This window comes from Nicotiana sylvestris, chromosome 11 (genome assembly GCF_000393655.2).
Source record: "Nicotiana sylvestris chromosome 11, ASM39365v2, whole genome shotgun sequence".
Classification (NCBI taxonomy): domain Eukaryota; kingdom Viridiplantae; phylum Streptophyta; class Magnoliopsida; order Solanales; family Solanaceae; genus Nicotiana; species Nicotiana sylvestris.
In genome coordinates, this window is record NC_091067.1 from 124,363,959 (window position 1) to 124,436,047 (window position 72,089).

The 72,089-nt window shown below is 40.1% G+C and overlaps 3 protein-coding genes and 1 long non-coding RNA gene across 4 annotated transcripts; all 4 read left to right on the top strand.

Moving 5' to 3' along the window:
- The first annotated feature begins 9,125 nt into the window (after positions 1 to 9,125).
- Positions 9,126 to 20,239, top strand: LOC104216680 (nucleobase-ascorbate transporter 12). Its single transcript, XM_009766790.2, has 10 exons — positions 9,126 to 9,999; positions 10,698 to 10,795; positions 10,901 to 11,071; positions 12,059 to 12,159; positions 14,153 to 14,288; positions 14,501 to 14,551; positions 14,637 to 14,924; positions 16,923 to 17,157; positions 19,206 to 19,492; positions 19,571 to 20,239. The coding sequence occupies exons 1-10, from the start codon at positions 9,462 to 9,464 to the stop codon at positions 19,790 to 19,792; spliced, it is 2,127 nt and encodes a 708-aa protein (XP_009765092.1). The 5' UTR covers positions 9,126 to 9,461; the 3' UTR covers positions 19,793 to 20,239.
- Positions 20,240 to 23,119: 2,880 nt separating this feature from the next.
- Positions 23,120 to 27,752, top strand: LOC104216681 (FRIGIDA-like protein 5). Its single transcript, XM_009766791.2, has one exon. The coding sequence runs from the start codon at positions 23,213 to 23,215 to the stop codon at positions 27,581 to 27,583; it is 4,371 nt and encodes a 1,456-aa protein (XP_009765093.1). The 5' UTR covers positions 23,120 to 23,212; the 3' UTR covers positions 27,584 to 27,752.
- Positions 27,753 to 32,549: 4,797 nt separating this feature from the next.
- LOC138881607 (uncharacterized) lies at positions 32,550 to 33,170 on the top strand. The gene has a single exon (XM_070161845.1). The coding sequence runs from the start codon at positions 32,550 to 32,552 to the stop codon at positions 33,168 to 33,170; it is 621 nt and encodes a 206-aa protein (XP_070017946.1).
- A 4,271-nt stretch (positions 33,171 to 37,441) lies between these two features.
- On the top strand, positions 37,442 to 38,979 carry LOC138882094 (uncharacterized). The gene is made up of 3 exons (XR_011403573.1): positions 37,442 to 37,629; positions 37,986 to 38,042; positions 38,892 to 38,979. It is a non-coding gene; the product is annotated as an uncharacterized lncRNA (long non-coding RNA).
- The last annotated feature ends 33,110 nt before the right edge of the window (positions 38,980 to 72,089 follow it).

The following is a 72,089-nucleotide window of genomic DNA, read 5'->3' on the forward strand; positions in this document are numbered from 1 at the left end:
CTCCCTTAAGGCGAAAAAGGACGAGTTCAAGTTGAGCAGGGGGGTGACGACTGAGAATGCCGACTTACAGGCAAAGGTGGCAAACTTGACCGTTGAGTTGAGTACTAAGGTAGCGGAGATTGAGGGGCTTAAGGGCAAGCTGAACGTTAGCGCTTACAAGCTAGTGGCAGCTATTTCTGAATTGGTATCTTTGGAAGATGCCCTCCGCATTTCTTGGTCGGAGTTGACTGAGGAGAAGGAAGCCTCTGGTCGTCAGGTGGCAGGGCTCGAAGGGTGTGTCAAAGAACTAGAGGCGGAGCTGACCGCACTAAATGGACAAATGGCCTCGCTGAGAGCGGAGGATGCACGTCGACGTTATTAGCCTTCTACGTCTCGCGCCTTAGCCGATCCGGTTGTGACCCGTCGTTTATACGAGTTGTGGGTCCATGCGGAGGCTCAACTTGATGTGTATAAGGCTTTTCACGCCGAGGGAAGGGCTATTGAGGCGGAGGTTCATGCTGTGCACGCCGAAGCTCGTGCAGCTCGTGAGTCATGCGAGTATGACCCCCTCACACCTGACGAGGATGATATCAACTCTGATGATGCGAATCGCCTTGCTTCAGATTCGTGGTACGAAGATGCTTACCCCACTGGGTATGATGTGTAGTCTTATTTTGTATTTGCTTTTATTTAGGGATTTTTGCACGGGTCATACTTGGGCCCGTTTGTAGGGGCCAGTATAAATGATGTTTTGTTGTAATGTAAAATTTACTTTTGTCGGCTTGTTTTTTTTTCTTACATTCATTGCACACATTATATCGTTGACGCCCTCGACTATTGGGATGTTGCTTCGAATTGTCATCGAGGCGGGATCCCGTCGTAGTTCGAACGAGGTCGAACTTATGTTTTCGTCGATGGCCTTGGCTAGGGGGGTGTTGCTTCAACTTGTTATCGAAGTAGACTCCCGTCGTAGTTCGAATGAGATCGAACTTATATTGTCGTCGATGGCCTTGGCCATTGGGATGTTTCTTCGAACTGTCGTCAAAGTAGAATCCCATCGTGGTTCGAACAAGGTCGAACTTACATTGTCATCGATGGCCTTGGCCATTGGGATGTTGCTTCGAACTGTTGTCGAAGTAGAATCCCGTCGTGGTTCGAACGAGGTCGAACTTACATTGTCATTGATGGCCTTGGCCATTGGGATGTTGCTTCGAACTGTCGTCGAAGTAGAATCCCGTTGTGGTTCGAACGAGGTCGAACTTACATTGTCGTCGATGGCCTTGGCCATTGGGATGTTGCTTCGAACTGCCGTCGAAGTAGAATCCCATCGTGGTTCGAACGAGGTCAAACTTACATTGTTGGAGATTTGATCGTATTCCCGTAGGAAGACATCACATTGACTAATGGAGATCCAATTCTGTACATACAATGGAGATTTGATTTTTTAAATACAGTGGAGATTTGATTTTTTAAATACAATGGAGATTTGATTATCTATATGTAGTCCCTTCATTACTTCGGTCCGGAGGTCGTACCGACGGGTCGAGGTAATGAACATCATGTCGTTCCTTAAGGTGTCCCCCTTGCCGCCTCGTTAAAAACCTCCCCGGGAAAACCCGATTGGGACAAAACTCGGGTGAGGGAAAAAGAGTACGACTTAGGTGACGCCTTTTTTAGAAGTGGAAGTACTTGAGATGGGCGACGTTCCAGTTGTTTTGGAGTACTTTTCCCTCCATAGTTTCTAGCTGGAACGCTCTTTTGTTTGCTGCTGCTACGATTTTGTACGGTCCGTCCCAGTTCATTCCCAATTTTCCCTCATTAGGGTCTTTTGACGCTTGTGTTTTGGCCTTGAGGACGTAGTTACCAATTTTGAGTGGTCGCACCTTGGCTTTCTTGGTGTAGTATCTTTCTACTTACTGCTTTTGAGCTACCATTCTTATGTGGGCCATGTCTCTTTGTTCTTCAACTTCATCCAGATCTTGTAGCCTACTTTCATTGTTGCGTGTTCCGCTATCGTTGAAGTATCTCAAACTGGGTTCCCCGACCTCGACGGGTATAACTACATTGGTCCCGTAGACCAGTGAATATGGCGTTTCTCCTATGCTGGTTTTTGGCGTAGTGCGGTATGCCCATAATACTTCCAGTAGTAGTTCGGGCCATAGCCCTTTAGCTTTCTCAAGCTTCTTTTTCAATATGTTCAATATTACTTTATTGGAGGATTCGGCTTGACCATTGGCAGCAGGGTGGTATAGTGTGGAGAGTATTCATTTGATACACCACTTTTCGAAAAACTCAGTCGTTCTTTTTCCGATGAACTGAGGCCCGTTGTCGCAGCTGATTTCTTTGGGGATGCCAAAGCGGCATATAATGTTTTTCCATATGAAGGCGATGACCTCCTGCTCACGTATCTGAGTGTATGCACCTACTTTCACCCATTTAGATAAGTAGTCAGTTAAAACCAAAAAGAAGCCTACCTTACCTCGTCCTGCTGGGAGGGGGCCGACTATGTCTATTCCCCACTTTATGAACGACCATGGCGAAGTGATAGAGTTTTTTGGCTTCTTTTTTGTCTTGCGGGAGCGTTCCATTCTGCAAATAGGCTACGAAGTGGTTACGCCGGTCCCAAGTTAAGTTTATAGAGTGTACCTCGACGTGGTCTATTGCGGAATGAAGGAGGGTGACCACGTTTTCTTTGTTGATATTCTTGGTGGACGCAGCTAGTTTAGCGAGGCCGTCTGCTTCAATATTTTGCGCCCTGTGTATTTGGTCGAGGCGGCATTCATCGAATTCTGGCAGTAGTTTGTAGATTTCTGACTGGTATCTTTGCAGCCTCTGCTATTTGATTTGGAAAGTCCCTGTGACCCGATTCACCACGAGTTAGGAGTCACAGTGGAGGACGAGTCGTCGAGCGCCATATTTGAGGGATAACTTCAAACCTTCAATCACAGCTTCATACTCAGCCTCGTTGTTAGTCACCTCGGGGCATCGTATGGACTGTCAGATTACTTCGCCTGTAGGGACCTCGAGGACGAGTCCCAGTCCTGATCTCGAGGCATTAAAGGCACCTTCGGTGTAGAGGACCTAGAGGTCGGTATGTGTAGAAGTGCTGAGTGCTTCCTGTTCTACCTCGGGCAATATTTTCGTGCTGAAATCAGCGATGAAGTCTGCGAGCACCTATGACTTGATGGCAGTTCGCGGTTGGTACGTTAGGTCGTGCTCGCTTAGTTCTATGGCCCATTTGGCTAGTCTACCCGATAGTTCGGGTTTGTGTAGGATACCCCTTAGAGGGAAGGTTGTCACCACTTTTGGGGTGACATTGGAAGTACGGTCTAAGATTCCATGAAGCTATGACCAATGCCAAAGCTAGTTTATCAAGGTGAGGGTACCTCGTCTCGGCATCGATTAAAGTTTTGCTGATATAGTAAATCGGAAATTGCGTACCTTTATTTTTACGGACCAAGATTGTGCTTACCGCAACTTCGAAAACTGCTAGATACACAAGTAGGCATTCACCTGGGTCCTCTTTGACGAGTAGTGGTGGTGAGGATAGATATGTTTTCAGCTTTCTCAGGGCGTCAATGCATTCCTCGTTCCATTGCAGCCCGTGGTCTTTCCTTAGTACATTGAAGAATTTATGGCATCTATCCGAGGATCGTGAAATGAACCTTGATAGGGAGACTATTCGTCCTGTCAGTTTCTACACCTGCTTTTTGCTGGTCAATATTTCCCGTATTACGTCGATGGCCTTGATTTGATCTGGTTTGACCTCGATTCCCCTTTGTGACACTAGGAAACCGAGGAACTTTCCAGAAGTCACGTCGAAGGCGCACTTTTCGGGATTCAGTTTCATTCCGTACTGCCTTAGTATTTCGAAGGCTTCCTTCAGGTGACCAATGTGATCTTCTTTCTTTGCCAACTTCACTAGCATGTCATCGATGTAAACCTCCATTGTTTTACCAAGTTTCTCTTTGAACATTTTGGTGACTAACCTTTGGTACGTGGCCCCTGCGTTCTTAAGCCCGAATGGCATCACCTTATAGCAGTACGTACCTCGGTGAGTGATAAAAGTGGTCTTTTCTTAATCTTCTTCATCCATGAGAATTTGGTTATAACAGGAGTATGCGTCCAGAAAGCTCAGTAGGTTGTGTCCCGATATTGCATCGATAAGTTGGTCGATGTGGGGTTATGGGAAAGAGTCCTTCGGGCATGCTTTGTTTAAATCGGTGAAGTCGACACATATTCGCCACTTCCCGTTCTTCTTTTTGACCATGACCACATTGGCGACCCATTGGGGGTATTTCGATTCTTTGATGAAACCGTTGGCGAGTAATTTATCAACTTCCTCGCTGACTGCCTCATTGATTGCGGTATTGAACTTTCTCCTTATTTGTGGTATCGTCGGATAGAGTGGTCGATATTCATCTTATGCGTGGCGATCTCCCTTGGGATTCCTGGCATCTAAGTGAGAAAAAGCAAACAAATCGGCGTTGTTAGTTAAAAACTCACAATACTCACCTGGCTCTGAGAGGTTATGCCAAACATAAGCCTTTTTGGTGCAGTCGATGTTATCTAGCTGGACGGGGTCAAGATCTTCAACGGTTGCCTTGCAAGATTCTATAAGGTCCGGATCTTTGATGGCCTCTACTTGTATGTCGGGTTTGGTTCCCGACATGACTGGCTGCTATGCTTCCGCACTTGCCCCTTTTAGCTATTTTGTGTGTGTGCATTCTTGGGAGATCCGGTAGCATTCTTGGGCGGTACGTGGCTCGCCTCGGATACTGAATATCCCCCATGGGGTGGGAAATTTTATCATTTGATAGAAGTTTGTGGGGACGACTTGCATGACGTGTATCCATGGTCGTCCTATGATGGAGTTGTAGGCCGTTTTCTGGTTCATGACGTGGAATGTTGTTTCCAGGGTGACCCCTCCTGCCAGGACAGGTAGCACTATTTCTCCAGATGTCCGCTCTACTGCATTATTAAAACCTATTAGTGTTATGCAATGCGGTATTATTTTATCCTCGAGCCTCATTTGCATGAGAACTCACGGGTAAACAATACATGTGCCGCTTCCATCATCCACCATGATTCTTTTTACATCGGTATCAGCGATGCGTAAAGTTATAACTAAAGTATCATAGTGAGGGAAAGACAAACCGTTGGTATCTAACTTATCGAATATGATACTATCTTCAAGGTCATCATACCGTTCATGGGCGACTGTCCGTTTGAGTTTGTGCGTGGTGGTGAACTTCACATGGTTGATTACCATGTCATCGCCACCGCCAATGATCATTTGTATGGTACAGACTGGTGATGGTGGCTTTGGAGGCCCTTGAGATGGGTCGCGCCTTCGAGCAAAGTTGGCCCTTCCTTTATCGCTTAACAGTTCTTTCAGGTACCCCTGGTTCAACATCCTAACTACTTCTTGCCGCAGACCTATGCAATCTTCGGTCTTGTGTCCTCTTTCTTGGTGGAATTCACAGAGGGCGTTCGACCTCCTGGTGCTTGGATCTAATTTTATCTTTTGCGGCCACTGCACCTTCGTGCCCAACTTCTCCAGTGCGTACACTATCTCTGAAGGGGAAACACAAAAATTATGAGAAGAGAGTAGTGGAAGCATACCTCTTTCGTTGCGGAGGGGTGCAACATGTCATGGCGTGACGTCCGCATACCATGGAGGGGACGAGTTGGATGTTCGGATATAGGGCTGATGCCTTTCGCGATTGAAACGTGGTGGTTGATCTCTTCGCCCGTCGTTACGTCGATCTCTCTTTGTCTCGGTCTGGACTAATGTTAATTGTTGAAGCGGGCTATTCAGGTCGTCCTCGTCTGCCCTCACCTCGGCGCAATAGGCATTGTGTATCTCTTCCCATGTGGTAGGGGGTACTTCATTAGTCTACTGAGCAGTTTTTTGGTTGCTTTTGACCCGTTCCTGTTTAACCCATTTTGAAAGGATACTACTGCCATCCCTTCTGACACGTTCGGTAGGCTCATCCTTATTCTGTTGAATCATGCCAGGAAATCCCGGAGTCCCTCGCCCGTCATTTGCCTGACGGCGAAGATATCATTGACCCTAGCCTCAGCCTTCTTCGCTCATGCATGAGCGGTAGCGAATTTATCCGCCATCTCTTCGAACGTCAATATCGATTGCGCTGGTAGCTGGGAGTACCATATCAATGCTCCCCTTGTCAAGGTATCACCGAACTTCTTTAACAGCATCGACGATACCTGTTCTTTTGATAGATCATTGCCCTTTACTGCAGTAACATAATGGATTAAGTGATCCTCCGGGTCCGTGGTCCCGTCATATATTTCCAAGTATGGCGGCATTTTGAAGGTCTTTGGAATAGAGTGTGGAGCAGCCCCTTCGTTGTAAGGCTGTTCGACAAATCGACCCACATCGCGTTTTGGTAATAGCTTCAGAGCACCTGGTATTTTGTCAACCCTCTCTTGATGTTCCTTCATCTGGTCGCGTAGTGTTTTGTTCTCGTTTTCCATCTCTTCCATATTCTTTAGGATGTCCATAAGTGCATCATCACCTGCATTAGTAACAGTGTGTGTGTCACCTGCTCGTGTAGCGCTTGGCTCATCGGCAGTAGCTGCGATTTCTATAGGTGGTACGTCTTCGACATCTCCTTGATTGGGTTTCTCGAGCATGTTGCTCAAAACACTTGTTAACCATTCTTTTAGCAGCTTTTTGACTACTGGTGGTGCTTCCCCCACCGTGGATATTGAGGCTCCCCTTTCACGCAAGATCGTTAGATCCCCGTGTGGAAGAGGTGAGATCTCCCCCTCCGGTGTAGCTCTTGGTGTTGAATTCTCATTGTCTTCTCTACCGGCTTCGTTGAGGGAGTTCATGAAATTATCGAGACATCTGCTACCGCTTTCAGCCTCGCTTCCTTTCCCGCCATCATTGGTTTTTATGAGGTTTGAAAAAAAAGTAATTATCATTTTCAAGAATCTAGATGAGAACTATGATTTCAGCTATAGAAATCCCCACAGATGACGCCAAATTGTTTGACTCAAAAGATGTTAAAACTTTTTTGAACAAATCAATCGAAGATGAAGGGGTAAAACGTAGTTGAAAATAATAATCTTTAGAATAATAATAGGTGAAAGGAAGAGAGTTGCAAAGTTTCTTTTCATTCAAGATTGGTAAGTTTTCCGAGTCCCCCCCACCCCCCCTTACAAGGTCTTTCCCCCCTTATATACTAGAGAAAAACCCTTTGGAATTGTAAACAACCAAATATAGGGAATATTCGGCGGAATATTCTTAATGGCCCCTAATGGGATTACACTACTATAGGGGGCGTGCAGTTTCTTCTTTCGCCCTAAGGTCGTCTTTCTTGGTACGCCGATTCGAAGGTACTTGATCGTTTGTCGTGCTCGTCATAGGTCGAGGTCGGTCAAATATGGACCCATACAGCCCTTTCCCGAACTCCGTGCATAGCGGGAGCTTAGTATACCGGGCTACCCTTTTCTCATTTAACCTTAGTGAAAGAATATCTCAGTTACTGTCAACAAGGGAAATGTGACGATCATTTAAGGATAGAGAGACTACTCATTTCTTTTTTCCCTATTTTTAGTTTGCAATTTTTGTTTTTGTCCTTTTCTTGTTTTGGTTTACTTTTGCAAGACCCGTGCCTTCATTTAATATGATCTAGTGGATCTTCGACTATAAATGGCTTAGCTATTATTACTAATAAATCACCGAAAAATGGAAAGCAAATTATTTAGTGCTTCTTTTAATTAATACTATAATTATGAGAACATGTGAACTATTAAATGTTAGTATCAAATAGTTTCCAAGATATATTCCAATATCTGCTTTACAGTAATTTTCTAATACTCTAATTGCCTTGATTAAAGGAGACTAGCGCCATTACTGTTAGTTCCGATAAATAATTCAAATAAAAATATTTCTTTCATTAAAGCAAAAAAGAAAAAGCATTGCAGATGTAAGATTGTTCATATACAATCCCTGAAATGGCTCCATTGACTTAGCTGTTTGGATAACTCATTGTTATTAGTAAATAAATTTTCTTTGGATCTGGCCATGGATTTTGCTAAATTTTTTCCAGATTATTTTTGGTAAATACATGTTTGTTCATAAATTTTATCTATATTTCGACAAATTTTCAAAGCCCAAAACCAGTTCTTTTTGGCTCAAAATATTACTATTACATTTTTAACAGAATCCACCATTTCTTATTTTGTAATAATGCTTTTGTAGTTTATAAAAGAGTTTTGTAACAATGTTGCTTCGTCTTCTCGGTCATCTAATAGTGTATTATATAGTTAAATATAAAAATGATAATTTTATACTAAATTTATTTATGTTCAGGACTATGGCTTGTTATAATGATAATGACCGTTATTGATGAATGTACTGTTAGATATTTGTGATAGTTTATAGAACTTGTGGGTGTAAGTCATGTTTCATGTTTTTTCAAAAAAAAGTGAAATATATTTTGAAAACTGATGTCTAAACATATTTTCATCTTCAAACCAAACTTCACCTAAATCAGATTTTTCAAAATAAATTTGGGAATTTATGGTCAAACGCTAGCTTAAAGAATGCTAGTGAATTATTTAAGGTTATTTATCACTAGTACGTAGGAGTACTTATTAATATTACATTTTTTGAACTATGAGATTAGTTTTATCGTCTAGAGAGAAAGAGCCCGGATCACCAAGCAAGGCCTATTTCTAGTGAGAAAGTTTGCCTAGAAATAGCGACGCTCGAAGGAGTGCGTACTAACTCCTGATCGAGTATTCTTGTCCCGAAGATGAATGGGGCTAAGCATCTTGCTGAAGCCGTAGGATGTCAAAATATATCGGCAAATTATATAACTACAATGACATTTATAACGGAGTATAAAACCATCTCTCATGTAAATTACACAAGTAACGACAAAATTATTTGCATTTTAATAGTAGTCCTATACCTATATAATTCAAATCTTTAAAAAAATGGTTAAAAAAGAAAGGGATAAGGGGTGACATCATATTTCGTGAGAACAAAAAGAAGCGCGGTTCCCCCTCCACCAAACCAGACGCCGTCGTTTTATCACTTATTAGTTGTCTCTAATTCTCCCCTCCCTCTTTTGCTTCTCTCTCTCTCTCTCTATTGTCGTCTTCTGTCACTCTCACTCTTCCTTCCCCCTTCCCTCCCCCCACCCCCCCTACTAGCTTAGCTCCAGCGAACTACAATTCTCACTCTCACATTTCTCTACTCCCCCTTTCTCTCTCACACACTAACACCCCTACTGTGTGAACTTACCATTTCATACTCCCAAAAAAATAAAGTTCATTGCTTTACGTGTTTTTTTAGCTGTTCTTGAAATTATCAAACTGACCCACTTGAAAAACCCTAACAAAAATCAGATCCAACTCACGTTTTAGACACCCATTTCACTAAAAACTTATTCTTGGTTAGTTTTGTAGTTTAAAAAGCTATGCATTCATAGGGCTAAAAAATGGCTAGCTCTGACCCGAATAAGAAACCACGGCCCGGTCCATGGCCACCCGCACCGGAATCTGCTGCAATGCCACCTTCTTCTTGGGCTAAAAAGACTGGGTTTCGCCCCAAATTCTCTGGTGAGACCAATGCTAGTGATTCTGGGCAAATTGGGTTACAACAACCACAGTCTTCTCAGCCAACCCGTAGGAGAGAGTCCGACCCGAATTTGGATCTTGAAGCGGGTCGAGCTAGGCCTCCTAGACAGGATAAAGCTAATGGGGAACCTACAAGTGAAAAAGATAAGCCTGTGAGGAAAAGGAGAGACTCTGATGGTGGTGGGGGTGCGGTGAATAAGAGTACTAATGGACAAGCAGCTGGTACTACCACTGCTGCTGAGCCAGCTGCTGCAGCTGCTACGGTTCAGCAGACGGCTCGAAGAGCTTCGAGGAATGAAGAGGCTGTGGATACGTTGCCACAAACAGTTGATGATGATGATGGTTTTGTGTCTAGGCATTCTCATATGAAGTATGAGCTTAGGGATACTCCTGGTCTTGGTGAGACCTTATGCTTCAGTATCTTTATTTGAATATGTGTCAGTTGTGTCTGGCCAGCTTGCGCTCACCTTGACTAGTACACCTCGCAGCAGCCTACATTGCAACTGAATTGTTATTTGAATATGTTAGTTACATGGTCATTGATGATTCATATGGTCGACCCCAACTAATTTCACCGAATTTTTAGTTGAATATGTTAGTTACATGGACATTGATATAGCCGAACCCACATGTTTGGGATTAAGACGTAGTAGTAGCTGTTGTATGTTAGTTTATCCAGAAAAAGCTACAAATGTTTCATTGAATTGCTTGTTAATAGGATGATGAGTTGCTATGTGTTTGTGTTTTGGTATTTTTTTATGTTTTGAGCATGTAACTGCAATATTGAGTCTTGCTAAATGTGATTAGGTTGAATTTGAGATGAGTTACACCCGTTTATCTGCAAAGATTAATCTTTTAGTTAATTGAAAAAGCTGTGTTGCATATTTCACTGAATTGCTTGTTGATGGATAATGAGTTGCTAATTGTTTGTGTTTTTGATATTTTCTCTTCTTTTGAGCAATGAGAATGTAACTGCAGTATTGGATATTGTTAAATGTGATTAGGTCAAATACGAGATGAGATACACCTGTTCGTGTGAAAAGATATAATCTTTTAGTCTAACTGTGAGATTATTGATGTGTGTTCATATGTTGCAGTTCCTATTGGACTCTATGGATTTCAACATTATCTTTCAATGTTGGGATCGTTGATACTAATTCCGCTTGTGATAGTTCCAGCAATGGGTGGTGACCATGTGAGTACTTTATTTTTTGTTCTTATTTCGTTTAATACAATATTAGTTTGTTTTATTTCTGTGTTTATTTAACTGATGTGAACTGATAAAAGTTAGTACTTATAGGAGGATACATCAAATGTCGTCTCCACTGTGCTCTTTGTCTCAGGAGTGACGACGCTGTTGCACACGTCATTTGGCTCGAGATTGCCTCTAATACAGGGTCCTTCATTTGTATATCTTGCTTCTGCACTTGCAATAATTCACTCCCCAGAGTTCTTAGGATTGAATGGAAATGTATGTTTCAACACTCCTTTTTGCTATGTTATTGAGTAGTATTTTACAAGGGTCCGTGTGTATATGTGGTTCTGGCATCCCACAAAATCTTATTGAGTAGCAAAAACATTCCTCTTCCACCTAAAATGTAGTATGCTGCTTTAAATGTTGAATTTGTGGTTCAGTACTGTAGTTACTAAATAGTGCACTTTATTGACCTTTAGCAGCGTACCTTTTTCTGTCTGTAATGAATTGTCATACAATAACCTGTGTGGCTTCAAGTACCTCATAAGTCAAGCAATGTTAATTTCTTTGGATGTGGCTCTTACGATAGTTTCCTTTTAAAAAAGGGAAAATCTTTTTTTTTTTTTGATGAAGTAAGAGAATTGCATTAAAGGCATAAAAAAAAATGCAAGAAGTACAAAAGAGAGAGAGATACATAAAGAAATAGTCAGCTCTACAGACAAAAACTAGGCTAAAGCTAAGGAGCCGACGAAGTCCAAACGATTAATAGGACAATTTACAGGAGCTAAGTTCTGCCAACTATATAACCATAAAAGACATCTAGCCTTAAGTGCGTATGTTGGAGTTGATATCCCATCAAAACATCTGCGATTCCTTTCTGTCCAAACACACCACAAAATACAGAAGGGATCATCTGCCAGACTTTACTAATGGAATTATCAACTTTCCATGAAGACCAGCTTTCATGGGCATCCTTAATAGAGGGATCTTACATGAGTACTCTATTTTTCTTCAAGAAGCCAATATGAATCATTGTTGACCTGCAAAGCATCTTGTTAGACAGAGTTTGATTTCTCTCACTTTTATTTTTTGCTTTCCATATCTCTCTTGCTTTCAGTCTTTGCTAAACTAGCCTTGGTCGTTTGCTTTGATTCTTGTCCCATCACTGACTTTAACTGTAGCACTAATTATTGATCATTCACTTTGTCTTGTAAGTAGTTATTTATGTCAAAACATTGTAATAAGAAGGTTTCCAACCTGCAGAATTTCAAGCATATCATGAAGGAGTTGCAGGGAGCTATAATAATTTCTTCAGCTTTTCAAGCAATGCTTGGATACAGTGGGCTGATGTCAGTATTTTTGAGGTAAAAAATTCTTGGCCGACATTTTTTATGTTTTCTTCTCTGTTCTCATGCTATGCTGCCGATTCATGCTTTCGTAGTTATGCAGCTGATATCTGGAGCCTCATGTGGATTTTAATAAAAATGAGTAGTAAAAGAAAATAGCAATATCTTGACTGTATTATGATGCTATATGATGTTAGGGGAAATGTAGCTTTAGTTTTAATTGGCTACAATCGAGAGTGATCCTTTGGGTGTTAACTGAGTGACAATCATCTTCTTTTAACATCTTTAGCGGGTCTAGTATTTTAGATTGGCTAGCCGCCTATTTCCTGCGGAGGTAATTCCTTCACCTCCCCCCGTATCTTTTCTACCTTCTTAGCCATTATATGTGTACCATGGTTATGGAGGGGCCCATTTTATTTTGACAGGTCCTGTATCATTCTTGTTTAGTCCTGAATCCTACATACAGACACTGTAAAAAAGACAGCAGCTTGAAAGGCAACTAAACAAGAATGACATTGTTGTGATGTTACTTGGTTTCAAAACTGAAGGAGGATTAGCTGATCCAAAGACATTTTTCTGGTTATAGAAATGTTCAAAATATTAAAAGCTCAAGGACCATAACAGTCTTTGGTGCAAAGTGGTTGAATTGAATTGGACATGCTAATTGAACTGTCACTATCATATTTTTTAGTTGATTCTCAATTTTGTACTTATTGATGGTGTGCTGTCATTAATAAAGCTTTTAGAAACTCTGTGCCATGATTAATAATGTGGTTCCACTATCATACGAAAAGATTAAGTAGTCCAAGTTTCGAAAAGTTAAAGGTTCTGTTAAAGTAATAATGATTTTATGCCCCGATGAACTGCTGCATATTTCTTTTTTCCGGATAAGGAAGAAGCTTTATTGACAGAAATGGCATCTGGAGGATTTGGGGACCATATGTAAGTTCTGCCTCCCTCCTGTTTTACGATCCCTAATGACATAATGTGATTTGGTACATAAGAAAATGAGACTAAAGACATCAGAACAGTAGTAGGAGGAGAAAAAGAGGATACAACAACAATTACGCCTCAGTCCCAAACAAGTTGGGCCAGCTATATGAATCCTCACTGACCACGTTACTCCATTTAAATCATTTCATGCCAATATTATGCAAATTCAATATAAAACATATTAGAATTTGTGTATATTTTCTAAACGTACAAATCTTTCAAAGATTAAACCACTTGTAGAACGCATGAGACCTATAGTAAAAGTGCTAAAGTTTGTAATGTATTCTCAAATCGCCTATATAGATCTTTTTCTTTCACTGGGCCCTATCTTTTGCTTAGTGAAAGACAAGTCTGCATGAATTTGTAGGTCCTTCAAGACAACTTCCTTCCATGTTTTAACACCTTCGTTCACCATGATCTCACGCCTACAAACCGATGCATCTGGAGGTCGACCCAAAACATGACCGAACCATGTCAAGCGACCTTCACTCATTTTCCTCGATATGTGCTACTTGAACGGTTGAATCTTCTCGTGAAAAAGGAGAAAAAACGATATAAGCAATCTCACTGGATCCACACACTTAGCTTTATTCCAATCTTTTTGTTAAACACATTGGATACATAAGCTTTTGTAGGGAAATTGAAGCAAATGTAGTTGGCTAATTAGATCTATTTTGACAGCCTTTTGTACCTATATATAATATATATTATATATATATATATATATTTTCTTGTGTGTGTGTGTGTATCCAAAATAACAATAAAAAAAAATTCTGTTCTATAAATATGTCTGGAAGAAAATTTTACTTCACATGTAGTCTTCTGTTTCTTTTGCTCCACCCTTTGTCATTACAGTTTTTCTCTGGAATTTTTATGTATAGGTCTAAAATTTGTTCCGTAGTGGCTGTTTTTTATTTTTAACTGTAAGCATCCTGCTTCTGTTCTTTGGTCAATGTTCTTATTGTTGCACAGTGTGCACATCAAAATCCAAACATTCTTTTGCCCTTTTCTGGTCCAGGTTGATCAATCCTGTGGTTGTGGCTCCTACTGTTGCAGCTGTTGGACTTTCCTTCTACAGTTATGGATTCCCACAAGTTGGTACATGTCTTGAAATTGGTGCAGTGCAGATATTGTTGGTCGTTATATTCTCTCTTGTAAGTTTCCCACAAGTTCTTGTTTAAATTTTTCCCCATATCATGTGACAACTGAAATGTCTGATTTTGAGCTTATCTGCCACTTTCTTGTATTTGTTCACTCTGTTCACATAATTTTCCTTTATTTTTCTGCCTGGCTATATCATATTAACATTTTTTTGCAAGTACATGATGTCTAACTTCTTCTATGAAAATCTTTTCTTGTGGTGCAGTACCTTCGGAAGATATCTGTTCTTGGTCATCGTGTGTTTCTCATCTACGCGGTAAATCTGTGGTTTAATTTTTATCTTCTATTCTTTTTCTGTTAGCTCGCCGTCCTCTGACCTGTGCATTCATGTTCATGTGCAGGTTCCATTGGGTCTAGCAATAACATGGCTTGTCGCTTTTCTCCTGACTTCAGTGGGAGCATATAGCTACAAAGGCTGTGATGTGAATATACCAGTATCAAATATAATATCCGACCACTGCAGAAAGAATATCTCTAGGATGAAGCACTGTCGTGTTGATACTTCTCACGCATTAAGATCAGCTCCATGGTTTAGATTCCCTTATCCGTTGCAATGGGGTACGCCTGTCTTCCACTGGAAAATGGCTCTAGTAATGTGTGTGGTGTCAATAATCTCATCCGTGGATTCGGTGAGTTGTTTCCCGGTTGAATTTTAATTTTTCTTATCTTTGTTAATAAGTTACTCCTAAAATATTGCACTTTCAGTAGTATCATTTTTTTTGAGAAAGTAACATTTGTTGCATATCTATTAACTGTATCAAAACAGGTATAATTAACCATAATTACAAAGGGTGGTACAGGAAGATTCTCAAGTCCTTACAAGGATCCTAAAACATCAACAAAAGATTCTGGATCTTCCATGTACTCCTGCTTACACCAAAAATAAAAAAGAGCTAAACAATGCATTTTCATCCTCTGGATAGTACTATGTCTATCTTCAAAACATCTTTGGTTTCTCTCTTTCCAAACAGTCCACCAAATGCAAGCTGGGACAATCTTCCATCTCTCTTTCTGATTAGGGGAGCTACTGAGTCTGTTCCAGCATTCTAGAAGTTCAATAATACTTCTTGGCATTACCCACATGATTCCTTTCAAGTTAATGAAAATCCTCCAAATTTGTTCTGTTATCCTGCAGTGCAAAAAAAGATGGTTGATTGTCTCTGTCTCTTCTCCACATAAGTAGCATCTGGAGCATAGGTGGAAGCCCTCTTGATAAGATTATCCTGAGTTAAGACTGCTTTTCTGGCTAGCAACCACGTGAAGCAAGCAACTTTGTATGGAATTTTGACTTTCCATATTAGTTTCCAAGGCCAACTTCCAATCTGATTATTAGAGGTGTTGTATTCCTTGTAGGCAGACTTGACTGAGAATTTACCTTGCTTATCCCTTTGCCAGAACATACAATCTTCAGGAGTGGATGTCCCTTTGAATTGATCCAAGGTGTTGTAGAATTCTGTTAGCCTGACGATCTCCCAGTCATTGAATAATCTTCTATAGCTAAGGTTCCATCCTTGGTTTGACCATACATCTCCCACAGTTGCTCCTTGTTGCTGGTTCAGACTATAAATGTCTGGGAAAGTCTGTTTCAAAGGACATTGGCCTAGCCAGGTGTCATCCCAGAAAGAAGTTTGCATTCCATTGCTCATCTTGAAGCTAGATTTGTTTCTGAACTTTGACCACAAGTTCCTGATTGATCTCCATAGACTGACACCATAAGGACTGGTTGTAGAGTTGGTAGTACAATTACTTTCAGTAGTATCATCTTGCGAGCCGATGCTAAATATTAAGAGCTGTCTAGCATTATATAGACTGTTACGTGGTGTAATCTCAACTCATCTAAGTCGCTGTCCCTTGAGCCAACTCGAGGAAAATATATTGGTCAGCCAGGCATTCCACTCTTCAGAAAGGTCATTTGAAAAGTAAGACCTTTACTGTAGCTGAAGCCACAGCTATCCAACTATCAGTGCGGACTTGTATGAAATCCGCGCATCTTGTCTTAATTCAGCCTTGTGGTATATTCTCCCTTGCCTCAGCCAGTGACCTTTTCACGAACTGAAAAATAAAACACCCTTAGCTATGTTTGGTTTTAGTTGGGTAAAAACCTATCTATGAAACTGTCATTGTTATTTCAATGCACTTTATCCTCTATTCTAAAAGGACTTCAGCAACCCGCAGGTTATTTTATAGTTATCTTTCTCTTTCTAACTTTGTTCTGGTGAAATTTCAAAATGGTAGAGCCTGCATTCAGCTTAACTTAGAATGATGTTCACATAACATGTTAAGAGTAATTTTGGGTCCAGTATATGTCACAGGTTGTGTTTTGGCGGTTACTAGTTTGGTCTGCTCTGAAGATAAATGGATGTTAATCACATGGACATTCTTTCCGGTCTTTGTAGCATTGACTTTTGGAACCCGCACAAAATGAAAGTTGCACTTCATTTGCAAAGTTTTACATGAAAACCCCTTAAGATAAATTATACCAGGCATCCTTTTAAGAAACACTTTTACCACACTGTTTGGTTTAATATGTCTCTTCTCAAATATTGGATGGTATACAGAATGCGTTTTTCTTCTTATATTATGGTGTTGAACTATCATTTGGTTTCTAACGTTTTGTCAACTTTTAGGTTGGGTCATATCATGCATCATCATTGTTGGTTGCATCCAGACCTCCAACGCCAGGTGTTTTAAGTCGAGGAATTGGTCTTGAAGGTCTTTGTAGCCTCTTGGCTGGTCTATGGGGCACTGGAACTGGATCTGCAACTTTAACTGAAAATGTGCACACAATTGCTGTTACCAAAATGGGAAGCCGCAGAGCGATCGAGTTGGGGGCATGTGTTTTAATTGTCCTGTCCCTTATAGGTACGCTTCTTAAGGTGACCTTATGAATTTATAAAATTTGCATAGATATCCCTCACGGGTAGGCATCATAAGTGCCTTTCCCATAACTTTTAGCATTTGTGCAACTCTCAAGAGCAACATTTGTTTCATGTATGTAAGTACAATACTGATACTGACTTTGTGCTTGGATGAGGGAGAAAAAGAGCCTTCAGTAAACCTTTATGATTCCACAATCTCTATGTTCTACTTTGTGAGTGATGTCTTTTCTTTGAGTATGAAGGTAGACTATCTTGCCTACATATCCTTAGTTCTTATAAAGCCCTTTCTTTTCCCTCCTGGCCACAGCCCACAAGTACCCTTGTATTCTCATTAGATTTGCTTATTTTTTCTATTTCTTGTCCATTTTTGAAGAAGTCTACTTCATATTGGCTTCTTGAATGCAGTGATATTGTTTCTTCAGATAAGATATCAATTTTCATATTAGAAAATTCATCACTGAGGTAGCCAATTAGCAACTGCTTTATTAATTTGGTAATGAGATGATTCTCTTGGACCATGTAATGAAGAGAAAATGGGACATGTATACTGGATGCTTTAAGATATGCTTCATGATCTGTGCTGATTTGAGAAAAACTTTTGGATGTTACTTTTGCATATCATACATCTAGTCCCCTCTCGTACGTCATGTCTGAATGAGTATAACACTATTAAAAGGTGATGAATTTTCCAGAGTAAGTCCTACTTGTTACTTGATATATATTCCTGAGTACTTGGAAATAGCAACACTATTAGTTTGTTCTCACTAAAGATAAGAACGGACTGGTGCTATGTTCACTTCTCCCTCTGAGAACACCACAGTTGGACCAAATTAACTCTCAACCGGTATATGTGACAGATAATTGGGAAAAAGATATGAGAAGAAAAAGATAGTTTTGAAGCAAAAATGGGAAAATAGGCTGCATTATTTTCGACCCCTGTTTGTTTGTCATTATGCAAAAGGAATGAGATGAAGAAATGAAGAAAATTCGAAAGAGGAGAAATTAAGGTGGGGTGGGGGTGGGGGGCTTCTGCCATTTTAGAAATTCTGAAAAACTAACCATTTCACTTTAGTCAACCTTGAGGAGGTTCTTTATTTTCAAAGGTCAGTGGCATTATGATAGACTGGAAGGGGCAATTTGTATTCAGTTACATTCTTAAATGGTGGGAGAGGACTAAAATTGTTAAGAGTACTTCTCTTTTCCTCTTGATTATCTAGATCAACCTGATTATGTCAACTAAGGAGAAAAAGTTGAACACTTCTATCATGATTCATTGTCCTATGAGTTGTTGAGGGTCCCCTCCCTCCACTCAAGAGCCCCCCCCCCCCCCCAACAACAACTTACAGAATTGTGAAAAGAATTATGTTTAACAATAATAAGGAAGATTCAAAAGAAATTAGGGGCAGACCCATACTCCCCCGAGTATCGAACAGCATGCCAACTGGGGTTAGGCTAGAAAAAGCCTAGGGCTTTGGTTTAATGGTAAAGGAAGTACATAGCCAGGATTTGTGTAGGCGAACAGCCCGTGGAAACTACGCTTGGTGTTTAAGTGGGGGGTTGGTAGAACCGCTGATCCATATTCCCCTAATTCTCGTACCTTTACACCAACAGGAGCTGGACCAACTAAGGCACTGGGGATTTGTTTGTTTCCAAAAAGGAAGATTGAAAAGAAAAGAATATCCTCTCCTTTTATCAAAAAAATCCTCTTTGGCAAGTGTTTGGTCAGGACATTGCTAATGCTGAAGCAGCAGCAGCTTTGTTGGTTAGGGTTGGTCTACCCTTTAGGTTTCATTAGTAATCTTGACTATCAAAAGCCATTTACTGTGACATTTATAAGGAACAAAGAATGATTAGCAGCAGCCATTTGTCTTAAAGATTGCAGATCGGAATTGCGGATATCCTATGTATTTCACTTTTACCCTTGAATAGCCATGTACTGGTGTGATTGATACATACTCTGTTATATTAAGTCTCCTATTTGTCATAGCAACATAATGGTAACCATGCACCTTTCTTCTGACATGCAAATAGGTAAAGTAGGAGGCTTTATTGCGTCAATACCAGATGTCATGGTTGCAGCCCTATTGTGCTTTATGTGGGCAATGCTTACCGCCCTGGGCTTGTCAAATTTACGCTATAGTGAAGCGGGAAGCTCAAGGAACATTATCATAGTTGGCTTGTCTCTGTTCCTGTCTCTTTCTATACCAGCCTACTTCCAGCAGTATGGCATCTCTCCAAACAGCAACTTGCCCGTTCCGAGTTATTTTCAACCATATGTCGTGGCATCTCATGGTCCAATCCGCACCAAATTTGGAGGGGTATGCATCTTCCACATATCATATAAAACTAAAGTTCTTTTGAATCTGTCCTGACTCAAAAAAATGTTTCTTTTGCAGCTAAACTACGTTTTGAATACATTGTTATCACTTCACATGGTGATTGCATTCCTGGTAGCTGTGATCCTCGACAACACTGTACCAGGCAGTCGCCAAGAGCGTGGGGTGTATGTTTGGTCTGAACCCGAGACAGCAAAAAGGGAGCCTGCTGTAGCCAAAGATTATGAGTTACCGTTCAGAGTTGGCAAAATCTTCAGCTGGGTGAAATGGGTTGGATTATAAGGCCGTGGCTATGGTATAGTTCGTTGCTCGAGTTTTAGCTAGCAACATTTTTTTCAAGCTCGTCTTGTGGGAAAAATCAGTATGACATCGAAAAAGAGCATCTCACATTCATGCGACGCAACACGTAATTATGACTTCTCCACATGATGTGAGTTAATGGGAAAGTAGGTGTTATAGAGAGGAGATACTTGTGTACATTCGAGGACGGGGGGGAATCTTCTGTAATATGATGTTGTATAATCTGTATGTAGTTTAGTTGAAATGTCCAGGTGGACCTATTTCCCCTTTTTGTTCCTTTTTCTTTCTTTTTGCTCCCACTTTGTTACATTTCTGCGAGTTATTCAGCTATCTGAAGTTGAAAGAGGAATCATTTGGAGCTATGTATGTACTACCACACGAAGTTAATATTATTCTTTTTGTGAACTAAAAAACATTATTAAGTTGTCATCGCGAGGAGCTCGTTTTTTTTCTTTCTATTGTTCTTTGGGTTCTAATTACATTTCTGCTAATTGAGAGATGTATCTTGGTTAAGTCTGCTATATGGGCTTGAAAGAGGGTTAATTTAGAGTAATGTATGAAAGAGGGTTAATTTAGAGTAATGCTATATTGTATTTTTTTTGTCAGGCTAATGTCAGCTGAAAAATCTAATATAATCGTATTATAATTGTATTAGTATTGTATCAAGTATTGTTTTGGGTATTGATGTATCATCTACAAGTAACATACAATAAAGATTCTAGAAAGAAAGAAAACAAGATTCAAAACTTACCCATAGCTTGATTCTAGAGCAATATTCCAAATTTCGGTTGCATTGTATCAATAAAAAATAGAAATTTTGGGTGATTAGTAAGAAAGTGAGAAATTGGGTTTGAAAACCTTTGGAAAAGGAAAAGAATCAGAAATTCTGGGGGTTGGGGGGGAGGAGGGTTATATAAATAAAAGAGAGATTTTGGGTGATTATTAAGAAAGAGAAAATGTTTTTGACATCATTTGAAAAAAAAAAAAAACAGAATCTTAATTGTAGGGGGTTATTAGAAATGAGGGTGGGTGTTGTGTAACTGACGGGATAAAATTAAGGGATCTTGAATTTTCTTCTTAATTATGGTTTTGCATATAACTTGTAAATATATCCAAAGTGATTCATAAGGAACCTAAATGAAGGTGGTAAATAATTTTCTATTATAGTATAGCTACGTAAAAATCCCATTGAGTTGCCACAAAGAGTTAAGTACTCTATCCGTTTCAATTTATGTGAACCTATTTTATTTTTAGTCCGTGCCAAAAAGAATGACTCATTTCCCTATTTGGAAATAATTTAACTTATTGTAATAATTTATAGCCACACAAAATATATGTGTCTCATTTTACACCACAAGTTCAAAAGTCTTCTTTCTTTTCTTAAACTCCATGCACAGTCAAATGGATTCGCACAAATTGAAACGGAGGGAAGTTTAAGTAATAGAGCCCGTTTGGCTTAGCTGATTTAAGTAGCTGATAAGCATTAGGTGCTGAAAATCACTTTTAAGTGCTGAAGCTGATTTAAAAAATAAGCAGTTACGTGTTTGGATAAAAGTGCTCAAATTAATAATAAGCAGCTGAAGAATTGGGTATACGAAGAGTTTTGTTTAAAAAGAATTATTTTAGGGATAGAATAGTAAATATTTTAGTCAAACCTAAAGTGCTTATAAACTGAAATTTGATAAGTTGGGGGAGACCAACTTATGGCTTTTGGCTTATTTTTGGCTTATAAGCACTTAACTTATAAGCACTTTTAATTTTATCAAACGCGTAGATAAGTCAAAAAGTGCTTATAAGCCAGTTTGACCAGCTTATAAGCTTAGCCAAACACCCTCATAGTCTATTAAACTGTATTGGGGATCATGTGGTTGTACCGGGGATGCACAACAATAGCTTGTTTGGCCAAGCTTTCTTTGGAGCCAAAAGTGCTTTTTTTTTTTTTTTGCCAAAAGCATTTTTTGCCAAAAATTGAGGTGTTTGGCCAAGCTTTTGGAAGGAAAAAAACACTTTTGAGGAGAAGCTGAAGCAGTTTTTGAGAAGCAGAAAAAAGTAGCTTTTCTCCAAAAACACTTTTCTAAGAAGCATTTTTTAGAAAAATACACTTAGAAGCAGTTTTGAAAAGCTTGGCCAAACACTAATTACTACTCAAAAGCGCTTTTCAAATTAATTAACCAAACACAAACTGCTTCTCACCCAAAACACTTTTTTAAAAAAACACTTTTGAAAAAAACATTTCTCAAAATAAGCTGATTTTTGAAGCTTGACCAAACATTAATCTCAATATTTAGTAGTGCACAAAACGTTACTACCTTCCGTCATTTTAAATATGTGTGTTTGAAGTTTTAACACACCATAATTTAATACATTAATCAATTTTTTTTTTCTGATCACAACTTTAAAATATTTTTCAATATTTTGAATTTTAAATTATTATAATTTTATGTAATTTTTAAATATATTTTTTATTTAAGAATAATAAAGAATCTTTGCTCATTTTAAAACTATTTGATGCTACCTTTTCTCCTCTTTTCTTATAGCCTTTCTCCCCCCTCTTCTCCCTTATTCTTTCTTTGCACTTTTTCTTGTCTATCGGAAACAACCTCTCTACCTCTCCAGATAGGGGTAATGTCTGCATACTCACTACCCTCCCCAGACCCCACCGGTGAGATTATACTGAGTATGTTATTGTTGTAATAAATAAAGAACCTATAATTCGAATTCATAAAAAATTAGTTTACGCTCGTACCCAAAACTCAGTCACATAACATGGAATGAATAAAGTACTTTATAAGTAAAACTCATCAATTCTATGTAAATTAGCAATTAACTTGAAAAACAGTACTCCATATGTTAAGCTAATAATTAAATCATAATAATATAAATTTAATATATTAAAAAATACAATACATGTATGATGCGAAATTTCTTATATTTTGTGAAGGTGGCAAAACTGACAAAAATCATATATTTAATTTTGTTTACTACTAGTATATGTTATGAAATATCGTAACTCCTCAATGTCTCCATTAATTAGAATCAGATATTGCTTCCGTTACAAGTGAAATAATATTGAATATAATTTTTAAGGAAACCGATTCCTATTTTAAAAATGTTTAACGTAAAATGAGTATTGAATATAATTTTAAGGAAACCTATTCCTATTTTAAAAATGATTACAAGTAAAATAAATATTGAATTATAATTTTAAGGAAACCGTTTCCTATTTTAAGAATGTTTACAAGTAAAATGAATATTTAAATTTTAAGGAAAACCGTTTCCTATCTTAAAAAGGTGTACTCCTCTTATATATTGCCGAGTATAGACCTATTTCTTTCTCAAACAACTTTCCCCTTTTGTTTACTCTGAGTCTGACCACAGTTCTAGGGTTTTGTTTGACTTATAATGTCTGTAATGGAGAAGATAGGGGAAGCGATGCAACAAAATGAGGAGAAGAAGAATGGTTTAAGGAAATCAATTTTGACGTTAATGTTGGAATGGAGGAACTTTGAGAAGGACTTGAACGTATCCACCACCTGTTTGAAAGAATGCTTCAACGAACTCGAAGCCAAAGAAAAACACTTGACTTCAGTTCAAGAGTCAGTAACGGAGAGTTCTAAGGAACTTGATTCGATTAGGGAATCCGTTGAGAAGAAACGAGAGGACGTTGAGAAGAAAAAGGAAGAGTTTTGTGTATACCGCGAAGGGGAAATTAGGAATCTTGAATACAAGTGGAAGGATTTGAATTTGGCCAGAAAAGGGTTTGATGAGATTGTGAAATTGAGAGAGGAAAAGTTGAATGAACAGGAGAAGATGGTGGAACGCTTTTGGGAGGAAATTGAATTTGAGCGCAAGCAGCTTGAGGATCTTAGGGAGTTTGTAGAGAATAGGTTTAAGGAGATTAGTATGAAGGAGAAGGAATTTGAGGAGCGTACCAAGGAATTCAATAAGATTCAGAGCTGGATTCGTGAACAAACAGGTGCCATTGAGTTGAAAGAGAGAAAATTCGAGGAACGGGTTGTAGAATTTGAAGTTAAGGAAAAGATTTTGCAGTCGATGGAGAAGGAGTTTGAGGAGCGTTCAAAGGAATTCAGTAAGATTCAAAGCAGGATTCGTGAAGAAACAGATGCCCTTGAATTGAAAGAGAGAAAATTCGACGAACGAGTGGAAGAATTCGAAAGTAAAGAAAAGATTTTGCAGTCGATGGAGAAGGAGTTTGAGGAGCGTTCAAAGGAATTCAGCAAGATTCAAAGCAGGATTCGTGAAGAAACAGATGCCCTTGAGTTGAAAGAGAGAAAATTCGACGAACGAGTGGAAGAATTCGAAAATAAAGAAAAGATTTTGCAGTCGATAGAGAAGGAAATAGAAACTAAAGGAAGGGGCTTGGGTTCTGCAAGGAAAGAACTTATGGCAAAGGAAAATTGTTTGGACAATGTGAAGAAAGAATTAAGGGTGAAGGAAACTAAGTTAGATTATGTGAAAAGGGAACTTAGAGATAAGGAACATAACCTGGATTTCATCCGAAAGAAACTTAGGGAGAAGGAAACTACCTTGGATTCAGTGGCAAATGAACTCCTAGGAAAGGTTAACAACTTGGATTCGGTGAAGAAGCAACTTAGAATCATGGAAGACCACCTTTCCTCAGTGAAGAAGGAACTCGAGCTCAAGGACAAGAGTTTGGATACAACTAAGAAAAAACTTGAACTCCAGGAGCAGGAGTTAACTTCATTCAAGCAGAGAATCCAATTACCGAAGGGAGAGATTAGTGCTGTTGGAAAAGCATGTAGGCAGCGCTTTGAAGAACTTGATTCTAGGGAGGAGAAACTGGGCTCGGTTAGCGCATCTGTCCAAAATTGTGATGGTGAGTTTCAATTAGAAAAGGAAAATTTCCAAAAAGAGCAAGGATTATTCCAGAAAAGAATGGACGGTATAGAACTTAAAGAGAAACAGGTTGAGGAGAGGTTTAGAGAGCTTAAACAAAGAGAGGAACTCATTGAACGTCGGTTTAAAGTGCTTGAGAAGAAAGAGAAGCAGCTGGAAACTGTTTGTAATGCTCGTGTAAAGACAGAGCCTACTGATTATGCAGAAGTTGATAGAGTTGGTGCTACCACTACTAAGTCTGCTGAAATAAGATTTTTTGTCACAATGGACGGGAAGAGTTTACAGATATACCTAAATGAGCGCGAGAAGGAGCTGGATTCTATGTCTGATGAAGTTTGTAAAGCTCTTCAATTGTCTCCGAACCCTGGACAACTGGTGCTTGATGCAATGGAAGGGTTCTATCCTCCCCACTTGAGGAAGGGAGAAACAGAGTTCGAGGCCAGTGTTGCTAGGCGGAGTTGCATTCTCCTATTAGAGCAGTTGATTAGAGTCTCACCGAAGATTCAACCTATTGTGCGAGAAGCAGCAATGGAACTTGCGAGAGCGTGGAAGGTTAAAATGAGGGCAACAAATGGGAATCAATTAGAGATCTTGGGCTTCATGTACCTATTGGCTTCTTACAGGCTGGTTTCTGCCTTTGATGCAGATGAGCTTATGAGCCTGCTAACTATTGTTGTTGAGCACAACAAGTCAAAAGACTTATGTCGTATTCTTGGTTTCACGGAGAAGATTTCTTGTTTCATCCAGAATCTCATAGCCAAGCAACAGAATCTTGAAGCAGTTAAATTTGCTTTTGCTTTTGAGCTTGTGGACCGTTTCCCACCAATACCTATTCTGAAAGATTATGTGAAACATGTTATGTGGATTTCGGAGACTGTCCGCGGTAGAGAAACATGCTCAGTCGAAGAAAAGATTGAAGCCATTGAACAGAGTGTAGCTTCTATTAGAGCTGTTATTGGATCCATTTTGGATCACAAGCTTCAATCTCAATACCCACTTACTCAGCTTGAAGAGTGTATAGAATCTCTCACAAGGCTGAAGGCAGATGCAACCACATCATCTGTCAATTCTGAGGCTCAAAAGCCACAGCAGACTCAGGTGAAACAGATGGCATCAACCTGTCCATCTGTTCTCACTGATACAAAGGCCCTCAGCTCTACTTCATCCTCTGAAACGGCCTCCACTTGCAAGTTAGGTCATTCTGATGCTTTCGCTGTCATCCTTGTGGGCATGGGAGGTAAGAATTTGCAGGCTTTTTTAAATGATCATTGTCAAGAGCTCGAGTTGTTGCGCGTTGAAGTCTCTACAGCTCTTAAACTATCAACTGACTCGGGGATGCTTGTGCTGGAAGCACTTGGAGGGTTTTATCCTGAAAAACCTCGTAAAGAAAAGATAGAATGTAATCGTAGTATTATCAGGAAAAGTTGTATCCTTTTATTGGAACAATTGATTAGAATCTCTCCAGATATTACACCACAGGCTAAGTTAGAAGCGAGCAAGCTTGCATTTGACTGGAAAGCAAAGATGATAGATGAAATAGAAAACCATTTGGCGATCTTGGGTTTTCTGCTTCTAGTAGGTGCCTACAGCTTGGCCTCTGCCTTTGATAAAAATGAGCTAAAGAGTTTGTGTCGCACTGTAGCACAACATGCGAATGTAATTCAGATTTGTCATGTACTTGGTATTTCTCACTCTAAAGGTGAACCTCTTTCCAACAATATTGAAAGGAGAAGCAAGGGTCAGCTTTTAATATCTGGTTGTGCTTCGAGTGTTGTCCACGCCACATCAGATCCCGCAAAAATTGTCTTGGATGCATTGAGGAAGTGCTATTCTGCAGAACGGGAGAAGTCGAAAAATGAACTTACCAAAAAAAGAAAAAGGGATAGCAAAAAGTTTTCATCAGTTATGACTAGGTTCCCTGATTTGTTGGAACAGCTGAGAGAAGTTTCTCCAGAAATAAGACCTCAGGTTAAAACTGAGGCTACTGAGTTTGCAGTTGAGTGGCGAGCAACATTGATCGGATCATGGGAGGCCATAGGCTTTTTGCACTTTTTAGCTACTTTTGAATTGTCATCCTCTTTTGATTCAGATGACCTTATAGGTTTCTTGAAGATTGTTCAGCATACCAGCAAGGTAATGGATCTGATCAGAATCCTCGGGTTAGCTGATAAGATTCCATGCTTTATCGAAAATCTTATCACGAAAAGGCAATTGCTGCTGGCAATCAAATACATCTATGAATTTGAACTTGTTGACTCGTTTCCACCTGCTCCTCTCCTGAAGAACTATGTTCAGGGCTCAATAGTGCTAGCCAAACAAATACGTAGTGATGGTCACGATTCTCGTCAAGCCCAAGAAAAGGCTATATTTTATGAACTATCTGCACTGAGAGCTGCAGTTAACCGCATTGTGTTGCACAACCTTCAATCAGAATACTCACCTGACCAACTTAGAGCACGTATCGCCGAGCTTGAAAGAGAGAGGGCAAACTTAAGTATCCCAGAAAAACATTCAGGCTTTGCTGCTAAGTTCCAATGTGATGGGAGAAGCGGAGGAACTCAATGTGAGCCAATTTCTCAAGGGAAAAAAGTTGCCGCCAACAAGAATCTTGCCTCATCTAATGAGGGTGTTTCTATCCAGCAGTCCCGACAAAAACGACGGAAAATGAAGCGCCTTCACAAGTTAACCCTGCAGTCAAAAGTTAGTCGAGATGCTAACTTTAGCACTGCTCCTACTTTACAGCTGCACCCTGGCCAATTCATGCAACATAACAGATCAGATGCTGCCGCAGGACGGATATTCAGGAATTATTCTGGTTTCAATGACCATTTCATGGTTGCTTCAGGTGTGCCACTACCCTTGTTGCCACCGGCAAATCCCTTTTACCATCAGTAAAATTCCCTTCCACCTAGTATTGTACATCCCAGTTATTTTTCTTAGCACATGTGAGCTTGGAAATCCAATAGTATATATTATTTATGTACACATGTTTTAAGTTTGTGTGTTTATAAGGACCTTGGAATGAATGTGTTTAAATTGATGCAAAAGTAACTCAAGCAAATCATTTCATGCCTCTTTAAACATAAAGCACCAAGTTCATTTCGGAGTATCCATTCACTCGAAACTGCTCGGCTTCGCTTTCTACTTTCCGTAAACGAGAACGAGCTTTTTCGAGTTGTTCAATAGCCCCTCCACGAAGTTCAGCAACACTTCCAAATGCCACTTCTTCCCGTCGCATCCGTCTTCAGGACGATATAGCCATAAAGATGCACGTCTTAGTGGGGAAAAGATTTTGCCCTGGTGTAAACAGAAAGAGTCGAATTCATTCGAGAGAGCTTGGTGGTCGACACAAGATACTTTTGTCCTATAGGTGTAGGAGCATTCCCCACAAAAGCCAGCTCCATAACCAGTTTCAACTTTACGTTTTAAAACGTACAACAGTATTTGAAATTTGATCACAAGATCAATGCTTTCGTTTTATTAGTGTTTATATACAAGCTGTGTATAGTGTGAAATAACAAATAATTGCGTTTTTATACTCCATTGTAACACGTGTATGGCTATATCATGTCCGTAATTGTTCCAAATTATAAAACATAAAAGAAGGGCCATGTGCATGCTGCTCCTATAAAATCAACGGCTATACATATTGACCATACACAGTGTAATTTTCGGCAAAGGTGGTTCACCTGAATTCCCTTCTGCCCGCCAAGCTCTGCCCCTGGTGACGCCCATAATAGAGGGAGGACTGACAAGGTTATTGGAGAAGGATTGACATGCTTGTAGGCTGATTAACTTTTGAAGAAGGGGTGTGCATGATACATTAAGCAATAAAGAGTTTTAAAAGGCATAACTCAAGTTTGGTATGTGCGTTTTTGAGCTCGATGGTAGCGTAGCCCAAAGGATAAATCTGTAAGGCTTGTTGAGCCAGAACAGACAATACGTGCCATGGTCTTGGATAAAAGGAACCGCAAACTATAAGTAATTAACTTAGCTAAGTCTCACTTAAATAATTGGTTACTTAAGTTTTAATGATATATATCTCAAAATACAACCAAGGTAGAAGGTTTAATCTACGAATACATTCTTTAATCTTCTATGTCACATTATTCCGTAAAATGATGCAAGCAATACCCAAAGTATTCGTAAGAATTGCAATTTAACAGGTGAAAGCATGCAACTATAACGGTAATCAGAAGGTGGCCATTTTCAGAGATTTATCTCTATGTGTTGGACTGATTCGAGTGTTTTGCTGCTGAGTGCATCGACATATCCTACATAAATAGTATATTTTGTCAAGTGAGAAAGATAAAACAACAATATATCCTCGTCTTTCTTTCACTCTTCGCCCTTCGAAAGCTAAAGCAAATTTATTAAATGGATTTTAGATATTAATTGCCACATATAATAGCTTGAAAATTTGAGATTTTTTACATAGAAGTGATTTTATTTTTTGTTTAGAATAGAGTGGCCAATGTTTAAGAGAGTTAATTCTCAGTGAGGCAAAAACGATGAATTAGAAAATCGCTTGAAAAGATAACTGCAAATTAATAACCATATCTAATTTGTCAACGTGATATCAATACTGTTTGACTCAAAAAATGTTAAAACCTTTTTTGAACAAATCAATCAAAGATGAAGGGGTAAATCTTAGCCAAAGATAATTAACTCCAGATCGAAACTGTTACACCTTGTGTATTCGGCGTTATCATGCTGTAAATGGGCTAATTCGATAGGAAGATAATTTCTATGAGATATTTAAATGATGCGATAGTTATACGTTAAGATTGGAAGTCATTTGAGTTGTGATTAAAAATTCGACAAAGATCGCGCGCAAGTTACGGGTTTAAATTTCACTGAAATTTGGATAAAATGTTGATGAGCTTTTCTCTCAATATACTGGGAGTTATGGTGTGTTCTACCTACCGAATCGAAGGTCTATGAGTCTAGTTTCCAACTCAACAAACCGTTCGTTAATACGACTTCGGAGTAGAGAGATATTAACATTTTCATACAGGGGTGCACACTGTTACGGGAACAGTGTGCCTAGTCGGGTTTAGTCAAAATTTCTTTATTTAAGTCAATTTTTAAAACAGAACCCCTGCGTTTTATCCTCTCCAAAACAGAACCAAAAACCTAGGGATTTCCTCTCAAACTTCTCCCATCCATCTAGCCAAGCATAACAACAATTTAGTCATCCTCAAGATGGAGAACACCATGGTAGCTTCGGAATCGTGAATTCTTCGGTGTTTCACTTTTCATAGCAAGACTCCGCCTTGAAGTAATTTCGAATTTTGAGTAATTCTGGTCACATAAGGTATGATTTAACTTCCTCTTTGATCTTTGTAAACTTCTACCATAAGAATTCTTAAGAAATAGTTGAAACCTCTATAGAAATATTCTTGATTTTTTTTTTTAAGAAACCTCTCTTAATATGGCTTGATTGTTGGGGTTGTTCTATATGGTTTTATTGTGTTGTTTGGATCTATGAATACATGGATGGAATTCTGTTGATGAGTAGATGTAGTAAAGTAAAATTTGGTGGTGTGTTGGGGAGAAATTAATCTACAAAAGAGTCTACAAATTCACGGCCACAAGTTGTTCGCGTAAATGTCTAAATGAAGAATTATATAAGCTATGAGCTTGAATTTGATTTTTAATGGTTCGTATTATGTAGGAAATCATTCCTAAGGCTTTCGAGGTCTCGGAAACAATATATAACTCCATCGACAAGGTATGTAGGGCTTTCGCTATACTTTTCGGCATGACTAGAATTTGAATAAATGTTTATCGAATTGTTTCGTCGGATTCGAGTTATTTTACCTTCAACTTATAAAGATGCTTAGACCTGATCCTTTCTCATAGAGTGCTTACTTCAGAGAATATCTATGAATTCTCGGTTTTCCTTGTTCCTTGTTTAAAAAGAACTAGAGCCTTTTTACTCGTTCTCATTTCGACATTCATATAAATCATGAATAAGGAACACTTACTTCAAAGGTATTAATAATACATAACTCTCATGTTCTTAGTACTTGTTGGCTCGTAGTTGAAAATTAAATATTTTAGCAACAACCATGATAGTCGAGGAATAATGATGATAAGCCACTTCGACTCTTCTTAGAATACGTCTTTTAAGGTTGGTTTTGCATTGCACCTATATAATTCATGATTTAGTACATGTATGTATTTACTTTCATTACTGAGCCGCACTATAGACGGCAGGGTATGACACATATTGTGTAACCACTGATCAGTTGGGATTACCGAGCTTCACGTGGCCGGGTACGATTCTACCGAGCCTTTATTATGGCCGGGTATGTTATGGATATTATAGCCCCACAGAGGGATTTATTATTATATAATGTGATATATTATAAGTAGCGATAGTGAACGACGGTGTCACGAGCATACATTTATATCCATGTTGAATTTTAGTTTCCTACCGAGGCTAGTTTCAGAATTTAAATTATCTCTATGTCTCTTCTCTTGTTAATTACATTTTTCATGTTACACTTGTCGCCCTACATATTCAGTACATATTTCGTACTGACGCATTTTTATGCGCTGTGTTCATGCCCACAGGTTCGAATAGACAGAGTGGTGTGCCTCCTCAGTAGGACCCCCAGGATCAGCGTTGGGTTTCGCACTCCACTTCTTCGGAGTTGCTGACTTTGAGTCCATAGGTACTATTACAGATGTATATGTGTGGTTTTGGGCATGTCGGGGGCTTTGTCCCGCCCTGTTGAGATTGTCTTACACTCTTAGAGGCTTGCAGACTAGCGGTCATTGTATATATATATTTTTTCGTTCGCCCTATCGGCCTTCTAGATAGCTGTTATACTGTTGTTGCAGCCTTGTTGGCCTAGTTTATATATATATGTCGTGTTGGGCTCTTCTGCCTGCAAGTTATTATATTTCAGATCATATCTCATGGTTGGTTCGCTCGGGCCTTCGGGCATCGGGTGCCAGCCACACCTCCCAAGGTTGGGGTGTGACAAACTTGGTATCAGAGCAGGTCAGTCCTAGGGAGTCTACAAGCCGTTTCTAGTAGAGTCTTGGTTATGGTGTGTTGTGCACCACACTTATAAACATGAGGCTATTGGGCATTTAGGATTATTACTTTCTTCTTGATCTAGATTGTGCAATAGAGCCTAATCATAAGTGTTGATTCCTAATTTTCTTTTTGTTTACCTTCTCAGTGATGCCTAACACTAGGAGACGACAAGTGGCTATGAAATTTATTCAGAGGTTGGATGAGGAGGCGGGAGAGGGCACAAGTCAGGTGCCACCTGCTAATGTAGATCAACATGAGCCACAGAATGAGGCTGATTCTCAGGCTTCCGGGGCAGTACCCCCACCACCCCCGGAAGGGCGTAAAGGAGCTAACATACCTCCAGTCCCTCTCCCAGTTGTTCCTGATCAGGACTTAGACATGCGGAGTGCTGTACAAATGCTGACTCGAATAGTGGCCTCCCAGGCCCAACACCAGACCCTCGGTATTGCTGATAGGTCCGTGAGTGCGAGAGTTCGGGACTTTATCAACTTGGACCCTCCAGTATTTACAGGGGTTGATCCTAATGCTGACCCATAGGATTTTCTGAATCTTATGCAACGGACCTTACAAATTATACATGCCACGGATATTGAGTCAGTGGAGTTTACTTCTTATAGACTACGTGATGTTGTTGTGACATGGTATGAGACTTGGAAGCAGACTCGGGGGCCTAATATGTCACCAGTGACATGGAAGGAGTTCTCTGAGGCATTTTTACAGCAATATTTGCCAATCGAGCTTCGAAGAGCCCGACGGGATAGGTTCTTACACTTAAAATAGGGTAATATGAGCGTTCGGGAATATAGCATGCAATTCAACTCTTTGGCTAGGTATGCTCCTACGATTGATGCTGATATGAGTGATCGGGTACACCAGTTTGTTAGTGGTTTAGGGGCACACTTGATAAATGAGTGCACTACAGCTTCTCTAAACCAAGGAATGGATATTGCACGTATTCAAGCATATGCACAGGGTCTAGAGGATCGCAAGAGGCAACAACGATCCAATCGAGAGCATGATAGAGGGCAACAGAAGAGGGCGCGGTTCGCAGGTAACACAAGAGAGTTTCGAAGTGGATTTAGGCCACAGTTTCCCCGACGTCAGTCTTATCCGACAGCCAGTGCACCACCACAGTTTCAGGGCCAGCGACAGGATCAAACCACTTATTCTGGTCCAGGTCAGAGTTCACAGACCCCAGGTCCACAGTTTAGAGGCGAGTTCAGTCAGATGAGGCCTCAGTTTCCTAGATGTGATCGATGTGTCCGAAATAATTTTGGACCATGTCGCCAGGGTTCTGATGCATGTTATACATGTGGACAGCCAGGTCATATTATGAGATATTGTCCGATGACATGTGGAGGGGGTATGGCTCAGCCGACGGCATCTGCAGGGGCTTCTTCTTCTTCTTCGGTACGTCCTCCTAGGTAGAGTATGCAGACATCAGCTGGCAGGGGTAGGGGAAGATTTGGCGCTTCTGGTTCAGGAGGTCAGCAGAATCGCATATATGCTTTATCGAGTCATCAGGATTTAGAGCCATCTCCGGACGTGGTTACAGGTATACTATCCGTCTTTTCTATCGATATGTATGCCTTGATAGATCCTAGTTCTACATTGTCGTATATATCCCCCTTCGTTGCTAGTAAATGGGATAGAGAGTCTGAATTGTTGCATAAGTCTTTTGATGTATCTACGCCAATGGGTGAGTCTATTGTAGTTAGACGGGTATATCGAAGTTGTGACGTGAAGATTCATGACCGCCATACATTAGCTGATTTGCATGAGCTAGAAATGGTTGATTTTGATATCATTATGGGTATGGATTGGTTGGCTTCTTGTTATGCCAATGTAGATTGCTTGACAAAGATTGTTCGTTTTAATTTTCCAAGTGAGCCTATTATTGAATGGAAAGGTGATGCTGCAGCGCCTAAGGGAAAGTTTATTTCTTACCTTAAAGCTCGAAGGATGATTTTGAAAGGGTACATCTATCATTTGTTACGAGTGCATGATCTGGAGGTGAAATCTCCAACTCTTCAATCGGTTCCCGTCGTGAATGAATTTCCTGATGAACTTCCTGGTCTTCCTCCAGAAAGAGAAATCGACTTTGCTATTGATATGCTTCTAGATACTCAACCAATATCTATTCCTCCATATAGAATGGCTCCTGCTGAGTTAAAAGAATTGAAAGCCCAGTTGAAGGATCTTTTGAATAAGGGCTTTATCAGGCCCAACACATCTCCCTGGGGTGCACCAGTGTTGTTTGTTCGTAAGAAGGATGGTTCGTTAAGAATGTGTATTGACTATCGCCAGCTCAACAAAGTGACTATCAAGAACAAGTACCCTTTACCCAGAATTGATGATTTGTTTGTTCAGTTGCAAGGTGCCAAATATTTATCAAAGATTGACCTTCGATCCGGCTATCACCAATTGCAAGTTAAGGAGAGAGATATTCCGAAAACGGCTTTTCGGACTAGATATGGCCATTATAAATTTCTTGTGATGTCTTTCAGTCTTACTAATGCGCCAACAACTTTTATGGATTTAATGAATCGGGTTTTCAAGCCATTTCTATATATATTTGTAATTGTTTTCATTGATGATATTCTGGTATATTCTCGATCAGAAGCAGAACATGAGGATCATTTGCGTGTGGTGTTGCAGACTTTGAAAAATCAGAAATTATATGCTAAATTCTTCAAATGTGAATTTTGGTTGAATTCAGTGGCTTTCCTTGGGCATATCGTTTCCAATGAAGGTATTAAGGTAGATGGTCAGAAAATTGAAGCAGTACAAAACTGGCCTAGACCCACAACTCCTACGGAAGTTCGTAGTTTCTTGGGCTTAGCTGGTTATTATCAGAGATTTGTTGAGAACTTCTCTTCTATTGCTGCTCCCATGACAAAATTGACACACAAAGCCGTTAAGTTCTAATGGTCTGATGCATGTGAAAGGAGCTTTCACGAGTTGAAGAAACGCTTAACATCAGCACCTGTTCTAGAACTTCCTGAAGGATCTGAAGGTTATGTGGTATATTGTGATGCATCCAGGGTTGGATTGGTATGTGTTCTAATGCAGCATGAAAAAGTTATTGCATATGCTTCGAGGCAGTTGCGGAAGCACGAACACAATTATCCGACTCATGATATTGAGTTAGCAGCCGTTATATTTGCCTTGAAAATATGGCGTCATTATCTTTATAGTGTTCGTGTGGATATCTATACAGATCACAAAAGTTTACAATATATATTTAAGCAGAAAGAGTTGAACTTGAGACAAAGGAGGTGGCTTGAATTGCTGAAGGACTATGATGTGGATATTTTGTACCATCCGGGCAAAGCGAATGTGGTAGCTGATGCGTTGAGTCGCAAATCCATGGGCAGCTTGAAGCATGTAGAAGCTGGGAAATTAGAAATGACTAAGGAGATATATCGATTGGCTAACGTGAGTGTGAGGCTACATGATACAGGTGACCAGGGTGTAGTAGTCCAAAATATTGCGGGGTCATCACTGGTAGCTGAGGTAGAAATGCGTCAATTTGAGGATCCGGAGTTAGTCAAAATTAAAGAGAGCATCCCTTTTCAGAAGAAGCAGTTGTTCGAGCAATCTGATGATGGAATTCTAAAATATAAAGGCCGATGGTGTGTACTTAATGTTGGGGAGCTTCGTAAGCAAATTATGATAGAGATGCACCAGTCTCGATACTCAGTTCATCCTGGTTCAACCAAAATGTATCATGATCTTTCTCAGCTATACTGGTAGAACGACATGAAGAAAGATATAGCCACATTTGTGGCTCAGTGTCCCAACTGCCAGCAGGTTAAAGCTGAACACCAGAAACCTGGAGGGCTACTTCAAAATATTGAGATTCCAGCTTGGAAATGGGAATCGATTAATATGGATTTCATTACAGGATTGCCCAATTCTCGCCGTAAGTTCAATTCTATTTGGGTCATTGTGGATAGGCTGACGAAATCACCTCACTTTCTCCCAGTTAGGACCACTTATTCAGCTGAAGACTATGCGAGCCTGTATATCAAGGAAATAGTTTGGCTACATGGAGTTCCATTTTCTATTATATCTGACAGAGGTGCCCAATTTACAGCTAATTTCTGGAGGTCTTTTCAAGAAGGTTTGGGTACTCTTGTTAACCTTAGTACAACATTTCATCCGCAGACTGACGGACAAGCCGAACGCACTATTCAGACACTCGAAGATATGTTGCGAGCTTGTGTCTTAGACTTCAAGGGAAGTTGGGAAGATCATTTACCGCTTATTGAGTTTGCCTACAATAGCAGTTATCACGCCGGTATTCAGATGGCACCTTATGAGGCACTATATGGGAGGAAATGCAGATTTCCTATTGGCTAGTTTGATGTTGGCAAGACAAAGTTGCTAGGACCTGAATTGGTACAACAAGCTGTAGAAAAAGTAAAGTTGATCCAGGAAAGGTTGCGTACAGCTCAAAGTCGACAGAAATCATATTCAGAAAACCGACGTCGAGACTTGGAATTTGCTGTGAGAGACAGGGTATTCTTGAAAGTGTCGCCTATGAAGGGTGTAATGAGATTTGGTAAGAAAGGAAAACTCAGGCCTAGATATGTTGGGCCATATCAGATTGTTTAGAGAATTAGGCGAGTAGCCTACAAACTTGACCTGCCACCAGAATTAGAAGCAATCCATCTGGTATTTCACATTTCCATGCTTCGAAAATTCTTAGGTGATCCTTCTTGCATCAGCCCTATTGAGGATATTGAAGTTTCCGAGAACTTGTCATATGAAGAAATACCTGTTGCCATTCTTGACCGTCAAATCCGTAAGCTACGGACTAAAGAGGTAGCCTCAGTAAAAGTACTTTGGAGGAGCAATAATGTAGAGGAAATGACATGGGAGGCCGAGGAGGACATGAAGTCCAGATACTCTCATTTATTTGAGTCTTCAGGTGATATGCTTGAGACAAATATGGCAGGTGTTGCACATATATCAACCAGTGACAATTGAGATAATTAAGTTATGGCTAACCTTCTTATTATCATTATTGTATAAGTAAATGGTCGTGTGAGGCCAAGTTGATGTTATTATTATGATGTGTAGCCATGTGTGGCCTTAGATATGTATGTTTGGGCTGATGACAGGTTTTGGATATTCCTATTTATAGGGAAAACTCTGGCAATTTTTTTTAAAAATAAAAAATAAAAAATTCAGAAGTTAGGTTAACCGTTAACATTCGAGGACGAATGTTCTTAAGGAGGGGAGAATGTTACACCTTGTGTATTCGGCGTTATCATGCTGTAAATGGGCTAATTCAATAGGAAGATAATTTCTATGATATATTTAAATGATGCGATAGTTATACGTTAAGATTGGAAGTCATTTGAGTTGTGATTAAAAATTCGACAAAGATCGCGCGCAAGTTACGGGTTTAAATTTCACTGGAATTTGGATAAACTCTTGATGAGCTTTTCTCTAGATATACTTGGAGTTATGGTGTGTTCTACCTACCTAATTGAACGTCTATGAGTCTAGTTTCCAATGCAACAAACCGTTCGTTAATACGACTTCGGAGTAGAGAGATATTAACATTTTCGTACAAGGGTGCACACTGTTACGGGAACAGTGTGCCTAGTCGGGTTTAGTCAAAATTTCTTTATTTAAGTCAATTTTTAAAACAGAACCCCTGCGTTTTATCCTCTCCAAAACAGAACCAAAAACCTAGGGATTTCCTCTCAAACTTCTCCCATCCATCTAGCCAAGCATAACAACAATTTAGTCATCCTCAAGATGGAGAACACCATGGTAGCTTCGGAATCGTGAATTCTTCGGTGTTTCACTTTTCATAGCAAGACTCCGCCTTGAAGTAATTTCGAATTTTGAGTAATTCTGGTCACATAAGGTATGATTTAACTTCCTCTTTGATCTTTGTAAACTTCTACCATAAGAATTCTTAATAAATAGTTGAAACCTCGATAGAAATATTCTTGATTTTTTTAAGAAACCTCTCTTAATATGGCTTGATTGTTGGGGCTGTTCTATATGGTTTTATTGTGTTGTTTGGATCTGTGAAGACATGGATGGAATTTTGTTGATGAGTAGATGTAGTAAAGTAAAATTTGGTGGTGTGTTGGGGGGAAATTAATCTACAAAAGAGTCTACAAATTCATGGCCACAAGTTGTTCGCGTAAATGTCTAAATGAAGAATTATATAAGCTATGAGCTTGAATTTGATTTTGAATGGTTCGTATTATGTAGGAAATCATTCCTAAGGCTTTCGAGGTCTCGGAAACAGTATATAACTCCATCGACAAGGTATGTAGGGCTTTCGCTATACTTTTCGGCATGACTAGAATTCGAATAAATGTTTATCGAATTGTTTCGTCGGATTCGAGTTATTTCACCTTCAACTTATAGAGATGCTTAGACCTGATCCTTTCTCATAGAGTGCTTACTTCAGTGAATATTTATAAATTCTCGGTTTTCCTTGTTCCTTGTTTAAAAAGAACTAGAGCCTTTTTACTCGTTCTCATTTCGACATTCATATAAATCATGAATAAGGAACACTTACTTCAAAGGTATTCATAATACATAACTCTCATGTTCTTAGTACTTGTTGGCTCGTAGTTGAAAAATTATATATTTTAGCAACAACCATGATAGTCGAGGAATAATGATGATAAACCACTTCGACTCTTCTTAGAATACGTCTTTTAAGGTTGGTTTCGCATTGCACCTATATAATTCATGATTTAGTATATGTATGTATTTACTTTCATTACCGAGCCGCACTATAGACGGCCGGGTATGACACATATTGTGTAACCACTGATCAGTTGGGATTACCGAGCTTCACGTGGCCGGGTACGATTCTACCGAGCCTTTATTATGGCCGGGTATGTTATGGATATTATAGCCCCACAGAGGGATTTATTATTATATAATGTGATATATTATAAGTAGCGATAGTGAACGACGGTGTCACGAGCATACATTTATATCCATGTTGAATTTTAGTTTCCTACCGAGGCTAGTTTCAGAATTCAAATTATCTCTATGTCTCTTCTCTTGTTAATTACATTTTTCATGTTACACTTGTCGCCCTACATATTCAGTACATATTTCGTACTGATGCATTTTTATGCGCTGTGTTCATGCCCACAGGTTCGGATAGACAGAGCGGCGTGCCTCCTCAGTAGGACCCCCAGGATCAGCGTTGGGTTTCGCACTCCACTTCTTCGGAGTTGCTGACTTTGAGTCCATAGGTACTATTACAGATGTATATGTGTGGTTTTGGGCGTGTCGGGGGCTTTGTCCCGCCCTGTTGATATTGTCTTACACTCTTAGAGGCTTGCAGACTAGCGATCATTGTATATATATATTTTTCGTATCGCCCTATCGGCCTTCTGGATAGCTGTTATACTGTTATTACAGCCTTGTTGGCCTAGTTTATATATATATATATATATATATATATATATATATATATATATATATATATGTCGTGTTGGGATCTTCTACCTGCAGGTTATTATATTTCAGATCATATCTCATGGTTGGTTCGCTCGGGCCTTCGGTATCGGGTGCCAGCCACACCTCCCAAGGTTGGGGTGTGACAGAAACGTTAATGATAATGAATGCATATGAAACCAAAGAAACATGATCGATCTTATTCAGATTTAATATTGCCTACCTCACCCAAATTGTTTGACTCAAAAGATGTTAAAACCTCTTTTGAACAAATCAATCAAAGATGAAGGGGTAAATCTTAGCCAAAGATAATTAACTCCATATCGAAACGTTAATAACAATGGATGCATATGATACCAAAGAAACATGATTGATCTTATTCAGATTTAACATTATCTACCTTACCCACTAATGAGAAAGTAGATTTACAGGTGTTCATTGAGATCATTTCTTGTGTTTTCTAAAATACAAGGAAGAAACTTTTTGTCCTCTTTTTTGGGAGAATGGCGAAGCCCCCCTTGTTTGTTAAGAGTTCTCTGGCTATATATAGTCGAGACCTCTTTACCCATTTCTTGACTTGACGCTTTCTTGTCGTCAGTGTATCCTGGTCTTGTTTTTAAACATTACTCTTTTTAACTTTTCGAATGTCGCAGAGGAGAAATGGAGTAGGCTCTATTGACTTTCATTGTACAGTTACTGGGCGCGGGGTGTTGGGCGACCTGGTCGTGAAGGTCAGATTTTGACCAATACAGTTAGTCCCTTCGTTTGTCGGGGTCGTCCTACGTCGGCCTCGACAGACAGATCATGCTCGTTACGCAGTCGAGAGAAATCTGGCCTATGACTTTCCGTTCTTTACTTGTGTCCTGGGGATTTTTAACGAACTGGTGGGGTTTTCTCAGTCCTCGCGGACCGTTGCGGCGAATTTGGAACCGAAACGTCGATTGGTACTGAAGCGCCGGTTCGTGGTTAACACCATTGTGACATACATTTTTGGGAAACTAAAATGTTTCGTGCCTTATCAGATTTGAATGACGACTCTTGGGTTTCTTGCTCGGGGAATTTATGTCTCTTATAAATAGAGGGAACTTGTCATTTGATTGATTCACTTCATCTTTCGTTTGAGTGAGTTCTTCAGATATAGCTTTTTTTGACACCTTGAATTTTTGCTCACCTCCTTGCTCACTGAAATATTTCATCTCTTCTTCTTATTACTTCTTTCGGTGCACTCTCTGCTAAAAAATGACCGGTGATTCTTCTCGCGACAATCTTCCTGCCACTAATCCGGTACCAGAGAGTTCTGTTCAGGTTACCGGAGGGGTGGACGCGGTGGAGGATGAGGAGGTTCTCTCGATGGTTGATATCCTGCCTTACCCCGGGAGGAAGGTGACTGACTTTAGTTTTGGTGGTGGAGCGGAGCCGGAACCTGTCGCTTCCATTTTGAGAGAAAGGGGAATCGTAGAGTTGAGGAAAAGGTGGGGAATCCCCAATTACATCGAGATACGGCCGTTGGAGGGGGACGACAAAGTTCACTTAGACCGTCCTGGGTACTGCGTGTTCTATGCTTACCCCTTCATTGTAGGGTACACACTTCCTCTTCCCATGTTGGTGGTGGATTTTTTCCGTTTCTACGAAGTGTGCCCCGCCCAACTTTCACCTTATCTGTACAAGTTGTTCCTTATGCTGCTCAAGTATGCAGAACTTGCCGGTCGTGTGGTCACCTTGGACCATATGCTCAACATCTTTGCTCCTCAACTGATCCGTGGTTCGATGATCCACATGCGTCCTCGGGGGTCGAGGAGTCTGGTGGTAAAAATGGATGACAGGACCAACCGTACTTTTATGTGCAGACCGAACAAATTGTGGCAGACCCAATGGGATTCCCTGAGAGATAGAACTTCGCACGTAAGTTTGCACCTTTATTCAATGAAATGCTTTATCGTTTTCCTTGAGTACCAAACTGACTCGTCTTTGCAACTGAGAGATTACCCCTGTTGCCCGTCGAAGGGATTCGTGAATGGGTGGAGGCCATTCTTCCCCATACAATGGGAATTCGCACATGGTCGGCCTTTCATGAGAGGTTCGGACGCTGGCCCCTCACAAGTGAGATGACGCCTTTATGTACCGTCCTTTTCTCTTCTCTTTTTTTTGTTTAGCTTCTCAAGCATTGTTCGTCGTTGTCAGGGAGGGTGCGGAGAGTAAGGGCACCTCAAATAGCTTTCTGCCCCGACCGCATATGCTTGGCCTATCGCAGTATACATTGCACGACCTTCATCGAGGGCTGCTTCTGTCGAATCCGTGCCTTGGTTACTCCAGCGAGGGCCGCTTCTCAGGACGAGGTCCTGACCAATGTCGTTCGTCCCACGAATGAGTCACCGTCTATTGGAGAGGAGGAGGGGCCGTCGAAGAGACGAAGAGTAGAGTTTGAGGCGGCACCCCCAACAGTGATTCGCCTAGACGATTCTCCCCCGACGGGCTCTAGACAGGGTGTTATTGCAGCTCCCCCTATAGGGGCAGAGCAGGCCATTGAAGTTGTCGGCGCCCATGATCAGCAGTCCGAAACTCCCGCCGCCGTCTTGGCTCAATCAGAAGTCCCTGTTGTTACTGATGATCAACATCTTGTCGTGATAGAGAACCAGACCTTTGGCGACGCTGTTGTGACTTCAGACGTGCCCTCATATTCTGCAGTAGGTCGTGCCCCTCCTTCAGTAGCGGAAAGGGGAAAAGGCACGGTGGTTGACGAGTATGAATATGAGTCAGACCTGGACCCCGATGATATCAGGATGTTCGAGGAGAGCCTTACTCATTCGGTGGTTAATGCGGGGGGCTCGAACCGTGTTCTTCAGATCCCTTCAGGCATTAACCTCTTGGCGGAAGGAGAGGATCTGGTGCCATAATTCAGCCTGTTATGCTCAGAAGCTGAGAATGAGTCCCTTCGGGATGTCCCGATGCTGAGTTGAGGGATGAGGTTGCCGTCATGGGCTTAAGGGTATGTTGCATTTTGTTTTCGCTTTATGCTTTCCCCCTTTTCGAAAGTTCTAGTTTAACCCCGTCTTTATGATTTCCATACATACATGGTGGAATTGGAAAGTATTCGTAGGGCTAACATCCGAGCAAGGGTTTTCCTGAAGATGCTGGAGAAATAGCATCGCTACCGTGATAGATGTCGCGAGATGCACGAGCGGTTGAGAGCGAACCCCCATAATCGGGATCTTGGTGAGGAGTTGGAGAAAAGGGACCAGGAATCGATGCAGGCAATTCATAGCAAGAGTGAACTCAAGGAGAAACTCCGCATTAAGGATGAGGAGCTCGAGTTGGGTAAGGGGATCGCGACAGAGTGTGAGCATTTGCAGGGCAGGTTGAGGTCAATGCAGTCAGAGATGGACCAGAACTTGGTCAAGGTCGAGGCGATGAGCACGAAGTGGATGAGAAAATTGACCACGATGGAGAGCAAGGTCGCGGATTTGGAGAACATCGAGAGAGCTTGGTCTGAGGCTTTGGTGAGGGCAGCGGCCCTGAAGGACACCATCTGCATACTCCAATCTGAACAGGAGTCAGAGAGAGCGATAGCTACCTTCAAGGAAATGAGGCTCGAGGAGCACATCGGTACGATTGATTAGGAGGCGTCGACTCTGGGAGATCGGGTCGCAGCCTTGGAGGCAGAGAATGAGCGATTATAGGCCCAGGTTGAGTCATCTTCTGCTGTCGTTACTCACCAAATGCATGAGCTCTGGGTTTGCCCATAGTGACATATATAAGAATTTGTGGGAAGCGGGCACCGTGGCCGAGGCTACTTATGAAGAAGCACGAGCGAAATCTCGTGAGGCTCGCATTAACTATGGATACGACGTGGCGACGCCCAAAGCCATTTGGGTGCGGATGATAATAATGGTGGATATCGTGAAGACGGTGATGATAGTGGTGATGATGACGCCGAATGAAGAATATTGTCCTTTGTTTTTATTTTTATTTTGTTTGTTGACTGTCGCTTGTTCGTTTCTTCTTCTTTTTTTCCTCTTTTTTTATTGGTTGGCCTATGCCATATGTAAGCGGTGGTAGCCCGCACTATGACTTTGCATAAATAAAAGTTCTCTCCTTTGCTACTTGCCTTGTAGTTTACTTTTTATTCCAACTATTCATGGCTTTGGTGCAAGATAGAGGCTCGTCTGACGAGTCCCGATTTTTCTTTTCTTCCGTTGGTTGTCGACCTTTGGTGATGTCGTTTCAAACTTATCGAAATGTCGGCATGTCGCGTTATTTCGAATTTTATAGAAATAACAGCCCGTCATCATTCGATCGGTGTCGAACTTTTCTTTTTGGCAAAGGCCCTTGGACTTAAAGGGTGTTATTTTGGATTTATCGAAGTAACAGCCTGTCATCGTTCGGTCGTGGTTGAACCTTTCTTTTTTGATGGCGAAGGCCCTTGGCCTTGAAGGGTGTTATTTCGAATTTATCGAAATAACAGCCCGTCGTTGTTCAATCGAGGTCGAACCTTTCTTTTTTGATGGCGAAGGCCCTTGGACTTGAAGGGTGTTATTTCGAACTTATCGAAATAACAGCCCGTCGTCGTTCGATCGAGGTCGAACCTTTCTTTTTTGATGGAGAAGGCCCTTGGACTTGAAGGGTGTTATTTTGAACTTATCAAAATAACAGCCCGTCGTCGTTTGATCGAGGTCGAACCTTTCTTATTTGATGGCGAAGTCACTTGGCCTTGAAGGGTATTATTTCGAACTTATCGAAATAACAACCCGTCATCGTTCGATCGAGGTCGAAACTTTCTTATTTGATGGCTAAGGCCCTTGGCCTTGAAGTGTGTTATTTCGAACTTATCGAAATAATAGCCCATCGTCGTTCGATCGAGGTCGAACCTTTCTTTTTTGATGGCGAAGGCCCTCGACCTTAAAGGGTGTGATTTCGAACTTATCGAAATAACAACCCGTCGCCGTTCGATCGAGGTCGAACCTTTCTTTTTTTTATGGCGAAGGCCCTTGGTCTTGAAGGGTGTTATTTTGAACTTATTTAAATAACAGCCTGTCGTCATTCGATCGAGGTCGAACCTTTATTTTTTGATGGTGAAGGCCCTTGGCCTTGAAGGGTGTTATTTCGAACTTATCAAAACAGCATCCCGTCGTCGTTCGATCGAGGTCGAACCTTTCTTTTTTGATGGACAAGGCCATTGGCCTTAAAGGGTGTGATTTCGAACTTATCGAAATAACAGCCCATCGTCGTTCGATCAAGGTCGAACCTTTCTTTTTTGATGGCGAAGGCCATTGGCCTTGAAGGGTGTTATTTCGAACTTATCGAAATAACAGCCCGTCGTTGTTCGATTGAGGTCTAACATTTCTTATTTGATGGCCAAGGCCCTTGGCCTTGAAGGGTGTTATTTCGAACTTATCGAGATAACATCCCGTCGTCAATCGATCAAGGTCGAACCATTCTTTTTTTATAGTGAAGGCCCTTGGCCTTAAAGGGTGTTATTTTGAACTTATCGAAATAACAGCCCGTCGTTGTTCGATCGAGGTCGAACCTTTCTTTTTTGTTGGCGAAGGCTCTTGGCCTTGAAGGGTGTTATTTTGAACTTATCGAAATAACAGCCCGTCGTCGTTCGATCGAGGTCGAACCTTTCTTTTTTGATGGCAAAGGCCCTTGGCCTTGAAGGGTGTGATTTCGAATTTATCGAAATAATAGCCCGTCGTCGTTCGATCGAAGTCGAACCTTTCTTATTTGATGGCGAAGCCCTTGGCCTTAAAAGGTGTTATTTCGAACTTATCAAAATAACAGCCCGCCGCCAGTCCCAGTTTCTAGAGAGTTGGGCATCTTCCGTAGGAGTCCAGTTTGTTTTGTATTGCTTGCATCAGATGGTGCAATGCTGGTGGACAAGAGGCGTCAACGTTTCGTATAGGCTCGCATTGTGCGAGCATTATAGTTTTCTTGTCTGACTCCGGCCGTTCAGCTTGGAGATGCTGCCAGCAGGGAGGTTTTCGGCTGTATTGAAGTACTTTTTGTTCTTCAATCTAGATGTCCTTGTGTTCGTTTGTCCACGCGGATCTTATGTGCTTGCCATGACGAAGTGTGAGAGGTGAGGGTGAGATTTTCTTCATTTCCATTCGGTGGTTCGGTGAGGGAGAATTGGTTTTGAAGCACCGTTTGCCTTGTTTAGAATATTTGCAGCTGATGGGGCTAGGAATTCCAGGTTCGGTAAACCCACTCGGCTCTCCTTCCCTTACCGCGATGTTCCCATGTCTCGCGTGAGTTAGATTCTCCCTTCGTGCTTCTTTCGGTGAATGATTGTGTTTCTCAGCTTTGATCTGGGAAAAACTAGGAGTTTTCACTAAGAAATCCCCACAGACGACGCCAAATTGTTTGACTCAAAAGATGTTAAAACCTCTTTTGAACAAATCAATCAAAGATGAATGGGTAAATCTTAGCCAAAGATAATTAACTTCAGATCGAAACGTTAATGATAATGAATGCATATGAGACCAAAGAAACATGATCGATCTTATTCAGATTTAACATTGTCTACCTCATCCAAATTGTTTGACTCAAAAGATGTTAAAACCTCTTTTGAACAAATCAATCAAAGATGAAGGGGTAAATCTTGGCCAAAGATAAGTAACTCCAGATTGAAACGTTAATGATAATGAATGCATATGAGACCAAAGAAACATGATCGATTTAACATTGTCTACCTCACCCACTAATGAGAAAGTAGATTTACAGGTGTTCATTGAGATCATTTCCTCTGTTTTCTAAAATACAAGGAGGAGGCTTTTTGTCCTCTTTTTTGGGAGAATGGCGAAGCCCCCCCTGTTTGTTGAGAGTTCTCTGGCTATATATAGTCGAGACCTCTTTACCCATTGCTTGACTTGATGCTTTCTTGTCGTCAGTGTGTCCTGGTCTTGTTTTTAAGCATTACTCTTTTTGACTTGTCGAATGTCGCAGAGGAGAAATGGAGCAGGCTCTATTGACTTTCATTGTACAGTTACTGGGTGCGGGGTGTTGGGCGACCTGGTCGTGATGGTCAGATTTTGACCAATACAAATAATATTTTTAAACATAGTCCTCTTATCCATACTTAATCCACTGATCACCAACTTGAAAATCATGTGGTAATGAAAATTTAGTTTGCTAATCTGGTTCAATTCAACTATTTACACACCCATAAATCTTTTATACCAATTACATTACATAAAAGTCTCAAGTATGAAAACTCGTAAAAGTGCACGAATGATTAATGCTGCTTATTTTTGAGTTATCTTTGTCAACGTGTGTGAATGTGTAAATAAAGACAGGATAGAGCTTAATTACTACAAATTGAATACGTGTTTTTCTAGATTGTCTGCATTCAATGAATTAATTTAATTGTAATGCACAACGTCTACCTTACCTACCTTGTACATGTTATATTTTTCAGGTTTGCCTATAAAAATATTTTAAAGTATTGTTTAAATGTATAATAACTGGAGAAGTTAATTAAAACATCTAGAAAGAATGTAGGTAGATAATGTTGGAATATTGTTATTGGGTCGGGTCCACCCATAAAAGTGGATAATAAACCCTTTAACCCATTAGTTAGTCCTCATCTTAAAGCTTTAGTATTAGCCTTATATTAGCACCACTATGGGTTTCGATAAGCAGTACTCGCTTTTCACTAGACTAGCCAGTTAAACTCGAACTTTTAGACTGTGGAAACAAGGGATTATGAGAATTCCCAACGATAAGTATTAAGTAGTTCGAGTGATGGTTGATAATCCTTTTCCGCAAAGAGAAACTCGTAAATCTCCTAACTAATATGTACATACGAGCTAAACATTTCAGATACAAAAAGAGGATAACACAATTCCAGAAACATTTCAGTTAACTCATGTTTGGTGGAAAAAGAAAAAGAAAATACAACTCGTGTCGCAAGGAGATACATGACGTGATTAAATGGGTACGAAATTTCCCTTTAAATTGAGTTGTTCAAGTAAAATATTTAAGCATATATAATATAACCTAATTTTCACAAGTTTGGTGCAATATTAGTTGTTCAGGTAAGTATGAAAAGTTAGCAATTTATTTATTCAGTGACTTGGAGTTTTCTTTTAACTAAAGAGAAAAACAGATTTAAGTGTTTAATTTCCTGAATGATAAAAGTTATTTCTTCCTTTTATATGAGATACAGACGAAAATACAAGTACGTAGTTGAAACAAGCTAAAAACACAAACAAAATAAATAGATAAATAATAAGCAAAGACTTATTATTATACCAGTCAAAAGACAGCTACATGCGAACTTGGAGAAAAAGAGGCCATGGCTGCGCATCAAACTAGAACTAACAAAAATATTAAATAATTAATTTGGACAAAGTAACTGTGATTTTGAAGTTTGAACCGGCTTGATATAGGCTTCTTGATTTTATTATAGTTTAGGTAAGTACTTACCAGCTTAATTATATCCATTAAAGGACTCGTGTTGTTTATTTTATTTAGTGGAAACATAGGTTATAAGAGAAGACAAACATTAAAGAGTCAATTTGTACTTGACTTAATTGGGCTCGTTTAATTTATAGTGTGCTTTGGTTGAGCGCTCACCCATCCTTGCATCTATTTGATCGTGTAACGCCTCGAGAATTATATTATTCGTCTTTTATTTTTATTCGATTCTCTCTGATTTTGCTGTTTGCTGGAACCGTTACTGAGCTTCGTCCTCATTATTTTTAGCCTAGCAGCATTTTGAGAAGATCGTTCTATACTTCTCATCTCTGTTGTTAACTTACAAGTCGGATAGCCAAAGGATCCGTTCCAAGCTCAGTTGGTGCAGCTTCGGGATTTGTTGTAAGTGTATCTTTATCAAAATTCCGTTCCGTGTATTATCACGAACCCTAGTCTCTCTCTGTGGATTTGGGATTTTAGCTTTTCAGGCTAATTTACACGGATCACCCTTTAATCCTAATTCCTAGCTCACAGATAAGAACGGACATTAAAGTTTTGTCTACTGGATTTTTGCGCTTTTGATTTATCATAAAAAACTCCTTTTCTACCAAATTTCTCGTCAGAAATTTTGGGTTTTTTCTTCCTTGCGAGTTCTTGAAGCTCATTTTCTTGTTAAAAGGGTGGAAAGATCAGATCTTGGGTTTGGGGAAGTAAGAATTTTGATTTTGTTTTGAGATTTATAAAGGCATTGCAAACGGAAAGCTCATTTCCTGCTTTCTGTCCAAAGAGCAATCGTTGTGCTCTGCTTCTTTGCTTACCAGTGGTAGCGGAGATAGCTCCTTCTGGTTTTTGGGTCGTGGTATTTTCTGTGTTTTCAGGAATTCTCGGAGTATTGGAGACAAGTTGGGCGCACGGGCACTGGCAAAGGAGAGCAACCTGGCGGAGTGTCAGCAAGGGTGGTAGGAAGTGGGCGGGAGCGTACAAACACATCGAGCACAGCAAATCAGTCACAGGTTTTGTTATCGGGAGTTGGTACCTCCTGTTTTACTGTTTCCCTTTTGGTGTAAGCTAAATTATTGTTACTTTACTTCGCAATAGTTAAACCTTTAAACTAGGATACTAGTTACCACGTGTTTCCTTCTAGTTTGATTTGTGTACGTTGTGCACTAGCGAGTCTTCTCTAGATTGTTGTAGGTGTAGTGGCTGCAGTCTGGGATGATAGAATAAGGGCATGTCCTCGGGTGGGCCAGAGTGTGGGGCTGGGGTCAGGGGGTGGGTCGGGTTGCAGGGGAGGTACAGGGGGAAAGGGAGCCTATAGGTTGAGAATCGGGTCATGGAACATAGGTTCACTAACGAGTAAATCCATAGAGTTGGCGAAAATCCTGCAGAAGAGGAAGATTAATATAGCGTGTGTCCAGGAAACTAGGTGGGTCGGATCGAGGGCGAAAAACGTGGATGGGTATAAGTTGTGGTACTCTGGTGTCCTGAGGGGTAAGAATGGAGTGGGTATCCTGGTAGATAGCCATCTTAGGGAGTCCGTGGTAGAGGTCAGGCGGGTGAATGATAGGCTAATGACTATTAAGTTGGTGGTGGGTGAGGGTACTTTAAATGTCATTAGCGCGTACGCACCACAAGTAGGCTTGGATGAGGATATTAAAAGGCAATTTTGGGAGGGGTTGGATGAGATTGTTCGTAGTATACCGCCTTCTGAGAGGTTATTCATAGGAGGAGATTTCAATGGTCATATTGGGTTATCTGCAGGTGGGTACACTGAGGTGCATGGCGGATTTGGTTTCGGAGAGCGGAACGGAGGGGGCATTGCGCTGTTGGACTTTGCCAAGGCTTTCGATCTAGTCATTGCAAACTCGAGTTTTACGAAGCGGGATGAACATTTGGTTACTTACCAAAGTTCGGTGGCGAAGACTCAGATTGACTATCTACTCCTCAGGAGATGCGACAGAAGGTTGTGCGAGGACTGCAAGGTTATCCCAGGTGAGACCCTCTCAACGCAGCATAGGCTTTTGGTGATGGACATTTGTATTAGGATAAGGAGGAAGAAGAGGTCAGTACAAGGACGCCCCAGGATTAGGTGGGGCGCCTTAACTAAGGATAAAGCTAAAGAGTTGGAAGGAAGGTTATCGGCAATGGGAGCTTGGAGAAGTAGTGGGGACGCGAGCACAATGTGGTCGACGACGGCGGACTGTATAAGAAAGGCGGCGAGAGAGGTGTTAGGGATATCTACGGGACACTATGGTGGACACAAAGGAGATTGGTGGTGGAATGCAGTTGTCCAAGGTAAAGTGGAAGCAAAGAAGGCGGCTTACCTAAGGTTAGTAGGGAGCACTGACGAGGAGGAGAAGAGAGAGAACAGTCAAAGGTATAAGGTAGCTAGGAAGGAGGCGAAGATGGCAGTGACGGAGGCTAAGACGACAGCTTTTGCTCGTCTGTATGAGGAACTAAGGAACAAAGGTGGGGAGAAGAAGTTATTCCGACTCGCTAAGGCGAGAGAGAGGACAACTCGGGATCTGGACCAAGTGAGGTGCATAAAAGATGATGACGGCAAAGTTTTGATGGGAGATGACCAGATTAAGAGGAGGTGGCAGACATACTTTCATAAACTTCTAAGTGAAGAAGGGGATCAGGATATTATACTTGGGGAATCGAGGAATGCCGACAGTCACCGTGAAGTAAGTAATTGTAGGGACATTGAGATCGATGAAGTCATAGAGGCAATGCGTAAGATGAGAAGGGGTAGAGCTACCGGGCCAGACGAGATTCCGGTTGAACTGTGGAGGTGTGTGGGTCAAGCAGGCTTGGAATGGCTTACTGCATTGTTTAGTGTTATATTCAAGACTAATAGAATGCCTGAAGAGTGGAGGTGGAGTACAATGGTCCCGTTGTATAAGAACAAAGGTGATGTCCAGAGCTGTAACAACTATAGGGGCATCAAATTACTAAGTCATACCATGAAAGTTTGGGAGAGAGTGGTAGAAATGAGAGTGCGAAGGACGGTGTCTATTTCAGACAACCAGTTCGGGTTCATGCCGGGACGATCTACCACAGAAGCTATCCACCTTATTAGGAGGATGGTGGAACAGTACAGAGATAAGAAGAAGGATCTCCACATGGTGTTTATTGATCTGGAGAAAGCGTACGATAAGGTTCCTAGGAAGGTCTTATGGAGCTGCTTAGAGGATAAAGGGGTCCCGAGTAACTATATTAGGGTGATTAAAGACATGTATGATGGAGCTAAGACTCGGGTTAGGACAGTAGGAGGCGACTCTGAACAATTTCCAGTTATTACGGGGTTGCACCAAGGGTCTGCGCTCAGCCCATTCCTATTTGCCCTGGTGATGGATGCACTGACTCATCATATTCAAGGGGAGGTTCCATGGTGCATGCTATTTGCTGATGACATTATTCTAATTGACGAGACAAGAGGCGGCGTCAACGAGAGGCTAGAGATTTGGAGACATGCTCTTGAGTCTAAAGGTTTCAAGTTGAGTAGGACGAAGACGGAATACCTCGAGTGCAAATTTGGAGTTGAGCCGACGGAAGCGGGAGTTGAAGTGAGGCTTGACTCTCAAGTCATTCCCAAGAGAGGTAGTTTCAAGTACCTTGGATCGGTTATTCAGGGGATCGGGGAGATTGACGAGGATGTCACACACCGTATAGGGGTGGGGTGGATGAAGTGGAGGTTAGCGTCGGGAGTCTTGTGTGACAAGAAAGTGCCACCGTTACTAAAAGGTAAGTTTTATAGAGCAGTGGTTAGGCCTGCCATGTTGTATGGAACTGAATGTTGGCCGGTAAAGAACTCACACACCCAGAAGATGAAAGTAGCAGAGATGAGGATGTTGAGGTGGATGTGCGGGCATACAAGGATGGATAAGATTAGGAATGAAGATATTCGAGAGAAGGTGGGTGTGGCCCCCATGGAGGACAAGATGCGGGAAGTGAGACTCAGATGGTTCGGGCACATTCAGAGGAGGAGCACTGATGCACCGGTGAGGAGGTGTGAGCGACTGGCTGTAGTGGGCACGCGGAGAGGTAGAGGGAGACCTAAGAAGTATTGGGGAGAGGTGATCAGACATGACATGGCACGACTTAGGATTACTGAGGACATGGCCCTTGATAGGGATTTATGGAGGTCGAGCATTAAGGTTGTAGGTTAGGAGAGAGTGTGAATATTTCTACAACACAATAGAGGGAGACTATCCAGTTAGGAGTTAGACTAGGAATGTCATTGGTCGTCTATTGAGGCAGGGCTTTACCTTCTAGTTGTACTATACCAGCCATCTATTTCGTATTTTCGTATTTTCGTATTTAATATCCTATATTTCATATTTCATATCTCTTATATATTGTTGTTATTTTTATTACGCATTTTTATGGTACTAATATATCATCTCCTATTGTTTTTTGAGCCGAGGGTCTCCTGGAAACAGCCTCCCTACCCTTCGGGGTAGGGGTAAGGTCTGCGTACATATTACCCTCCCCAGACCCCACTTGTGGGATTATACTGGGTCGTTGTTGTTGTTGTTGTTGTCTTTTACATGTTATCGATCGGTAGAGTTATAATACTTAATTAATGTAACCTCCTGGCTCGCCTCTATTTGTAAAAGGGTTTATGAGCGAACTCACCTATGGTAATTGCAAATATTCTAGGTTTTCCTCTCTTTTTTTTCTCCGCCTTCCTTTTGTGATGGGCCCTTTTATAAAAGTTTTGCTATACGCTACTAGAAATTCTGCTAAAATCGACTGCGGCAGACCTACAGACTTCGATCGATTTTTTAAAATATTTTATTTTTAAATTTTTTTTTTGACGAGACCAACCAACTTCGGTCGGTTTTTTTTTGCGCAAAAATGCAAAAAACTATTTTAGCCCGCAAAATTTATTTTTTAAAAAATCGACCAACTTTGGTCGGTTTTTCATATAAAATAAATTAAAATTAATATTCAAAAAATCGACCGAAATCGGTCGGATATTTCAGTCGGTCCTTTTAAAAAACCGACCGACTTCGGTCTGTAATTTTATATTTTTAATAAAACTGACAGAAATCGATCGGTTATTTTTGCGCGAAAATATAATTAAAGAGTACAAATAAAATAAAAGAAAATCTTAAACCAAAATGCACCAACGGTCTAATGGTAGAATAGTATCCTACCACAGTACAAACCCATGTTCGATTCCAAACAGTGCATTTTTTAATTGCATGATTACACTGATCGATTTCGGTCCGTTTTTTCGGTAGATTTTTTTAGTCGTTTGTGAAATTTAATTGACTGACCAAAATCGACCGGAAATGGCAAACGATTTCGGTCGCTATTTATTACCGACCAACCTAATTTCGACAAATTAAAGTCGACCGAAAATTGGTCAGTTTTTCTAGTTTTCCGACCGATTTCATTCAATATTTCTGAACGATTTTAGACGATTTTTTAGTAGTGCTACGCAATTTTTATCTAACATATTAGGTGTTGCAATAAATTTGTCTCTATGAATTTTGGGTAATATACATGGCCATGAAAAGCTGTGTACAAATATTCATGGTACGTAAAAATCGAAGGGACAAACACAATAATAAGAATTGTACAAATACAAAGGTTTTAAATATTTTAAGTTAATATCTACACCAACATATACGAATTATCTTAAGTAGCTTCAATATTGATTTCTCTTTTTTCCTTCTATTCCATTTTTTTTCTCGTTTTATATTCATCTACATGGAGTTCATGAAACGACAAGTAAAGACACATGGGAGACGTGATATGAAATTTTATATAATACTCCATGATTCTAAACGAAGAAATTATTCTAATTAAAGCGATATCGTATTCCAAAAACTTATATAGTCACATTGAATATTTACATTAAATCAATAAATACATTAAAGTTATTTATATAAAAATATATGAAAAATCTGTATCTAACACGTGACGGATACCAATCTATTTCCCAATACAAATATCAAGCGTAAGTATTAGAAAATATCCACTAAAAATAGACAAGTAGAATAAACGAGTCCGAAACCTAAATAATAAATTTTTGGACTCAAAATACCTTTATACAGTTAAGAAAAATTACCTTTCTCACTAAAATGCAGTATTATACTCCGTTTTAGTTTAACGGAACTGTAGTCGTTAAAGGAAAGCGCAGTATAATATTTCATTTTAGTAAAGCGCAATATTATACTGCGTTTTCCTATTAAATTATAAACTCTCCTTCTTTCCCACGACAGAAACCAGAATGTTTCATTAAAAAAAAAAAACCAGCCCTTTCCAGCGGTCCCCCCCCCCCCATTTAAAAAAATATTCGAGTGGACCCTACCCGTCACACAAAAAGTGAAGATTGTAGGTCCCTCATACAACCGAAGCCTTCAATTGTTGTGGTTTCTTTGTTTCGGGCTCAAATTTTCAAATTTTCGACATTTCCAAATTTTCAAATTTTCGACATTTCTAAAAACATAAATCGAGGTATTCCGATTTAGTTTATGTCGAAACTCGTATAATAATGCATATTTATTTTCTTGAATGTGTTACCACGTTGTTTTGTGTTTTGTTTGTGATTAAATTTGTATGTTATTTTTATCCGGATTAAATTATTAGTGTTTTAAAAAAATAGTTAAAAGTTGAGAAATAATTTTTATTGTTAATAAAAATGTTCATAAATTTCTTTTACTGTTTTATATGTTATTTCGTGAATGTTATGTTCATATGTTTGTTGTTTTTATTTAGTTTAGATTATTTATTTGCTTAAAGAATAGTGCCCTTTTAGCGTAGTAAAATATATAGCCTTATAGCATAGTAAAATATAGAGCCTTTTAGCGTAGTAAAATATAGAGTCTTTTAGCATAGAGTCTCTGTAGTTTAAGTATCTACTAACTACAAGCTCTATCCAATTACACTTTACGTAAATTAATTATTTAATTTATAAAACAAACACACAGAACTAACAAATTAATATATGCTGTCAAATTAAATATCGAGCGCGGAACTCATAGATATATACCTTGTCCAATTAAAAATTAATTATTTAATTATAAAACTAACAAAATTGTAAAAATATTAAAATTGACACACATAAGAATTTAGGATAGCTTGGTGCTACTAGGCCTCAAATATCGAGTCCGGAACCCATAGATATTTATTTTGTTTAATTAAATAATTAAATATTTAATTTATAAAATTAACAAAATTCTAAAAATATTGAAATTGACACACATAAGAATTCATGATAGCTTGGTGCTACTGTGCCTCAAATATCGAGCCTAGAACCCATAGATATATCGACCCTGGAACCCATAGATATTGTCGCACCTCCTTTTTACCGTGCCCGCGGGGCGCGTGGGGAGTTTTCTCCAATTGAAGGACAGTCGAAACGGGATTTATTTAATTATTTCAGAGTCGCCACCTGGGAATTTTAAGGCGTCCCAAGTCACCAATTTTAATCCCTGAATCGAGGAGAATATGACTCTGTTTATTATTCTGCGAACCAGAAATCCTGAGTAAGGAATTCTGTTAATCCGGAAGAAGGTGTTAGGCATTTCCGAATTCCGTGGTTCTAGCACGGTCGCTTAACTGTTTTTATTATTGGCTTAATTATCTTGATTTTACTAAATAGGTTTTTATTGCATGATTTTATTACCGCTTTTTTACTTATTGTTTACAATTATATGGACGAATTACGCGTACGTATATTCGTATTATATACTTTTTATAATTATCGGGGATCATGCCACGCGTACGTGTACACAATAAAATTGTCCATGTTATAGTTTTTATAAAAAATATATGTTCGAAATTTAAAACAAAATCAGGAACATCATCACCCTTTTTATTTAAATAATGAACTGCACACCTCGGGTTATATGAAATTATTTTGACATCTGCGGAGAAATCATTTTTATTAAAATATTCGCTCGAAATTGCGCGTACGCATAATCCGAATTTGCTCTTTTTTTATATAATCAGGGTGCGCGAACGCATCCCTGATTGCGCAAAATCTTTGTTAATAGTATTATGGCCTTTTTCCCCAAATTGTTTATTATATCATGAGAAATCTCCATTTAAGATACCCTTGAATTCTTGAAAAGAACTTGCAATTTATTAAATGTTACCCGTCGATTATAATTTCCGGATATAAATTATATTCAGCCAGACTATTCAAATTCAAAGAAAAGCGTAAAAATATGATTAACACTATTTTCGGCAAATACAACATATATATCTATATGCCCAATAATGAATTGTATATGAAACTAAAAATGATTTATAAAGGGAAGAATATTTTTCAAGAACTTTTATTATTTCTATTTAGTGCAAGTCCTATTTCTAATTGTCGTTGATATAAAGTGTTGCAATTTGTATATCTCATCTTATTCTCATATACTTGCTTTTAATCTAATAGGCCTAATTATTTATTTAGGATGGTAAATAGGCATCAAATTGATAAGAGAGGGAATTATTATACAAATTGATTAACAACATTGCCTTACATGCCACATATTTGTATGTCTTGAAACATTCGTAGCACTTTAACATCATAATGAGCCATAACAACTCAACTTACCATCCACTAATGGTTCTATAGATACCTGTTATAATGCCACATAAGAACGTACAACTTATATCATTCCTTTCACAACTAAATCAGATATCAGAATAAACTAGCAATATGGTTTTGACATTTTCACGCTATTCTTTATTCAACTAACAACGTCACAAGGCCTAGTTAATGGCCAATCTTTATGTCATGTTTCCTACCTTGACAGTTCAAACATGACTAAACTAATGAGATGAAGGGCTAACATTATTACAAAGCTTTATACGAATTTCAAAGTAAGACAATTAACTCATAGCTATCAAATTGAATTCACTACTAATTAACTAACATGAAACAAAAATGAAATTTAAACTGATGAACTTGGACAAATGGAAAACAGAATTGCAATTCAAACTTCATTGATTAGTCATGTTGAATCTCTTTCCAACAAAAAATTTAAAAGACATGTACCTGAAAATGAAGGTAGAAGGAGTAAATTTCAGCAGTAGCAGCAGTAACAAATTCAGCAGAATAGCAGTAGTTCCACAGATTTGAGCAATAATACGACCCGAGGAAACCAGATGCACATTGACAGAAACTTGAGGGAAAGATTTCAGATTCAGACTGAATAATATCACAATAACAAACAACGGACGGATTCTAGAAGGATAACATTTTTTTTTTCAGATTTTCAGTTTCTTCCTGTTTCGGATTCCTATTTCTGATTTCTTCTGTTTCTGTTTCTGTTTTCTTCAATCTCACACTCTCTTTTTCTTCTTAAAATCTCCTGTTAAAATCTGATTTCTTTTTCTTTTCAAATCAGATTTTTCTCTTCCTATTTTTTTTTCTGTCTTTCCAAAACTCTCTCTAAGCTCTCCAAAGCTCTCTCTGAAAACTGATCCTTAAAATCTGATCTGAAAACTGATTTCTTCTTAAAAACTCCTCCTCAAAATCTGTCTCTCTCTGAAAAGCTTCTGTGTATATGTATCTCTGTGTGTATATTCCCTAATGCCTTAAAAATCAGATGCTTCCTCTAATGTCTGTCCCTGTATTTATACAGGTCTGCCCCCTCTCTTAAGTGTTGCCTGGACCCCTTTCTTCTTTTTAAAAATCAGAAAATCCCATTAAAACTGTTTTTAATACTTTAAGTGATCTTATCCTGATTTTAAGCAGCCTCATTACCCTTTGTTCCCCATTATTACTCATTAACTAATAGCCATTATCACTCCACTATCAGCTCACTATTATATCATATTACCCTCACTATTCTATCCCAAAAAATGTCCCAGATTTTCTACTGTAATTACTGTTATTACTGTCTTAAATTCAGAATCTAACAATACAGATTTTAAAATCTATTTAAGCAGTTATAACCAATCCTAAAGTTTGGACCGAATCCTAACTAAGGATGTAACCTTCTAACACAATTACATTTAATCAACATTTGTAAAATCACACTGAATTCAGAACTAACATCATAACAACATATTACTGAAATTATCATAACAATTCAGACTAGACTTAACATTGAACCAAGATCAAACACACACAGGATCATTGTCAATATACTGACAATGCCCTGTTCAGAAAACAATACATACACATCATACATTTGAATTTACTGGTTTATTAAACAAGAACTAACTGATTAACAATAACTAATTAACTGGTTATAGCAAAATAATCTATTCAAGACAGGCTGTCTCAGTCAACATTTTCAGAAGCAAGATTCACAATACAACTAATCGACGAACTTAATCGAGTCGATTACACACATTGTACATAATCACAATCAACAGAAACAATTCGTTTATTTGATTAAGTAGACTAGTAAGAGACAGAAATGACAGTATTAATCAAACAAAAATGTGAAAAATTAACAGGTTATTAAAACAAACAAAAATACACGTAGAATACACAAAAGAAATAGAAAAATACCTCTGAATCTTCAAACTTCATACGGACTCGAACTCAACTTGGATTCGGACTTTGTTTGAAATCAAACAGACCTTAGTCGAAGTATTTTCCACTGAAAATACTTCGACTAAGGTCTATTAAACCTCAATCTTTATTTAATTTGGGCAGAATCCAAAAGTCTGGTATTTCTAGGGTTCTTGAAGATTCGATTTGGGACTTAACCATTTCTGGTCAGATTCGAGGGGGACCAAATACGACACAAGGGTGAGGGTAACCTAGGGGTCATTTGGTGTCATTTTAGAACAGGTCTGAGTTTGTTCTTGTTTGGTCCGAATCTTCAAAAGAAGATTCGAGAAGCTCGGAAGTGATTCGATCCAAACAAGCAACAGATCCATACCTAGGGTGGTTAGGGGAAGCTATGGTGTCGATTTGGGGCTGTTAGGTTTAGATCTGAAGTTTGGCTCGAATCTTCAAATGAAGATTCGAGAACCTTCAGGAAGATTCGAGCCAAGAGGCTAACATATTCGGATAGAGGGTGTTCAGGGGGTTCTGGGGTGTTAAGATGGTGACCGGCGGCGTTGATGTCGCCGGGTTTCAGGCGAAGGGGAATAGGGGCAGCTAGGGTTAGGGGTTTGGTTTGGGAACGATGATGAACAAGAGAGGAGGGGGGGTGTTTAGTTAGGGGGCCGGGGTAAGGATTTGGGATTTATATAGGGGAAATGTGAATTAATCTTGACCGTTGGATCAAGGAGAATAGATGGCCAGGATTAGTTCATTTAGCCAAACGGTGTCAGTTGGTTTACTGCTGGGGTCGGGCTGAATCGGGGCATTGGGTCGGGTAAGGATTATGGGTTAGGGTGATGAGATCTCGTCCGTTGGTTGGATTTGATCCAACGGTCCTTGATAAATGTGACCAAACATCGTCGTTTGGTCTTGGCTTTGGACTGGACTAGACTTGGGCTGTTTGGATTGGGCTGTGGGGGGGGGGTGATTTGATTTGGGCCTGGATTTAAATCCAGGTCCGATTTTTTTTATTTCTTTTTCAATTATTTCATTTTTCTAATTTAAATTTCTAATTTTAATTATAAAACAATTTTAACTTCACAAAAATATATTAATTACTTTATAACAATTATTTAACACATAGACAAAACATTAATCACACAGTGGAATATTTAAAATAGAACTATTGCATATTTTTTGTGATTTTATTTAAATTATCTTTTAAATGCATAATTAAATCCTATATGCATGCAATATGTATTTTATTTTATTCTTCATTTATTATGACAACGTAAACATTTACGGATATAAGACAAATATTTAACAAACACCACGCAAATTCAAAAATTGCACAGTAAAAGAAATTTATTTTATTTTTTGATTTATTTTGGAGTAGTTTTCGTAAGGCAAAAATCACGTGCTCACAGCTGCCCCTCTTTGTGCGGAAACTCGAAGAGTTTTCGTGCAAAGATAAAGTGAGCGGATACGAGCGATTTTTGCCCGTTCAAATACTCCGTGGGAAGCATTTTTTGAAAGATTTGACCGAACCTCTGCTTCAAAGGTTTCCTACATATCCTTGGCTATAAAGGAATCAGGTCAATGTAGTTCGGGAAGTTTTGGGTAGCTGGGACTACCGTGGGACTGTGATGTTACTGCTGCTTCGTGCTGTTTTTACTGCTTGCTGACCTCCTTATTACACCTTACTTCAAAGGTAATATAAAAAGCTAAACTAGACTAGGGTACATGAATTATAAAAATCTTATCTAGATCATGCCCTTGCGTTTCTTGTTGTCTTGATATCTTGGTGACTCTTGGGCATTTGGCTTATTCCGTATTCCTTTTCATTGTGTCCCGTATTTTCTTTATCTGTTTAGGATTCTTGTTGTTTCCTGCTGGGGACTTTGTTGGACTCCTCTGTTTTATTGACTTTAAGTGTGCTCCTTTCTCATATGAACGGTCTTTTGACTTCAACACTTCAATTGCATTCCCTCGTTCTCCAGGTGGGTGCCTGACTGTTTCTTTTCTTTCTTCATCCTCATTCTCCAGGTGGACGCCTGACTTATTTTTAACTTCTTCATCCTCATTCTCCAGGTGGACGCCTGACTTCTTTTTAACTTCTTCATCCTCGTTCTCCAGGTGGACGCCTGACTTCTTTAATTCTCATCCTCCTTCTCCAGGTGGACGCCTGATTTCTTTTTAACTTCTTATCCTCGTTCTCCAGGTGGACGCCTGACTTCTTCTAATTCTCATCCTCATTCTCCAGGTGGACGCCTGATTTTTTTCAATTCTCATCCTCATTCTCCAGGTGGACGCCTGACTTCTTCAATTCTCATCCTCATTCTCCAGGTGGACGCCTGACTTCTTCAATTCTCATCCTCATTCTCCAGGTGGACGCCTGACTTCTTCAATTCTCATCCTCATTCTCCAGGTGGACGCCTGACTTCTTCAATTCTCATCCTCATTCTCCAGGTGGACGCCTGACTTCTTCAATTCTCATCCTCATTCTCCAGGTGGACGCCTGACTTCTTCTTTTCTCATCCTCATTCTCCAGGTGGACGCCTGACTTCTTCTTTTCTCATCCTCATTCTCCAGGTGGACGCCTGATTTCTTCAATTCTTATCCTCATTCTCCAGGTGGACGCCTGACTTCTTTAATTCTTCATTCTCATTCTCCAGGTGGACGCCTGACTTCTTCAATTCTTTGTCCTCATTCTCCAGGTGGACGCCTGATTTCTTCAATTCTTATCCTCACTCTCCAGGTGGACGCCTGACTTCTTTAATTCTTCATCCTCATTCTCCAGGTGGATGCCTGACTTCTTCAATTCTTTGTCCTTATTCTCCAGGTGGACGCCTGACTCCTTTAATTCTTATCCTCATTCTCCAGGTGGACGCCTGACTTCTTTAATTCTTTGTCCTCATTCTCTAGGTGGACGCCTGATTTCTTCTTTTCTCATCCTCATTCTCCAGGTGGACGCCTGACATTCTTTTAATTTTTATCCTCATTCTCCAGGTGGACGCCTGACTTCTTCTTTTCTCATCCTCATTCTCCAGGTGGACGCCTGACTTCTTCAATTCTTTACCAGGTATTTCCTGACACAAATATTGTATTTGCCCCTGTTTTAAATCAAAGAAAACTTCGTTAGTTTAAAGCAGGGTGGTTAACTGGGGTATTCTTGCCGATGGTGAGGCTTCTCTTCGTCTCTCTTTTATTGCCTTGGAATGGTTGAAAAAGACTGTTTTGTCTTTGTAATTGATCTTTGACTATAGTATTCCCCTCTGTATGTTTTCCTTCAAACGCTTTTAACTGTAATCATATATCCCTTCTGACTTTGCTGATCCACTTTTGATTTCACTTTTCTTACACCCATATCTTTTATCTCCCACCTTTCATGGCCGTATTTTGCATCATGTAACCTTGAATCTTGGTAGTATACCTTGACATTCCTTCTTATTTGTTTGGAATAAAACTTATCTCAAAGCTTTTAGAAAAGTAAGATTATTAGTGACGAAACACGCTGATTTCGACAATTATAGAATGAAAAGAAAAATCCAAGTTTGGATGACTGTTGGAGAAAGAATAAAAACTTATCTGATTGGAGTTACTGGTACCAATGATCAGGGTATGCATTTCGGATTAATCAACCCAGTCTTTTAATCAATCTCCTTTCAATTGTCTCATTTTTGTTTTCCCCAAAATTTCCGTAATCCAACTTCATTTTTCATTTCACAGGCCTGTTGGACTTTCAATATCTCAAAGAGTTTTCATCGATAAACCTTCCTCATTTGTTCATTTCTCACTTCCTTTTCGCCTTATGGTGCCTACGAAGGTTTTCACCAATAAGACTCTCTCATTTTTACTTTTCTCTCAACTTCCGTCGCCTTATGGTGCCCGTGTGGGTTTTCACCTATAAGACTCTCTCATTTTTACTTTCTTTTCTTGTTTGTACCAGAGTGTTATGAACCATCTTCATTTGCTTGTCTCAGCATTTTTCTAAGATTGATCGAAAGGTCTTTTTGGTATGGGGTTAGAAATGGAAAAGGTATTAAAAGCTAAATAGCTTTGGTATGGGTTTAAAATTACAACTCTTGGAATCTTTTCTTATTTCCAATACAATTCCTGCCCCAGTTTCTTGATTGGGTCTCTTAATGTTTCTTTTCGTGCACATTGTGTATGTTGTGCACCCTATGACCGAGCCGTGAGGCGCCTACGTATCCTTCTTTGAGGAATCAGGTCAAACGTAGTTCACTAAATAATAGTGATGTGTTTTTTTTTACATTGATTCCAAGAGAGGGTGGGAAAGAAACAAATATGGCTTGAAGGGGAAGCAAATGGTATAGTGTTTGGATAGAAGAATAAATTGCCTTTGTCATTCCAATCTTCGAAATAATGCTAAATATAAACATTCAAAAAGTTATGCATAATATCTCTTTACCGCGTCAGAATTGATCGCCATATCTATGCATTTGCCTTCAATATCTTTTAAGCATAGTGCACCATTCGATAATACTCTGGTCACAATGAATGGTCCTTGCCAATTCGGGGCAAATTTGCCTTTTGCTTCAACCTGATGTGGAAGAATACGTTTCAGCACATGCTGACCTACTTCAAACTTCCGGGGACGCACCTTTTTGTTGTATGCTCTTTCTATTCTTCTTTGATATAATTGACCATGGCATACTGCGGTCAATCGTTTTTCATCAATCAAGTTTAACTGTTCTAGACGGGTTTTGACCCATTCATCATCATCAATCTTTGCTTCGGCGATGATCCGAAGGGAAGGAATCTCAACTTCTGCAGGAATTACTGCTTCAGTGCCATATACCAACAAATAAGGAGTTGCTCCTACTGAAGTGCGAACAGTAGTGCGGTATCCCAATAATGCAAATGGTAATTTTTCATGCCATTGTTTTGAACCTTCTACCATTTTCCGAAGTATCTTCTTTATGTTTTTGTTGGCTGCTTCTACTGCTCCATTCGCCTTGGGCCGATATGGGGTAGAGTTGCGATGTGTAATCTTAAACTGTTGACATACTTCCTTCATTAAGTTGCTGTTAAGATTAGCACCGTTATCTGTGATGATCACCTTCGGGATTCCGAATCGACATATGATATTTGAGTGGACAAAATCGACCACAGCTTTCTTGGTCACTGATTTGAATGTCTTGGCCTCAACCCATTTGGTAAAATAATCAATAGCTACCAGAATGAACCTGTGCCCATTGGATGCTGCCGGCTCAATTGGTCCAATCACATCCATGCCCCAGGCAACGAAGGGCCATGGTGCCGACATTGTGTGCAACTCGGATGGTGGAGAATGAATCAAATCTCCGTGTATTTGGCATTGATGACACTTGCGCACAAAACTGATACAATCTCGCTCCATGGTAAGCCAATAGTAACCAGCTCGGAGGATTTTCTTTGCCAACACATATCCACTCATGTGGGGTCCGCAAACTCCTGAATGTACTTCAGACATGACAGCTGTAGCTTGTCTGGCATCTATGCATCTTAATAATCCAAGATCTGGTGTTCTTTTATACAAAACTCCTCCGCTTAAGAAGAATCCATTTGCCAATCGCCTAATGGTCCTCTTTTGATCTCCTGTGGCTTGTGCGGGATATATCCCCATTCTGATATACTCCTTGATGTCGTGGAACCATGGTTCACCATCAAATTCTTCTTCAACCATATTGCAATAAGCGTGCTGATCGTGGACTTGAATATGTATTGGATCTACATAAGCTTTGTCCGGATGGTGCAACATTGATGCCAGGGTAGCCAATGCATCGGCAACCTCATTATGGATTCTTGGAATATGTTGGAATTCCACTGATTGAAACCGCTGACAAAGATCATGTAGACATTGTCGGTATGGTATGAGCTTCAAGTCTCGGGTTTCCCATTCTCCTTGAATTTGATGTACCAAAAGATCCGAATCTCCCATGACTAAGATTTCTCGGATACCCATGTCTGCGGCTAGCCTTAACCCCAAAATGCAAGCTTCATATTCAGCCATATTATTGGTGCAATAAAATCGCAATTGAGCCGTAACAGGATAGTGATGCCCTGTTTCAGAAATGATTACAGCTCCTATCCCGACTCCTTTCATGTTAGCGGCTCCATCAAAGAAAAGTTTCCAGCCAGGTTTTTCAATTCGCTCCACCTCGTCGATATGCATTGTTTCTTCATCAGGAAAATAAGTTTTCAACGGCTCATATTCCTCATCGACCGGGTTTTCGGCCAAATGATCGGCCAGTGCTTGGGCTTTCATTGCAGTCCGAGTTATATAGATGATGTCAAACTCTGTGAGCAAAATCTGCCACTTCGCAAGTTTTCCCGTTGGCATCGGCTTTTGGAAAATATATTTCAATGGATCCAACCGAGAAATGAGGTAAGTAGTGTAGGATGACAAATAGTGTTTCAATTTTTGAGCTACCCATGTTAGGGCGCAACATGTCTTTCCAAATGAGTATACTTAACCTCATAAGCTGTGAATTTCTTGCTAAGGTAGTAGATGGCCTGTTCTTTTCTGCCAGTGAGGTCATGTTGCCCCAATACATAACCAAATGAATTTTCCAGGACCGTCAAGTAAAGAATCAAAGGTCTTCCTGGCTCTGGCGGGACCAACACGGGTGGGTTCGACAAGTACCCTTTTATTTTATCGAACGCTTCTTGACACCCATCGGTCCATTTGACCGCAGCATCCTTTTTTAACAATTTGAAAATTGGCTCACAGGTTATTGTGAGCTGAGCAATAAACCTGCTGATGTAATTTAACCTCCCCAACAAACTCATTACTTCAGTTTTGTTTCTTGGAGGTGGCAGTTCTTGGATGGCTTTGATCTTTGAGGGGTCTAGCTCGATGCCTCGTCGACTGACTATGAATCCCAGCAACTTTCCAGATGGAACTCCAAATGCGCACTTGGCAGGGTTAAGCTTGAGGTTGTACCTGCGAAGTCTTAAGAAGAACTTCCTCAAATCCCCAACGTGGTCGGCCTGATGCTTTGATTTTATAATCACATCGTCCACGTATACCTCAATCTCCTTGTGTATCATATCATGAAACACTGTGGTCATTGCTCTCATGTAGGTTGCTCCGGCGTTCTTTAAACCGAATAGCATTACCCGGTAGCAATAAGTTCCCCATGGTGTGATGAATGCCGTCTTTTCTGCATCTTCTTCATCCATTAGAATTTGATGATACCCGGCATAACAATCCACGAAAGACCCTATATCATGCTTGGCACAATTGTCGATCAAAATATGGATATTGGGTAATGGGAAATTATCCTTTGGACTTGCTTTGTTGAGATTGCGATAGTCGACGCATACTCTAATTTTGCCGTCTTTCTTTGGTACAGGAACGATATTAGCCAACCAAACAGGATATCGAGTGACTCGAATGACCTTTGCTTCCAATTGTTTGGTGATTTCTTCCTTAATTCTCACACTCATGTCAGGCTTGAATTTTCTCAGCCTCTGCTTGACAGGAGGCACCGTTGGATCGGTGGGCAATTTGTGAACCACTAAATCAGTGCTCAGGCCCGGCATGTCGTCATACGACCATGCAAAAACATCTTTGAATTCTATGAGTGCTTTAATTAACTCCTCTCGGATCTTTGGCTCAAGATGGACACTTATTTTAGTTTCCCGGACATTACTCGTGTCCCCTATATTGATGTCCTCGGTATCACTCAAGTTAGGTTTGATTTTTTCCTCAAAGTGAATTAACTCTTTACTAATCTCTTCAAAAACCTCATCTTCATCATATTCTGATTCATAATCACAATATATTTCTTGAATTAATATTTCGGAACCAGATTGATTTTTAAGACTGGGCTGAGGATTCCTCATGCATGCCATATCACTAGAGCCAGCGTAAAAGGAACTGTACAAGAAAGAAAAAAAGAAAAGAAAACTATCAGGAATGATAATAAAAAGGAAACTGCTTTTTATTGGATGATGAAAGATAACAAGGTTTTGCACACTTCAAACAAATTGTAAGATAAGCTTTGGGATTACAACCCTGAAGTAACCCAAACAAACTGAAAGAAAATCAAAATAAACTACCAAGACTCCTTTCGAATTGGGAGAGCAGTGGCTTTCCAATTATTGAGCTTTGTTTCTGGCCCAACGAATTGAACTTCTGCGTTGCTACACCCTTCTCCGCTTTCCAACATATTCACATCATCAAACAATTTCTCGAATCTTTCAATTAATTCTTTCTCAGGATTGACTCGGGATTCAGGAATTGTTGTTATCGGTCGATTTTTAGCACCGGTCTTGACAAAAGACTTTGACAGATGTGGTACTGGTTTTGGAAGAACCCATGCTTGGTGTTTCAACTTCCTGGCCCTTATCACGTCATTGGCAGTGGGTATGAACCCCAAACCGAATGTTCCCCAGTTCTCGGGGAGAGATACTGGTTGTACAATTCCTTGCAAAGATAAGCCCAGACCTTTGCTGGGTATAAAGCCATTCTTTAACATTTCATAAACTACCATGACTGATGCAGAGGATATCTTTGGATTCAAAAGGTATTTCCCCTCTGGGATTTTCTCTATCGACACTGTGTCGGACACTTGGTATACCCATGGTCCCTGGTCAATTTCTGTTCCCTCGACCGGTACAATGGTACTGCTGTGAGCATTTAAACTTTCTTCTCCATGCACGACTATTTCTTGATGATCCCATTCAAACTTGACAGCCTGATGTAGTGTTGACGGGACTGCTTTAGCAGCATGGATCCATGGTCGACCCAACAACAAGTTGTAAGAAACAGTTATGTCCAACACTTGGAATTCCATTGTGAATTCAACTGGCCCTATAGTTAACTCCAACACTATGTTGCCAAATGAATCTCTGCTTCCACCGTCAAACCCCCGTACGCAGATACTATTCTTCTGGATCCTTTCCTCTTTAATTTTTAATTTGTTTAAAGTGGAGAGAGGGAATATGTTTGCACTTGACCCATTGTCAACCAATACCCGGGTTACTACGGAGTTTTCACATTTCACGGTGAGGTAAAGAGCTCTGTTGTGCTCGGTACCTTTCACAAGTAATTCATCATCAACAAATGTAATTCTGTTTGTCTCAAAGATTCTGTTGACTATTTTCCCAAATGATTTACAGAGATCTTTTCAGGAACATGAGCCTCATTCAGGATTTTCATCAAAGCCAGACGGTGCTCCTCTGAATGGATCAGTAATGACAATAATGAAATTTGAGCAGGGGTCTTCTTTAATTGATCCACAACAGAATAATCATGGAGTTTTATTTTTCTTAAAAACTCTTCCGCCTCTTCTTCCGTCACAGCTCTCTTTGTTGGCGTTGGATTGTTTTTAGTTTTTCTTAACTCTTCGGGAGTAAAACATCTTCCCGAACGAGTCAAGCCTTGCACCTCACACATTTCTTCCTTGATTTCTTTGCCCTTGTACATTATAGTCACCCGTTTATAGTTCCATGGGATGGCTTTGTTGTTGATGACCGGCAGCTGGATTACAGGTGCAATAATAACCCGATCTGTACGGGCTCCTTCCACGAATACAATGGGTTTGTTAGCAACCCCTGGTACTATCACTTTCGGCCTTTCTTGTTTTGCGGCAACTTTGCTCGATGATCCCTCATCGACTATCATAGACGGTTCATCACCATTTTTGTTCTGCTTAGACACCGGCTTCTCCTCCATTAACTGCTTATCTGGCTTGGTTTCATGAGACTTGATCATCATGACAGTTTGTGACGGCTTCTTTGTCTCCCCATCAGCTTGTATGATTTCTATCATATTAGCCTCTTGATGGGCTGGCATTGGATTTCTATTGATATTTGGGGCTTCGGGGGTTTGAACCTCGATTTTATTAGTATCAATCAGCTCTTGTATTGCATTTTTCAAATGCCAGCATTTCTCCGTATCATGGCCTGGTGCACCGGAGCAATATTCACAGCTAATGGTGTAATCCAGATTCTTTGGAGGAGGATTGGGTAGCTTGGATTGTATTGGTCTCAGCATGTCTAGCTGTCTCAGCCTGTGGAACAGACTAGTGTAAGACTCTCCCAATGGAGTGTAAGTTTTCTTTTTCTGTTCCCTTTCTCCCCTGAATGCTGGCCTAGGCCTGAAACCTGGTCCGGGATAGGCTCGTGGGTAAGTATTTGGTGTGACAGGAGCACGCCAATTGGTGTGAACAGGTGGCTGATTGTATGCTTGAGCATGGTTAATGAAAACATGAGGCTTTGAAGGGTGATAGTAGTGTTAGGATGAATCATGGTGGTAAGCTGATTGGCGAGGTTGTTGTTGATTATAGTAAAACGGTGAACCTCTGGGTCCCGACCAAATTCCTAAATCAACTACTGTTGCTTCCTCCCTCTTCTTTCTTCCGATTCCTCCTACCCCGCCTTGAATAGCTTGAGTAGTTGCCTTAATTGCTGAATAGCTCATGATTTTATTTGTCTTGAGGCCTTCTTCCACCATACCTCCCATCTTCACTACTTCGTTGAATGATTTCCCAACCGCTGAAACCAAGTGGGCATAGTAAGTCGGTTCCAAGGCTTGGAGGAAGTAGTCTACCATTTCGCTCTCCTTCATAGGAGGATCCACTCTTGCTGCCTGTTCTCTCCACCGAAAACCATACTCTCTGAAACTTTCATTGTGTTTCTTCTCAAATTTTGTCAAAGATAATCGATCTGGGATGATTTCCAGATTGTATTGGAAATGGTATGCGAATGCCTGTGCTAGGTCATCCCAGGTGTACCATCTCCCATGGTCCTGGCGTGTATACCACTCCAAAGCTGATCCGCTTAAACTTTGACTGAAGTAAGCCATCAATAATTCATCCTTTCCCCCAGCTCCTCGCATCTTGCTACAGAAACCCCTTAAGTGGGCTACTGGGTCGCCGTGCCTGCTGTATAGGTCAAATTTGGGCATCTTGAAGCCAACTGGCAATTGTACATTGGGGAATAAGCATAAATCTTTGTATGCTACACTGACTTGCCCGCCTAATCCTCGCATGTCTCTGAACGATTGTTCTAGACTCTTGACCTTCCTGAACATCTCTTCTTGTTCAACATTTTTAGCTGGCTTGTCAATTTCGGTTGGGAGATCAAAACGAGGAGTAGTTGAATGAATTTCGGAAGCTTTGAGGGTGGGCTCCGGGGGCAATATTGGTTGTCCTGGGCCTGGAATGTAGGCTCACTAGGAGATTTGTGGAATGTAGCAAGGGGAGGTGCTACGAAAACAGGAGTCATAGGTGGAGGAAAATATGGAACGGGTTTCGGAGATGGAGACTGCGGTGTCTGAGAGGTGGTGCCTCGGTAGTGCTGGTAAATGGGGAAATTTGGGGATAATTCAGTGGTAATATTATCCTGAGTTTGGGTCATTGATGGAGCAGGGTTATTTGGGTAAGATGGGGGTAACTGTCCTGTAGACCAGGCTTGGTACATCTCAGCCATTTGCTGCTTGAGTTTAAACATCTCTTCTTTCATTTTCCCGACATCCATCTCCTCTAGCTCCATACCTGTGTCAACATCTGGGATAGACATACTTTCGGGTATTGGTCCTTTTGATCTTGTGTGATAGTGATAATATGCCAGTATACTCTTTAGAGAAACTAACTGCTTGAATTCTGAAAATGAACAAACTTGTTAGTTTTGAGAGTTTAACACATATATAATCACACGTTGAGATGCAATGCTCCTAGACAAATAATCCCTTTCTATTATGCATTTGCTCGGCTGCTTGTGTCGTCCCAGCTTTCTTGAAATTTTTATTGTTATTCACTTTTATTTATTATATATATCTTTTATCGTGGTGGTCGAATCTTAGAGATTGCCTACGTATCATGCCTCACATGAATCAGACCTTGCGTAGTTCGGACTAAAGGCAATCACTTTTATTCATTACACAAAGATGGAATTACATTTGAAAACTTTAAGAAAATGGCTTGAAACACACACACTTAAATCAAAATAAAAGATACAATTCTTAACATCTCACAACGTGCCCCACTTTCCACTTGTGTTGTATATTATTAGACTATTTGCTCAATGTGGGGCTTGACCTGGATGACCTCCCAGCGTACGATACATCCTTTCCAATTCAAATGCTAAATGACGGGCAAAAGTGGGTGCATGTTCTGTAAACCTTTCATAGTCCATTCCCTGACAATTTACGTAACTCTGAGAAGTGTAGACCGCCAAGTCGTGGATTTGTGCCCTGAAATCTTGGAGACGTTGGTCTTGGTTCTGCAATTGCTGCTGACGAGTGGTGGCTATATCTCTGACACGATTTTCCCGATCTAGAGCTGATTCTAATAGAGCTCGGAGTCTGGCCTGCTCTAATCTTGCTTGCGCTCTTTCCCTGTCGAGGTCTGCTTGTTGATGTTCTCTGTTGCATCTTCTTGCCTCTTCTAGTTGTGCACGAAGCTGGTTTTCTGATCGTATCCAATGGTCTTTTTCCTTCTTGAATTGTGCCCTGTCTTTTTCGGATTGCCTATCTTGGCGTTCCTTGTTAGATCTGGCTTCTTCGTTTAATTGTTGGATCCTTTCTTTTGCTTTGCTCAATGCCCTTTCGTTTTCCGCAAGAATGGAATCATAATCTTGCATTCTTTCAAAGAGATTGGCGATGGTTTTTTGATCCTTCCAGCTCCTCTTTGGCGTTTCAGAAACTCTTTTCATTTTTTGGAATCGAGCATGAAGATTTTCATTCTCACAAGCTAGACTCTTCTTCTCGCCTTCGGCTTCTTGTGCTTGCAAATCTTTCTCCAAACTGAGGCTTCTCAGATTTTCTTTTAGGGCATGGATAGTTGCTTTGTACCCTTTTTCCTTTTCTCCCCAGATCAACCGCTCTTGGATTTTATCATTGAAGTTTTGAACATGGGGTCTTTTTGTTGGCCTTCTTAGCTCAGGCTCTGGTACATCATCCACGCGAGACCGTTTTTCAAACCACCTTGCATATCCAGGATTTATCTCACCCTTTGTAGTGTCTGGGACTTGAGTATCACTTTTTAAGTATCGACATCCATTCCACATCTGCTGAAGTAGAGCCTCGGGAATAGTGGCTTCTGGGTGTAATTCGATTACTTGCATACTCAAATCTTCATCATCAGGAACTACTTGATATCTCCCTAGTTGCCTTAAGACTCTTAGTGGCGCATACGGCTGAATGCTTCTCAATCCCAATAGTAGTAGATAACTATTTGAGGTTGACATGTGTATTACTTCCCTCATCGGGAGCCATCCCAAAGTCCATTCAATCTGATTTGCCGTTAAAGCCTTTAGATGAGATACCCATGCTTCTATCCCTTCTGGAGCCTGATAATTTTTTGTTCTTTCCTCATAGCTCTCGATGCAATTATCATTGTTTGACCCATACTGTATGATCTTGGGCTGTTGTTGGAGATGTTCCATCACCCACATTTGCAACAAAATTTTGCATCCTTCGAAGACTTTTGCTCCTGATTTACATAAAGTCAAAGCCCGATAAATATCTGATAGAATGATGGGGATAAGGGTGTGATTTTCTTTGGTGGTGAGGATTTGCACAACTTTCGCGGTGCGAATATCAATTGTTCGCTCTTTGTTTGGGAAGACCATGACTCCTAGAAAAGCCACCATGAAGGCAAAGCGACGGTGAATCTGCCAAGTGTCTTTGTTTTGCTTGTTAGTAAGGCCTTTCTCATGAATTTCGAACCCATCTGACTTTCCGAACCTTGAATACAAAAAGTTGAAGGAACAACATCCATTGATGACATTGTTTTTCCTGATTTGACTGCTGATGTTCAGAAGACCGAAGAATCGATGTACCGAAGGAGCCTTTGTGAATATCAAGCTTTGATTTCTTAGACTTCCGTCAAAACCAGCATATCCAGCTATCTCCTCTAATGTAGGAGTAAGCTCGAAGTCAGAGAAACGAAAGACATTGTGAACAGGGTCCCAAAAAGTTACTAACGCCGCAATCAGATCATCACGGGGTTTAACTTTCATAATGTCCGTGAGATTTCCCAAATGCTTGACGACCCATT

Coding starts and splice junctions, on each gene's coding strand:
- LOC104216681 (XM_009766791.2), top strand. CDS start 23,213: ATGTCTGTAATGGAGAAGATAGGGGAAGCGATGCAACAAAATGAGGAG.
- LOC138881607 (XM_070161845.1), top strand. CDS start 32,550: ATGCAATTCAACTCTTTGGCTAGGTATGCTCCTACGATTGATGCTGAT.
- LOC104216680 (XM_009766790.2), top strand. CDS start 9,462: ATGGCTAGCTCTGACCCGAATAAGAAACCACGGCCCGGTCCATGGCCA. Junction 10,796..10,900: donor CAGCAATGGGTGGTGACCAT/GTGAGTACTTTA, acceptor TAGTACTTATAG/GAGGATACATCAAATGTCGT. Junction 11,072..12,058: donor TCTTAGGATTGAATGGAAAT/GTATGTTTCAAC, acceptor TCCAACCTGCAG/AATTTCAAGCATATCATGAA.